The 54,336-nt window shown below is 53.8% G+C and overlaps 2 protein-coding genes across 5 annotated transcripts; both read right to left on the bottom strand.

Annotated features, from left to right (window-relative positions):
- Nucleotides 1-1,142: 1,142 nt before the first annotated feature.
- Nucleotides 1,143-34,733, bottom strand: SSU72 (SSU72 homolog, RNA polymerase II CTD phosphatase). 4 transcript variants are annotated; one of them, XM_017882522.1, is made up of 5 exons: nucleotides 34,340-34,733; nucleotides 25,688-25,831; nucleotides 4,156-4,295; nucleotides 3,199-3,317; nucleotides 1,143-1,634 (listed from the first exon to the last, which is right to left on the bottom strand). In XM_017882522.1, exons 1-5 carry the CDS (start codon nucleotides 34,417-34,419, stop codon nucleotides 1,533-1,535), a joined length of 585 nt encoding a protein of 194 aa, XP_017738011.1. In that variant the 5' UTR covers nucleotides 34,420-34,733; the 3' UTR covers nucleotides 1,143-1,532. The 4 variants fall into 4 exon arrangements, with proteins under 4 accessions (XP_017738011.1, XP_017738008.1, XP_017738010.1 ...); XM_017882521.1 differs by lacking the exons at nucleotides 1,143-1,634; nucleotides 3,199-3,317; nucleotides 4,156-4,295 and adding exons at nucleotides 4,317-4,791; nucleotides 11,372-11,508; nucleotides 11,612-11,743 and having other exon boundaries at nucleotides 25,519-25,831; XM_017882519.1 differs by lacking the exons at nucleotides 1,143-1,634; nucleotides 3,199-3,317; nucleotides 4,156-4,295 and adding exons at nucleotides 4,315-4,791; nucleotides 11,372-11,743 and having other exon boundaries at nucleotides 25,519-25,831.
- A 17,820-nt stretch (nucleotides 34,734-52,553) lies between these two features.
- On the bottom strand, nucleotides 52,554-54,335 carry FNDC10 (fibronectin type III domain containing 10; the record flags this gene model as incomplete). Its single annotated transcript, XM_017882427.1, has 1 exon — nucleotides 52,554-54,335. A coding segment is annotated over one exon (453 nt), but the record flags the coding sequence as incomplete, so codon positions are not given.
- Between the last annotated feature and the right edge of the window lies 1 nt (nucleotide 54,336).

Genomic DNA, 54,336 nt, shown 5'->3' with positions numbered 1-54,336 from the left:
GGGAGGAGGAGGCGCGGGGGGGGCACCGAGGAGGGACGCGGGGCCTCTCTGGGGTCGCTCGGCCCTGCCCGCCGCGCTCCGCTCCGCCCTCGGGTCCTCCCCGCGCTCCGCTCGGCTCGGCTCGGCTCCGGCCCCCTCCCTGCCTCCTCCTCCCTCCTCCCTCCTCGCCGCCTTCCTCCGCCTCCCGGGAGGGACCGCGCAGCCCGCAGGCCGCCCCGTGCCAGCACCGGTGCCGGGAGGGGACCGCCACCCCCAGGACGCCGGCCGGGACCCCCCTCCGGGAACCTCGGCTTCGTGCCCCGCCCCAGTCTGGTCAGACCCAGCCCCGGTGGCCTGTCCAGTGACCCTGGACGCCAGTCCCAACACGATCCGGTCCTGGAGGGGTGCCGAGGCCCTCCCCGCCCCACTGCTCCGCCCTCCCTCCTGGAATCCCAGGTCTCCGGCTGTGGGGCTGCACCAGCCCGCTTGGAAAGCACATGCCTCCAGGGTGGGGTCTGCAAGGTCGTGACAACCCCGCGGCCGTGGGGCCAGAGATGGGGGTCACAGGGCAGGGACGGGATGACCCCTGGAATCCTCAATGGAGAGAGGCGGCGCAGGAGCTGTGGGCAGGGAAGAGGGGGTCAGCCCAGCCCCATGGGTCGGGACGCCTGCCCTTCAGAGGCCCCAGTGGCCACCAGTCAGCTCTGTCTGTTCCTGGCTCAGGGTCCTGAGGCCAAACTCTCATCCACAACCAGTGAGACCATGTTTCAGACCCAGGAGGCCACCCTCTCCCTTCGAGCAGTAAGTCAGCAGGAAGCTATGCCTGGGACCCAGCCTGGGACCTGGCACCATCCAGGCTCACTGCAGCCTCCATCCTCCCGGCTCAGCCTCCCTGGCAGCTGGCCTTGGGGGACAGCTGATCCCGGCCCCGGCGGTTTCCACGTGGAGGGGACACTGCTCTGCCACAGGCAGCAGTGCTGGAAGGAGCAGCCGGCTTCTGCTTCAAGCAGCACGGGCAGGGGTTGGCCCAGGCCCCATCAGCAACACGGGGTTTAAGCTACACCTCCCAAGCAGTGGTCGGAGGTCACTGAAGGCGGCAGGGCTAGGCCTCTGCCACCTCCTCAGGCGTGAGGGTCGGGTCAGGAATTCAGGACCAGGCACAATGACAGCAGCATCTGTTTATTGACAATTCCAGGTCATTCCCAACACGCCGCAGCAGGGCTGTGTACAGTCCAGCCGGGTGGGGAGGAGGGAGGGAAGGCGGGCACATGGAGACACAGGTACATTGGGAAGTGCACACAAACCATCGTCTTTCCGTTCTGGTTAAAGAAGAAAAACTTTATAATCAATATCCCGCTCATAAGTAAAAGTGGGAAAGAAAAAACTTGATTGCTTTAATCTGGCCTTCTGGCATCTCCTCTCCCATTTCATATGCACAGTTTATTTGGGTAATGCTACCGTCACCAGCAGAACACCTGTAAGTAAAAACAAATGTCAGGAAGGAAAAAGTATGAACAGGAAGCTCCAGAGGCGGCTCCAGGCGGGCGCTGGGCTCAGTAGAAGCAGACAGTGTGCAGAAAGGTGCGGCCGCTCTTCTCCTCGAACTCCTGCAGCAGCTCGTCAATCTCGTTCTCCATGTCTTCCGTGTGCTGGATCTGCAAGGACAGCACTGTTGTGAGGGCCTTGCCCACTCCCCCTCAACACCTGGATCGCCAGGGAAACGCCAGGCCTGAGCCAGCAAAAACCAGGGTGGCGGGCAGGCCCTCACCCCACCACTGCTGCCTCCCAAGGATGGCTGGAGGCTGCAAGGGGAGAGCTTCCTGGACAGCCCCAGGCCCTCACCTGGTGTGGAGCAGGAGGTAGCCCCCACCTCCCCACCGACCCTCACAGAACCTGAAGCTGGGAGGAGTGTGGAGCTGGATTCTGAGAGGCGCCCAGCACTGAGACCTGGAGGCCAGGACTCAGGCCCACACGCACACAGCGGGGCTGACCAGCCCTCACCACCAGCGCGCCCTCACCGCCAGTGCTTCCACACTGCCAACGAGCAAACGGGGGCAGGGAAAGGTGCGGTGCCCAGAGACCCAGAGAGGACCCTGACCCATGCCCTGCGGTGGGGGCAGCCTGGTCACTGGAGCGTCCTGGCAGCATCCTGGCCTCCATCCACCAGAGTCCCTGGCTGAAGGCTGCTGCCCTGGAGTGAGCAGGCCCGGCTCCTGAGCACACCTGCCCTGGCACTGGCAGCTCGTTACTCGCCATCTCCACTGACCCTGGTCCCCAACCTGGGACAGCACCCAGTGCCTCTAAGCAAGGAGTGGCCTGTGACTCAGCTCTGGCCAACGTGACCCAAGCAGAAATCACGCAACAACTTCTGGGACGAGATTTTCCCTATGGCCTTTTCTCCTGCCAGGCGATCGTGAAGACCATCCCCAGCACTTCAGCATCCACGCTGGACCGGGAGGCATGCAGGGTGGGCAGGCAGCGCGCAGGACCCTGCAGCCACACGGCGGCTTCTCCCAGCGCCGGCCCGCCTGGCTCCTGGCTTTCCAAACACCGTTTTCTCTCGGTGAAGCTGTCCTGTTTTTCTTTCAGTTATCAAATCACAGATCACAGAGGCAGAGGCGGGACGGTGCGTGGGGCTCTCCTCAGGCAGGTCCTTTCATCTCAGCCCAGCACCTCCGTGCCACAGCAGGGTGGCGACAGAAGCCTTGGGGTGCCTCTGGCCCCGCTGTGCAAGGGGGACACGCAGGGCCCACGGGGGAAGGCAGGTGTGCAGAAGGCCAAGTCCAGGGGTGGATGGCGGACACAGCGCCCTTGGCAGCCTCCAGGCTCACGTGGGGCACACCTCTGACCGCACCACATCCAGGAGAGCTCCGTGCTCTGCTCGCTGAAGCAGGGCTGTGTCCACCAAGGGGAAGAGGCAAAGTACCAGGCGTTCCCTGGAGCCTGTGTCCTGGGAGGCGGACTAAGCCTGTGTTGGGCAGGTCACTGCGCAGCACCTCTCCGCTGAGCAGAGGGCAGGGGCGGGGGGGCTCCTGTGCCAAAGCTGGGGAGTGACTTTCTCTAAACTACCAGCGGGCACCCCTGACACAGGCGAGCTGAGCAGAGACCCCACCCCAAGCAGCAGGGCCAGCCTCAGGCCTCGGCCACGCCCCTCTGTCATGGCCTCGGCCATGTCCCTGTCACAGCCTCGGCTCTGCAGGGCGCCCGCCGGGTACTCACACACTGGCAGAGCTCACAGATGAGAAATGCCCCCAGGGTGGCCTCCTCGTGGTTGTCCTGGATGTCCACATTGACCACATGCACGGGCTGGCAGGTCTCCTGTTCTCTGGAATTCAGATCTGATTGGGACAAGGTGATACAGACGTCAGAGGCTCCAGGTAACAGGCAGTCAATGCGGCTGAGTCACTGGCTCTGCCGGCCCCTCTCCCAGCCCAGCCCAGCCCCGGTGGTTTCTGGGCTCTGCAGATTGGGGAGCACAAAGACTGAGCTTCAAACCGAAGGCAGCTGATGGTTCGAGGAAACCTCAGCAAATCTCCAACTCAGCAAAAGCTGGTCTGGGACTCCCCACCCACCAGCCAGTCCTGGAGTGAAGCGCAGCTGGCATTGCAGCCCTCCCTGCTCCACGCCAGCTCAAGGGTCGATCCACGTGAAAAATGGACCCCGTGCAGTGGCTCTCGCCTGTGATCCCAGCACTTTGGGATGTCAAGACGGGTGGATCACTTGAGGTCAGGAGTTCAAGACCATCCTGGCCAACCTGGTGAAACCCTGTCTCTACTAAAAATACAAACATTAGCTGGGCGTGTTGGCTCACACCTGTAGTCCCAGCTATTCGGGAGGCTGAGGCAGGAAAATCACCTGAACCCGGGAAGCGGAGCTTGCAGTGACCTGAGATTGCGCCACTGCACTCCAGCCTGGGTAACAGAGCAAGACTCTGTCTCAAAAAAAAAAAAACACCTAACAAAAAACAGGCCCCACAAGCCCACGAAAGGCCGCAGCCAGCACACGGGTGGTTCAGTGGCCAGCGCCCCTGCCTGCCTTCCAGGGTGTTTTGCACACAGGTCTGGCCCCTGCCCCCGCCACTCTAGATGGGCTGTGCTGGTCAGGGTGGGGCCCCGCAGGCATCTCCAGACCCTGTGAGAGCTGCTGGAGCCCAGCCCAGCACAGCCACCTCCTCACCTTCCACCACCTGGTCATACACTCTCTCTTCGCAAGTGAGGATCAGATCAAACAGGTCTTTGCAGTTCTGGAACCTTTCTGGTCGGGGCTTGATTCTCTTATTTCTGTCCAGCATATGTAAAATCCCATTCTGTGTATAGCTACACATGGGAGTTAAGGAACGTCAGAGAAAAGGCATCTGTGTATGAAGCCTAGAAGTGCCTGTGTCCTGGACGCCAAGCCCCCTTCCCTGCCCCACAGCAGGGGCAGCTGGGACGCAGGCCTGGACAGCTGTAGGGGGTGAGCCATGCCCTGGTGAGCCAGGGTCCCAGCAGGTCCCACAGAAAACAAAACAAAGCGGGCGATGGCAGGCACTTGCTCCTCGCTGAGCCCCAACTCTGCTAAAAGACCCAAGGCCTGCAGGACACCCCCACCCCTCCCCCTAGCATCTGAAGCCTTCTACCCAGACCTCTTCCCTTGCCGCTGGCGCGGCCCGAGCTGCCCTTGGCCTCAGTCACGGTGTGTCCGCAGTCGGATCCTCCTTCCGCCCTCTGCTCCCCAAGCAGTGCTGGCTCCGAAACCTCAGGCTTTCAGTAGACACAGAGCAAACCCAGAAACCAAGTCCCAGGTCTAGCTCAGCTACGACAGTCAAGAACACTGGAAAACCCAAAGAAAGGAAGCTTCAGTCTGGGTGCGGTGGCTCACACTTGTGATCCCAGCCCTTTGGGAGGCCGAGGTGGGCGGATCACCTGAGGTCGAGGAGTTCGAGACCAGCCTGGCCAACATGGAGACACCCCGCCTCTACTAAAAATACAAAGATTAGACAGACACACATGCCTGTCATCCCGGCTACTCAGGAGGCGGAGGTTGCAGTGAGCCAAGATTGTGACACTGCACTCCAGCCTGGGTAACAGAGCAAGACTCTGTCTCAAAAAGAAAAAGAAATGAAGCTTCAGCAGTAATCGGGCTGGAAAACACTGACACAAAGACCAACAGGGCAAGACAGTCGAGGCGGGAGATGCTACAGCCTCGCTGCCTGCGGGACGGTGGAGGCAGGATGAGGCCTGAAGGCACTCGGGATCCAGCCCAGCTGAAAGGGGGCCTTGGGCGAACGCTGACACACACAGGCCCCAGCAGTCCCAGGAAGGGGCCGCAGGAGCCTCTGGGGTCCTCAGGGTGGAGCACCCTCCCACCATTCACAGTGGCCATGCCTAGCCTCAGGGGTTCCCAAGGAAGGGGGCTCACTGCCCCAAAAAGAGAGACTGGGTCCCCAAAGATGAGCTCCGTGGTCTGTGGGAGCGCATTTGAGCCATTCCAGATGGTCGGGGACAAGCAACCACTTTCAGAGAAACAGCCTGGCTGACTCAGGAATTCTGAGTGAACTCAACTACCTTCCTGGGTAGCAAAAACAGTTTCTGTAATACACTGAAGTGGTTGATCTAAGGTTTAACTTGAAAAGGCATCTGACCCTGAGCTGCATCCTTGGTTTCTGTCACTGTCAGCAGTGTGGAAGTCACCCACCCCCCGACGTGCACATCGGGGTCCCACAGCGTGGGAGTCACCCACCCAGCCCTGATGTGCGTCTCTTCCTGCACATCGGGGTCCCACCTGTGTCCCTGAGGCCCCTGGAAGCAGTTACGACACCCAGGTCCATCTCTGGGGAACTTAGTCCTTTAGCCGCTGAGAATCAAAGTCTGCGGAAAGAAAAGCTCGAGGCCGGGCGCGGTGGCTCAAGCCTGTAATCCCAGCACGTTGAGAGGCCAAGGTAGATGGATCACCTGAGGTCAGGAGTTCGAGACCAACCTGGCCAATATGGTGAAACCCCATCTTTACTAAAAACACAAAAATTAGGCCGGTGGCGTTGCGCACACCTGTAATCTGAGCTACAGTTACTTGGGAGGCTGAGACATGAGAATTGCTTGAACCTGAGCAGTGGAGGTTGCAGTGGGCTGAGATCACGCCACTGCACTCCAGCCTGGGCGAGAGAGTGAGACTCCCCGTGGAAAACAACAACAACAACAAAAAAGGCCTAGCGCGGAGGCTCACGCCTGTGATCCCAGCACTTTGGGAGGCCAAGGCGGGTGAATCACCTGAGGTCAGGAGGTTGAGACCAGCCTGGCCAATATGGTAAAACCCCGTCTCTACTAAAAGTACAAAATTAGCCGGGCGTGGTGGCACGCACCTGTAATCCCAGCTATTCAAGAGGCTAAGGCAGGAGAAGCTTGAACCTGGGAGGCAGAACTTGCAGTGAGCTGAGATCGCGACACTATACTCCAGCCTCGGCAACAAGAGCAAGAACCATGAGCTCACAGGGACGCGAGGTCCCCCCTGAACTCCAGCAGCAAACCCACGGGGCCAGTGAGTGCCCATGAGGCAAAGTCTTGGAGCAAGGCGGGAGGCCAGGAGCCGCTGGCCGGCGAGGTGGGGCCTTCCAATAGACAGGCTCCTCCCAGGGCCATGGGGAGGCTGAGCAGGTTTAGGGCCTGCATGTGAGAGCCTGCTCTTCAAGTCATGGGGAAATCCTTTCTGAAGGAAGAGCCTAAGTACTGCCGGGCGGGAGGAAGGGGAGAGAGGCGCCATCAGAACGGGAACCTGTCCCATCTTCCTGACGACATCTGCACCACCCAGGCCCTGCAGCAGAAGTCCCACTGACGCAAAGCGTTCAACATTGAACCCACAAAGGAAGAAACGAAAGACTCAGCCCGGGCAGAAGGCAGCACCAGGCTGAGAGCCTGACCCACACTAGGGCCCCAAATAGCCATGAAATTTATCCAGAAAAGTGGGCCAAGAGAGGGTCCAGGGCAGGGCAGGCGAAGAGGACCTGCTGTGCCTAGAATCAGCCGCCCCCGCTGGACACTTGGCCTGAACACCTGGCCCTGCACAGTCCCTGCAGCTTCAGGGACCATGTTCAGTAGAGGATGGCCGACACCCAAAGGCCATGAAACAGGCACACAGGAGCCTCAGCTGAAGTTAACATACATCTAAGAAATAAACTCCCAGCTGGGCGCAGTGGCTCACGCCTGTAATCACAGCACTTTGGGAGGCCAAGGCAGGCGGATCACAAGGTCAGGAGTTCAAGACCAGCCTGGCCAATATGGTGAAACCCCGTCTCTACCAAAAATAAAAAATTAGCCGGGCCTGGTGGCAGGCGTCTTAGTCCCAGCTACTCTGGAGGCCAAGGCAGGAGAATCGCACCCCTGCACTCCGGCCTGGGCGACAGGAGCAAGATCTGTCTCAAAAAAAAAAAAAAGAAAGATAATCCCAGCACTTTGGGAGGCCGAGACGGGCGGATCACGAGGTCAGGAGATCGAGACCATCCTGGCTAACACGGTGAAACCCCGTCTCTACTAAAAATACAAAAAAAACTAGCCGGGCGCGGTGGCGGGCGCCTGTGGTCCCAGCTACTCGGGAGGCTGAGGCGGGAGAATGGCGTGAGCCCGGGAGGTGGAGCTTGCAGTGAGTGGAGATGGCGCCACCGCACTCCAGCCTGGGCGACAGAGCGAGACTCCATCTCAAAAAAAAAAAGAAAAGAAAAGAAAGAAACTCTCAGGAATGGGCCAAGAAAATTGTCCGGAAGCGAGATGTGGCAGCCACGGTGGGGGGGTTGCTGGGGGCGGGGGGTGCAGTGGGCAGGCCCCTCCTCTGCCCTGGCTTCCATGTGGACCGCAGTGAGAAAGGACAAGCGGCTACGCACAGGGGCGGCTCCGTCCACCCAGCCAGGGCTGCAGCCTCCCACTCACCCCGGAGGCCTTCTGGACGGTGGCGGAAACAGAAGCTGGCCCATCAGACCCTTGAGTGAGATTCCCGTGGGTAGAGTGTGCGTGGCCAATGCCAAGCGGCCGCCAGCCAGCATGAGCAACGTCCTGGCCCTCCCTGCCCCAGTGGCGTCACTCCCGCCCCACAGTGACGTCTGGAACCCTCCCCCGGCGTGTGGCTGCACCGTCTCCTGAGTCTGGGGATGGCAGAACAAGGCTTGTGCTAGAGACCTTGGGCTGTGACACACACCTGTGGTCCCAGCTACTCGGGAGGCCAAGGCAGGAGGATCCCTTGAATCCAGGAAGGACCCAGAGAGATCTGGAATATTGTCTCACACAACAGAAAGTGTCCTCAATACCGAATCGTGTTAAAATTCTGCGGGGGACTAACCATCAGAGAAACAAACTAAGCTTCCTGTCCACACAGAGCAACAGAGAAATCCTGCCTCTACAAAAAATAAAAAATTACCAGCCTGGCCACCATGGGGAAATCCCATTTCTACTAAAAATACAAAAATTAGCTGGGCATGATGGTGCGCACCTGTAATCCCAGCTATTCGAGGGGCTGAGGCAGGAGAATGACTTGAACCCGGGAGGCAGAGATTGCAGTGAGTAGAGATCGTGCCACTGCGCTCCAGCCTGGGTGACAGAGCAAGACTCTTGGAAAAATAAATAAATAAAAAATCAAAATAAAAATTTAGCCAGTGTGGGTCATAAGCCTGTAATGCCAGCTAATAGGGAGGCTGAGGTGGGAGGATCGCTTGAGCCTAAGAGGTTGAGGCTACAGTGAGCAGACATCATGCCACTGCACTCTAGCGTAAAAAAAACAACAGAGAACCTATCAAAAAAAAAAAAAAACAAGAAACAAGAAAAGGCTGCAGCCAGGCACGATGGCTCACACTTACAATCCCAGCACTTTGGGAGGCAGAGGCAGACGGCTTATCTGAGGTCAGGAGTTCGAGACCAGCCTGGCCAATATGGCAAAAACCCAACTCTACCAAAAGTACAAAAATTATGGCCGGGCGCGGTGGCTCACGCCTGTAATCCCAGCACTTTGGGAGGCCAAGGCGGGCGGATCACAAGGTCAGGAGATCGAGACCATCCTGGCGAACATGGTGAAATCCCGTCTGTACTAAAAATACAAAAAAAATTAGCCGAGTGTGGTGGCGGGCGCCTGTAGTCCCAGCTACTCAGGAGGCTGAGCAGAACAGCTTGGACCCGGGAGGTGGAGGTTTCGGTGAGTCGAGATCACACCATTATACTACAGCCTGGGTGACAAAAGCAAGACTCTGTCTCAAAAAAACAAAGATGGAGAAACCCTGTCTTCTCTACTAAAAATACAAAAGTTAGCTGGGCGTGGTGGTGGACACCTGTGATTCCAGCTACTTCGGAGGCTGAGGCACGAGAATCACTTGAACCTTGAACCCAGGAGGTGGCGACTGCCAGGAGCCAAGATCACATCACTACACTCCAGCCTCAGAGAGCAAGAGTGTCTCAAAAAAAAAAAAAAAAAAAAAAAAAAAAAAAAAAAAAAATATTATATTAGTATTAAATAATTATATAATGAATATATATATAAAAATCACGGCATCCAGACAGAGCCCACATGGCACCCAACCTGCAGACAACTCCCGCCATCCTCCACGCCAGCCCGGGGGGGCAGCTGGTGCCTCAGAAGGGCCACTCTTCAGGGTTCCTCGCAGTGTGTTATTCTGAATATCTGCTCTTTTCTTTTGAGTTGAGGCACGTTTGTTCAGTTTTAATTCAGGCAATTTTCAGCTGACATGAGTTGAACCCTAACCATGACTTTCTTGGTTAAGTCTAATGCTTTTGACCCTCCATCAATTCCCAGACACCAGTGGACACCACAGGCCCTTTGCCAGCACTCAGAGAATCAGTGCCTGGGCCCTTGCCTCTCCCCAGACCCCACAGGACTTTGAGCTCCGGGCCCCGGGCTGCTGGCACCCCTCAAGTGCCTGCCAAGGATGGTCCCGGGCCCAGGGAGTCGGGACAAGGCAGTGATCCCACCTAGCAGAGCCTCAGCAGTGTTCTGTTGTGGAAGATGGAGGGAGGGCGGAGGTTTAGCAAAGCACCACACCAGGGAGAACAAGCCTGCCGGAGCCAGGGATGGTGAGGGCAGGGCAGGATGCTGCACCACGGACTGGTGCTGGCCAGAAGGCCTGGTGGTTCATCAGCAGGAAGGTTGTGCCCACCAACCCTCCACTGAACCATCACCCACCACACACCCTCCCCTCCCTGCTGGGCCGGGTGCATAGACCCTTGGGGCATCTCATGGTCTAGGAACTCTTCTTACGCTGGGCTGTGTGTGGCCCACATTTCTGCTGTGGACACACCCATCACCAAGACAGCTCCCGTCCTGCCAGCGCCCCTAGGTTGCCTGAACCCTCACCAACCCCTACAGGGCAGAGCAGGCCTGGCTGCTTCCCCAGGCCAGCTGCACGGGGACCTTCCACGTGGGTTAAATGTCCACACCCCAGGCAAAGCCTGAAGCACACACTGGATCTGGACAGACACGTGCTCCCTGCGGGCAGAAACAAGACTGCAGTCCCTGCCATGGAGAAGCCACACACGTCTCCCGGGGCTGCAGGACGTATAAATAGCACCATTTGTAGGAATGAAAACACAGTAATGAAAACTAGAAAAATAAGCCCCACAGGAAAGACACTGAGTGTGTGGCCTACAGCTCTCCAGCCTGCCAGGCACAGGGGGGACCCCAGAGGCCACAAAGGGAACAGCAGCAGGGTGAGGCCCTGAGCAGATGCGCTGGGCAGTTTCTCCCCAAATCACAGCCCCCAAGCTGCTTTGGTTGTGCTAAAACCAGCAAAAAATGAATTGAGAACTACAAAGTCAATTTCACTTGCAATCAAATCTATCTACGTGTGTGCGCCAGCTGCACCAAATGCGACCTGCACACTCAGGTTTCCCGGAGCCCATTCCTGCTGGTCAGGGAGGGGAGCCTGACCGCTGCTGAGCCCATCCCCGCTGGTCAGGGAGGGGGAGCCTGGCAGCTGCTGAGCTGGGCACTGCTTCCTGAGCTCCCATCCTACCCGCCAGCCTTTCTTGACCAGGGTCGCAATTTGTGGACACCAACGGCCCAACCTATCTCTGCCCCAAACCCACGTGAGACACAGCACCCATGTCCAGGGACATCCTGAACATTTTGCCCATCATCACATCACCCTGAGGGCCTGAGGGAGGGTGGCAGGGCCCGAGGCCTGTGCTCACCCCACACAGGCAGGGCCACTCCAGGCCACCCACCACCTTTCCCAAGAACGGTCCGGTGTGGGCAGCCCAGTGACTCAGATCCTGTCCATAAAGCAACACAGCACAGGAAAGTCAGCCCCTAAACTCATCAGGAACATTCCAACTCAGGGGATCCCCAAGCAGGCACCCCCACATCTTCCACTAATGTATCAGCAACTCCCCTGGAAACCGAGTATGAAGCTGACCAGTGCTCCGACCTGGCACACTGCCACGAGTGGGCAGCAGCAGATGCTCTGGAGGGTGCCGGCTGCCCCAGGACAGGCCACCTCACGCTGGCCGCATGGACGCGGGGCCACGGATGGCTCTGCAAAGCCCTCTGCTCCCTCAACGGCACCTGCACAGGGAGCTGAGGTCACTTCAAGAGGCCCTGGGAAAACCAGAGAACTAGGCTGTCCCATTTTCTCAAAGGAAACCACTCCCCACAAACTGGTACTTACGGAAGTGAGACTCTGCAGTTTCTGTGACGGCCCCTGTGCGGCCTCCTCCTCAGGGACCGGGAGGTGCTGGCACTGAGGTGAAACGTCAGGGAGCAGGAACCTGCCTGGGACCCCCTTCGATTTTGGGGCCTCCTGAAAAATGATCTGGTGTGACTGACAGCACCTTCTACCAGGGTCTTGGTGCCTGAGCTGTTCCCCACGCCCAGAGGGTGCTTCCTCCTGAGCCCCCAGCTCAGAGCCCGAGCTCCAGGGCAGGGCCATCTGCCTGCAAGTGACCGCTCTCCATGGCCCTCAGGACAGTGTCTCCTGCCTCAACTCTTTCAGTCACCCTGAGGAGGAAGCCCCACAGACGGCATCACCACACACTGCCTCATCAGACTGAGGCTTAGCAGACTCGGAGGTAACAAAAATGGTGGACTGGTTGGGCGCGGAGGCTCACTCCTGGAATCCCAGCGCTTTGGGAGGCCGAGGCAGGTGGATCACTTGAGGTCAGGAGTTTGAGAACAGCCTGGTCAATATGGCGAAACTCCATCTCTACTAAAAATACAAAACTTAGCCAGAAATGGTAGTTAATGCCTGTAATCCTAGCTACTTGGGAGGCTGAAGCAGGAGAATTATTTGAACCCAGGAGGTGGAGGCTGCAGTGAGTCGAGATTGCGCCACTGCACTCCAGCCTGGGTGACAAGAGTGAAACTTGTCAGGAGATTGAGACCATCCTGGCTAACACGGTGAAACCCCGTCTCTACTAATACAAAAAATTAGCCGGGTGTGGTGGCGGGCGCCTGTAATCCCAGCTACTCGGGACGCCAAGGCAGGAGGATGGCGTGAACCTGGGAGGCGGAGTTTGCAGTGAGCCAAGATCGCACCACTGCACTCAAGCCTGGGCGACAGAGTGAGACTCCGTCTCAACAAAAAAAAAAAAAAAAATTACTTTTAAAGTTTTCAAGAAAAAGTTCTTAAATTGTGAATTATTCTCCAACACAAAACCAGACTAAACCCGAAACACTCTAGTTGGAGGAAAGCCGATCTTTGCACTATGGCCCCGTGGGGTCTGCAGCTTCACTCTGGACAGAAACCCTGGATCTGTAACTGCAGTCTCACCCTCAGCACTGCTGTCAGCCGAGAAGGGTCTCCGGCTCGGCCTCTCTGTGCCCCCTCAGCAGAAAGAACATAAGGGATTTCTTATCTCTACCCCAGGACGTTCCAGCTATTTAGTTATTATTAAAAAATAGTAATACAGTAGTTGTTTTACCAGGAAATTCAGCTTCGGAAGACAACCTTTTGAAAAAAAAAAAGTTGTCGGCTGGACACAGTGGCTCATGAGGTCAGGAGATCAAGACCATCCTGGCTAACATGTTGAAACCCGTTTTGTATTTTGTACTAAAATACAAAAAATTAGCCAGGTGTGGCTGGGCACGGTGGCTCATGCCTGTAATCCCAGCGCTGCGGGAGGCCGAGGCCAGTGGATCGTGAGATCAGGAGATTGAGACCATCCTGGCTAACATGGTGAAACCCTGTCTCTACTAAACATACCAAAAAAAAAATTAGCCAGCGTGGTGGCAGGCGCCTGTAGTCCCAGCTGCTCAGGAGGCTGACGTGGAAGAATGGTGTGAACCTGGGAGGCGGCGCTGGCAGTGAGCCGAGACCATGCCACTGCACTCCAGCCTGGGGACACAGCGAGACTCCGTCTCTGTCGGATGCACTGGGGCAGGCCCCGTCTGAAGGACGCTGGCAGCGCGACATTCTCCTAACAATGCAGCTGAACTGTCTACTGAAAAACGGAGGATAAAGACCCCATCCAGAGACCAGTGGTCACTATGGACTGTCGCCGGGAGGGTAAAGACCCCATCCAGAGACCAGTGGTCACTACGGACTGTCCCCAGCAGCGATCCTCCTGGGGACCACCAGGCTATGTCAGTGGTGAGAACTCAGCAGGTCTGGGGGACGTGAGGTGGCCACGGAGACCACGGATCAGCGCCCAGGGCCTCTGAAGAGAAATGAGGAGGAGGTGCAGCCCCAGGGAGAGGAGCGGGTCTGAGATTCACCATCAGCAAAAAACGAAGCTGAGCACGAGGCAGATCGGGACCACTCAGGGGTCCCCATGAGCCCTCGCCGCCCACCCACACCCATATGACGTGGCTGCTCTTGGGATAAACCACCCAGGTCCCAAGGTGCCAGGACACACCAGGAAACGCCCCAAACAGAGCTCGGTACCGCTTTTCTTTACCAACATTTTCTCCTTTCACTCCTTAGGGGCCTTAGTGGGACCAGAGCATCCTGGGGAGTTAGAATGAGCGCAGCCGTCCCCAGCTACCCATCCCACAGGAGAGCCCAGAGAGGCCGGGGCCACACTGCCCTGCTATGAGGCCCAGGCCCCTCTCGGAGTCATGGGGGACGTGAAAGGGCACCCACAGGCACTGCCATGCCGGTGTGGCTGGCACCAGGGACCACACACTGTCCCACCACGGCCTGAAGAAAAGCCACGTCGGGTGCAGCATGCTGGCCACAGGCACTGGGCCATCAGAACAAGAGCCATGGCTAGCCCAGCACCATCTTGGGTCAGCTGCTGCCGGCGCCAGCCCCACGCACCCCCAACCACCGCCCTTGGCCTCTCCTTGGCAAACCGTGGATGGGAGCAGAGGCTTCCTTGACATCAAGTCTCTTGAAGGTGTTCCTGGCTCCGTGGAAGCCGTGGTCCTTCCCCGGAAAGGCCACACCATCTTCCCTGCACGTATGACTCCTCCCAGAGCACGCCAAGTGCTGCTGCCCCGACAGACACACCCACGGGGGGATGGGACACACAGGAACATGCAGAACCCGACAGCCGTGCCCCTGCCACAGACACAGAAGATTCCCCACCTCAGAGGGGAGGGCAGAGGTATCAAAGGTCAGGGTAGAGCTGGGTCAATCCGTTTCCACGGCAGAACACAAAGCACCAACACAGGAGGCTCCGGTCTCTGCGGTCCTGGTGCGTGGCAGGGATGAGACAGCCTTGGCGGTGCTGGTGGAGCTCCCGGGAGCCTCGCTCCAGGGAGGACAGAGCTGCAGCTCAGCACAGTGACTGCCGAGGGCGCTGACCCAGATGCCAACAGCCTCGGCAGCGGCACCTCGGCCAAGAAAGGAAGAACCAGTGCTGCAGGGGCCAGGCAGCGGCTGTGGCATGCCCGTCTGGAGGGAGTATCGTGCATGTGGGTGACAAGAACACCCAAGCGTGCCACAGGTGTGGACAGCAGCTCCGAATGCAAGATGGGGTGAGAAAGGCAGGTGAACCGACCACGGCTGTGCAAAGCGCTATGCTCTGGGACCCCTGAATGCACTGGGATCCACTCACCACCCTACGTCACAAGCTTGCCCGCTACTGCTTCCACATCAGCCTATCAAGAAATACATTTGGGCTGGGCACAGTGGCTCATACGTGTAACCCCAGCATTCTGGGAGGCCAAGGCAGGCAGACTGCTCGAGCTCAGGAGTCCAAGACCAGCCTGGGCAACATGGTGAAACCTTTCTACTAAACATGAAAAAATCAGGGCCGGACGCGGTGGCTCACGCCTGTAATCCCAGCACTTTGGGAGGCCAAGACGGGTGGATCACGAGGTCAGGAGATCGAGACCATCCTGGCTAACAGGGTGAAACCCCATCTCTACTAAAAATATAAAAAAAATTAGCCGGGCGCAGTGGCGGGCGCCTGTAATCCCAGCTACTGGGGAGGCTGAGGCAAGAGAATGGCGGGAACCCGGGAGGCGGAGCTTGCAGTGAGCCAAGATCGCGCCACTGCACTTTAGCCTGGGCAATAGAGCTAGACTCCATCTCAAAAAAAAAAAAAAAAATCAGGCCAGGCCTGGTGGCTCATGCCTGCAGTCCCAGCTACTCAGGAGGCTGAGGTGGGAGGACTGTTTGAGCTCAGGGACATGAGGCTACAGGGAGCCATGATGGTGCCACTGAACTCCAGCATCAAAGACAGAGCAAGACCCTGTCTCAAAAAAATAAATTCACTTGAGGCCAGGCGTGGTGGCTCACTCCTGTAATCCCAGCACTATGGGAGACCAAGGCAGGTGGATCACTTGAGGCCAGGAATTTGAGACCAGCCTGGCCAACATGGCAAAACCCCATCTCTAAGAAAAATATAAAAAGTTTGGCCGGGCACTGTGGCTCATGCCTGTAATCTCAGCACTTTGGGAGGCCAAAGCGGACAGATCACAAAGTCAGGAGATGGAGACCATTCTGGTTCACACAGCTAAACTCTGTCTTTACTAAGAATACATAAGAACTAGCCAGGTGTGGTGGCATGTGTCTGTAGTCCCAGCTACTCAGGAGGTTGAGGCAGGAGAATCACTTGAACATGGTGAAACCCATCTGCTAAAACTACAAAAAATTAGCCAGACATGGTGGCAGGTGCCTGTAATCCCAGCTACCGGGGGTGGCTGAGGCAGGAGAATCACTTAAACCCGGGAAGCAGAGCTTGCAGTGAGCTGAGACCACACCACTGCACTCTAGCCTGGGCAAAAACTGTCTCAAGAAAAAAAAAAAAATTCATTTTGATAGAGAATGCTTTTTGGCAAACCACAGAGGCTGCACAAACAGAACTCAGGAACCCCTGGAAAAGGTCTCATGGCCATCTCTGGAGCTGCTGGGCACCCAACTGTAACCACAGCCTCAACGCAGAGCCATGCAAGGCTAAGGCCAGCTCTGGGGGGTCCACCACGGCCTTGCGTCTGCAGCCACCACAAAACCACTTTGCAAACAGCATCTCACCTGCTGCAGACTAGGTGAAAACTCACAGGCTTGTCGGTCCGGACCCTGGGCTAGCTCTTGAAGATGACGGCACAGCACAGCTCTATTCTGTCCAGACCCTCAACTGACCACCAGCGACTACCTCAGCCAATCAGTTCCGTTCTACCTCTGCCGTCTCTGATGAGCAGAGCAGGCCAGTATCTCTGGCCTTATCTGAAATATCTTAAGGCTATAATTTACATTTTAGCATGAATGCTTTTTTTTTTTTTGACACAGAGTCTCCCTCTGTCGCCCAGGCTGGAGTGCAGGGGCGCGATCTCGGCTCACTGTAAGCTCTGCCTCCCAGGTTCACGCCATTCTCCTGCCTCAGCCTCCCGAGTAGCTGGGACTACAGGCACCCGCCACCACGCCCAGCTAATTTTTTATATTTTTTTCTTTAGTAGAGACGGGGTTTCACCATGTTAGCCAGGATGCTCTTGATCTCCTGACCTTGTAATTCACCCGCCTCAGCCTCCCAAAGTGCTGGGATTACAGGCGTGAGCCACTGCGCCCGGCCGGCATGAATGCTTTTTTAAAACCCAAGATCAGAGTTTCTCTGGGAATCGGTGTCTAGCTTAGGAACACATTCATTTGTTTGACAAATACCTTCTCAAAATTATTTTAAAACACAGCTGCTGCCTATAATCCTAGCTACTCGGGAGGCTGAGGCAGGAGAATCATTTGAACCTGGGAGGTGAAGGTTGCAGTGAGCCGAGATCACGCCACTGCACTCCAACCCGAGCAACAGTGCAAGACTCAAAACATAAAATAAAGGCCGGGTGCAGTGGCTCACGCCTGTAATCCCAGCACTTTGGTAGGCCGAGGCGAATGGATCACAAGGTCAGGAGATCAAGACCGTCCTGGCTAACACAGTGAAACCCCATCTCTACTAAAAACACAAACAAAATTAGCTGGGCATGCTGGCAGGTGCCTGTAGTTCCAGCTACTCGGAGGCTGAGGCAGGAGAATGTCATGAATACGGGAGGTGGAGCTTGCAGTGAGCCGAGATTGTGCCACTGCACTCCAGCCTAGGTGACAGAGTAAGACTCTGTCTCAAAAAAAAAAAAAAAAAGATCATTTCTGGGCTGGGCATGGTAGCTCACATCTGTAATCCCAGCACTTTGGGAGGCCAAGACAGGCAGATCACATGAGGTCAGGAGTTGGAGGCCAGTCTAGGCAACATAGCAAGACTCCACCTCTACAAAAAGTACAAAGAAGAGCCAGGAATCTCAGCTACTCAGGAAACTGAGGCAGGAGGATCACTTTAGCCCAAGAGGCTTCAGTGAGTCTTGATCACACCATTGCACTCCAACTCCAGCCTGGGCAAGACAGCAAGACCGTCTCTTTTTAAAAGTTTCGGCAGGGCATGGTGGCTCAAGCCTGTAATTCCAGCACTTTGGGAGGCCAAGGCAGGTGGATCACAAGGTTAGATCGAGACCATCCTGGCTAACACGGTGAAACCCTGTCTCCACTAAAAATACAAAAAATCAGCCAGGCGTGGTGGCGGGCATCTGTAGTCCCAGCTACTCAGGAGGCTGAGGCAGGAGAACGGCGTGAAACCAGGAGGCAGAGCTTGCAGTGAGCGGAGATCGCACCACTGCACTCCAGCCTGGGAGACAGAGTGAGACTCCGTCTCAAAACAGTAAGTAAATAAATAACTAAAGTTTCACATCAGCATTTCCTTTTTGGGAATTAAACTATTTATCTGGATTAGCATACACACATGGGGCCGGACACAGTGGCTCACACCTGTCATCTCAAAACTTTGGAAGGCCAAAAAAGGTGGATCACCTGAGGTCAGGAGTTTTGAGACAAGTCTGGCCAACATGGTGAAATCCCATCTCTACTAAAAATACCAAAATTAGCCAGGCGTGGTGGTACGCCGCACCTGTAATCCCAGCTACTCAGGAGGCTGAGGAAGGAGAATCGCTTGAACCCGGGAGGCAAAGATTGCAGTGAGCCGAGATGATGCCACTGCACTCCAGCAGGGGCGACAGAGTGAGACTGTCTCAAAAAAAAAATCTACCAAATTTTACTCTGAGACAAGGAAATGTCCACCGGGAAGTGGGCAGATACAGAAGTTAACCTAAAAGACAATGAATTCAGAGGACAGACATGAACAAATGAGTAATTTAAAACACAGGCCAGGTACAGTGGCAACCCCTATAATCCCGGAGCTTTGGGAGGCCAAGGAGAGCTCATCACTTGAGGTCAGGACTAGCCTGGCCAACATGGCGAAACCCTGTCTCTACTAAAAGTACAAAAATTAGCCAGGCGTGGTTGCCCATGCCTGTAACCCCAGCTACTCGGGAGGCTGAGGCAGGAAAATCGCTCGAACCTAGGGGGCGGAGCTTGCAGTGAGTCAAGATCGGGCCACTGCACTGCAGCCTGGGCGAAAGAGAGAGACTCCATCTCAATTAAAAAAAAAAAGAGGCCGGGCGTGGTGGCTCACGCCTGTAATCCCAGCACTTTGGGAGGCCAAGGCGAGCAGATCATGAGGTCAGGAGATCAAGACCATCCTGGCTAACACGGTGAAACCCCGTCTCTACTAAAAATACAAAAAAATTAGCCGGGCGTGGTGGTGGGCGCCTGTAGTCCCAGCTACTCAGGAGGCTGAGGCAGGAAAATCGCTCGAACCTAGGGGGCGGAGCTTGCAGTGAGTCAAGATCGGGCCACTGCACTGCAGCCTGGGCGAAAGAGAGAGACTCCATCTCAATTAAAAAAAAAAATAGCCGCTGGGCAAGGCATGGGCCTGTGGTCCCAGCTGCTGGGGACGGTGACGTGGGAGGATCACCTACCTGAGTCTGGGACGCCCAGGCTGTAGTGAGCTGTGATAGCACCACTGCGTTCCAGCCTGGGCAACAGAGAGACATCCTGCCTCAAAACCAAATAATAATAGTTACAATCCAAACCCCAAACGTAATTACAAAAAACTCCACAAGGACAAACGGTATGCCAGACACAGGGTTGGTCTCTAGCTGCGCAGCCAGACAAGACCCAGGAAATTGTTCGATGCATTTGCATTTCACAGGAAAAGAGTCAGGTTAACATTTAGAGCTACACATTTACTTGCTTTTGAAGACAAGCAGTTTTGCAGTTTGTAACACAAAAAGCTGGTAAACCTTCACTAACTGAAATACAAGATGAACTTTCTGTAGGATCCTGTGAGACTCGCACACACTTTCTCGTGTGGCTGAACGGGCTGCCCTGAAGCGAGGGGGAAGTGTCCAGGCTGGTGTCAGCCACCCCAGCCCTCCTTTCAGAACGGCCTCTCCCTCCTCCTCTACCTTCTGGGCCAGCGGCTGTTGCCTGGACCCCCTCACTGGGCTGAGTGACACTTCCTTAGGTCAAACTGGCCATTCATTAACTTAGAAACAGAAGTCACTTCTCTTCCCCCCAAAGGCACTCCAAGCAAGCTTGGGATGGCTTAACCAGACTCCTTTCAATCAAAAATCAAAGAATCCCGCAAGAAAGTTCATCTACGGAAAGTGGCGTCAGAGTAAAACGAAAAAAAAAATAGAGAAGCCTCTGCACGTGACCCTGGGAGCAAAGCTCGAGCCCCTCAGGACACCAGGCTTCGGCGAAGCTGCTCTACTCCACGTGCCACTGAGGCCGAGCGAGGAAGAGTCACGGCAAACAAATCTGGGACTGAGAAATAGTTCCACGTACACTCCGTGAAAGAACAAAAGGCTGTACATAAACTGGACGGTGTGGAATGGGCGGATCTGTAACACAGGAGGCAGCTATAGGCACTGGGTGGGGAATGGGCAGCAGCAGCTGAAGGCCCTGGGAGACCAAACCGCCTCAAAACCAATTGTGGTGATGGCTGCAACTCCATGAAGGTTCTGAAACCCACAGACCTGGACACGCAACTCGGGGAAGTGCATGATTTGTACATTTTATCTCAAAATGATTCTGGATAAAATGGTCAGTCCGTCCAACAAGAGAACCTGCACAGGAGAGTTCCCATTTGTCTATGAAGGTCAGGGGAGCTTAGACCCCCCTCCCTGGTCCATGTATATATACTACTACTACTACTATTATTACTTGAGACAGAGTCTCACTCTGTCGCCCTGGCTGGAGTCCTGGGGCAATCTCAGCTCACTGCAGCCTCTGCCTCCTGGGTTCCAGTGACCCTCCTGCCTCAGCCACCCGAGTAGCTGGGATTACAAGTGTATGCCACCACACCCAGCTACTTTTTGTACTTTTTTTGGAGATAGAGTTTCATTCTTGTTGCCCAGGCTGGAGTGCAATGGCGCAACTTCAGCTCACCACAACCTCCATCTCCCGGGTGCAAACAATCCTCCTATCTCAGCCTCATGAGTAGCTAGGACCACAGGCATGCACCACCATGCCTGGCTAATTTTTTATTTTTAGTAGAGACGGGGGTTTCTCCGTGTTTGTCAGGCGGCTCTCAAACTCTCGGCCTTGGGTGATCCGCCCGCCTTGGCCTCCCCAAGTGCTGGGATTACAGGCGTGAGCCACCACACCTGGCTTTTCGTACTTTTAGTATTAAGAGAGTGGGTTTACCCTGTTGGCCAGGCTGGTCTCAAACTCCTGAACTCAGGTGATCCACCTGCCTTGGTCTCCCAGCATTGGGATTACAGGTGTAAGCCACTGCATCCAGTCCCATGTACATATACTATTAATTCTCAAAAGGAAATGTCGATACAGGCCAGGTGTGGTGGCTCACGCCTGTAATCCCAGCACTTTGGGAGGCCAAGGCAGATGGTTCACGAGTTCAGGAGATTGACACCATCCTGGCTAACACAGTGAAACCCTGTCTCTACTAAAAATACAAAAAATTAGCTGGGCATGGTGGCGGCGCCTGTAGTCCCAGCTACTCGGGAGGCTGAGGCAGGAGAATGGCGTGAACCCAGGAGGTGGAGCTTGCACTGAGCGGAGATGGCGCCACCGCACTCCAGCCTGGGCGACAAAGTAAGACCCCGTCTCAAAAAAAAAAAAAAAAAAAGAAAAAAAGAAAAAAAGAAAACATCGATACGAAACTTTTTAAAAAAGAGACAGTCTTATTCTCTTCCTCAGGCTGGATGGAGTGCAACGGCACAATCACAGCTCAATGAAGCGTCCTGGGCTCAAGCGGTCTGCTGCCTCGGCTTTCTGAGTGGCTGTGAGACCAGAGGAGTGTCCACCACATCCACTTCAATTTTGTGTTTTTTTGTAGAGATGGAGGCTTGCTATGTTGCCCAGGCTGGCCTCTGGCTCCTGGGCTCAAGTGAGCCTCCTGCCTGGGTCTCCCTAGGCTGGGATTGCAGGCGTGGCCCCTGCGCAGGGCCTCGTTTAACTTCACAGAGGGTTCGCATCCCAGTGCTGCAAACCTAGACTCGCGCCCTCGACAGTCCCCAAGGGAGGTTTCAGAGGCAAGTCCCTCAACCCCTCAGGCTCACTTCTGGCTTGTGGGGAAAAAAACAATCAGCTGTCTATAGCCAAATATAGATAGTCTCTAACTTACTACGGTTCATTGTAGGGTTTTTTGACTTTAGCATGGGTTGACCAGCAGGTAACCTCACAGAAAGTCAAGAAGATTTTCATTAAGAAATGAAAGCTGAGAACAGTGGCTCATGCCTATAATCCAAGTACTCTGGAAGGCTAAGGTGTGAGGATCACTTGAGGCCAGGAGTTCAAGACAAACCTGGGTAACACAGCAAGACCCATATCCAAAAAAATAGATAAAATAAATTAAGTACTACAATACTAATAGGACAACTGGCCAAAATTTATTGAGGGCTTTAAAACACTCTGTCTCAGGCTGTGTGTGCATCTCCTAATTTAATTATCAGAAATTCTGTGAGGTTGGTACGCATCGAGAAACCCAGGCCCTGGCCATGAGGCAAGCAGGCAGATGGCAGAGGTGGTAGGGCCCCCCTCGACCCCACCTCTGAACAAGCAGCATTTTCCTCCCAAGTCACATCATCCTTTTTTTTTTTTTTTTTTTTTTTTTTTTTTTTTTTTTTTAAGACAGAGTGTCACCTGTTGCCCAGGCTGGAGCGCAGTGGCGCAATCACAGCTCACTGCAACCTCCGCCTCCCAGGTTCAAGCAATTCTGCCCCAGTCTCCGGAGTAGCTGGGATTACAGGCGTGTGCCACCATGCCTGGCTAATTTCTGCATTTTTAGTAGAAACGGGGTTTCATTATGCTGGCCAGGCTGGTCTCAAACTTCTGACCTCAAGATCTGCTTCCACTGCAGTCTGAAACCTCCTCTTGCTTCCACTGCAGTCTACAGCCATGACTTCTGCCAACACGCTGGCTGCTGGGGGGCAGATTTGCTTTGGGGCTCTCACTTGCAACAGTTACTTCCCGCAGGCCCTCTGCCCCCATCACTAACTAGGAAACGCTATCAGGGTCCTCCCGACTGCGCATCTCAACACCCGAGGCCCCACCCGGCATCGTGCTGATGTCCACAGGGAACAGCCTGGGGACTTCACTCCTTTCCAGGCCGAGGGCAGCATGTGGAAGAGCTTTAGCTAAGTGGCAGGCTCACCATTCTGCACCTTTTGCCCCCTGAGCGAAGTAAGCAAGGCGACGAAGGCACGCTCCTCCCAGCACCTCCTGAGGGGCCACCACAGGCGACAGTTTCCCACAAGAGGTCCCCAAGGCAGAGCCTGTGGCTGACAATGTCCCAGCGCACCCCCATGGCCACAGCACCCCTGCTGCCACGCCTTCCCCCCACCACACACCTAGAGCGCACGCACGCATGCAGGGCTCTTCTGGGCGGATGCTTCCTGGGAGACCGCCGACCCCTACAGTCCCTCTGTAAAGGGGGAGCTTCCAAATTCTGGGACACTGGGCTCAGCTCCTTCTTCTAGAATGACCAGAGACAGGTTCATTTTCTCCCTATAGCAAGTCCTTCCGGATGAGTCTGCTGAAGCTGGACTCAGTCCTTGCAGAACATGGCAAGTACTTCCCAGGTCCAGAACCCAGGAGGTCACAGTGGGCTGACATGAAGGGCTGAGCTTACACCAATCGAGGGAGTGTGAGGACGTGCATCACTATCTGCTTTTCTTTCTCTTACTGAATACAAGAATTTAAAAATGAACAGTGCTAACTGAAGAATAATTTTCAAAAACAGGATCTCAGGGTAAGCTTCATGGCACATCAGAGTTTAATGTGAATCATGATATGAGACAAAAGCCTCCACCAGGGTGACGGGAAGACCCAGTCCTAAACCAGACTCTTGGAAAGGGCTCTGTGGTCACCCATCGCCGTAAGGCTCAGGAGTGGAGACAGCACAGACGGGGAGCTCGCACAAAGGCATGTCAGGAGAGCCTCCTTTCCGAGGCACAGCCCGACCTGCTCCACGACAGGAGCAGAGCCATGTTGGAGCTGTGCTCCACATGGGGTGGACGAGGACATGGCCTACTGACAGTTCCTCAGAAATCCTTAGGGAGATTTTTCCAAACGCAGGTTACCAGGGCTTCTGTAGAGAGAGGGGCAGCAGGACGTGCTGCTGACGGTCCCCCGGGACTTACATCGACTCACAGTGAGCCCACGTCTCCCCCAGGATGGCTCCCAGCATCACGGCATGACAAGCACCACACTCTCCACTGCGGCACGCCCAGAAGGCTCAGCAGGCAGGCCGGGCTTGGGAGCTGACAGCAGATGCCCTGGACTCTGCCCAGCGTCCCCACCCACAACCTTCTAACTGTAACTGACAGAGGAGACAGCAGGGAGGGCAGAAGGTGCAGTGACAGCTAGGATCCAGTTCTAAGTTTTGCTAGAAAGACGTTCAGGGGCCCTTCCTGGCTACCTAATTAATCTACCTGTGTATAAGAATTTTTTTTAGCTTATTAAAAATTGCAAGAGGCCAGGCACAGTGGCTCACGCCTGTAATCCCAACACTTTGAGGCCGAGGCAGGTGGATCACGAGGTCAAGAGTTCAAGACCAGTCTGGTCAAGATGGTGAAACCCTATCTCTACTAAAAATACAAAAATTAGCCAGGCACGGTAGCGGGTGCCTGTAATCCCAACTACAACGGGAGGCTGAAGCAGAGAATCGCTTGAACTTGGGAGGGGGACGCTGCAGTGATCCGAGATTAAGCCGCTGCACTTCAGCTTGGGCAACAGGGTAAGACTCCATTAAAAAAAAAAAAAAAAAAAAAACAAGGTAACAAGAGTAGGGCCAAGCACGGTGGCTCACACCTGCAATCTCAGCACTTTGGGAGGCTGAGAAGGGTGGATCACCTGAAGTTAGGAGTTCAAGACCAGCCTGGCCAACATGGTGAAACCCCGTCTCTACTAAAAATACAAAAACTAGCCGGGTGTGGTGGCGCACACCTGTAATCCCAGCTACCTGAGAGGCTGAGGCAGGAAAATTGCTGGAACCTGGGAGGCGAATGCTGCAATGAGTCTGCAGTAAGCCAAGATCTCGCCACTGTACTCCAGCTGGGGTGAGAGTGAGACCCTGTTGGGAACAGGTGGGGATGGCAAGAGTGCCAATATGAAGACAATGTTGGGTAAGGGCAGGAATGGCAACAGTGCCAACATGAAGACAAAAGGTTTTGCATTTGACGCCTCATTCTCTTTCCATTTGGAATACGTATGGCCTCTGTTGTGAGAACTACAAATCACTCACTATAACAAAAGGAGATCCAGAAACTTTTCATTAGCATGGGGGTGACCATGAAATGCCTGGTCAAACACCTGGGCACTGATTGTCATAACCATTATGCAACTGGTGTTGCGTCCATCAGAATCTATTTGAATACTCTTCTCTCTACAGGAGTCTTAGTGGCAGACCAGTCTGCTCTGTGTCCTCCCGAAATGAAGGAACGTTCTCTCCCATTATTTCTTCTAACAGCTTGGGTAGCAAGCTCGGCCCTCTTCTTTATCTGACCTTCTAAGGACCTCACCAGATGTGTGAAGCAGCCCAGCTCCGTGTGTATCAGACATGCACGCATGTGTACACACACACATATGCACGCACACCTACCTGGCAAAGGAAATAACGGGGCAGCCCTGAAGTGTGAAAAGCAATGGGATTTTGTGGGTTCCACCTCCTCACCTAAGCATCCCCGGTTCATGCTATGTCACAACCCTCTGCTGGACCACGTCAATGTGAACCCCACACCATGTCTGTGCGCCTCACCACGCCTAATGCCATGGGTGGCACTGGAACTAACCCGTGGACGATCCGATGTACACCAGGAATAGAAACCAAGTTCTCGCAAAGACAGGAGGAGCCAGTGTGTGCACTGCACAGGGTGACACGCCTCCTGTGCCCGAGCCACACGTAACACCTTCCAGGAAGGACCACACGGGGGGTTTTTAAAGGGCAACCCGCTGGGATACAGTTCTTTGTCTTTCCTAAGAAGATCATTGTACATCTGGTCATATGTGGTTTTGAAATCATAAACATTGGGCTTGTCGGGAGCTGGTCCTGGAAGCTTCACGTGAGTCCCTGTTCCAAAGGATCGGACGCTGAATCCCCGTTTGCTGAAAGACAAAAGGAGAGAAAGAGTCACAGTCACACTAAGAAACAAAACTCCAAAAGCAAGGGATAGGAAATGGGAAAGAAAGAAAATGAGTAATTTCATTGGCTCATAGTAGAGAATATATCTTAAAATTTTTAATCTAGGCCGGGCGTGGTGGCTCGTGCCTGTAATCCCAGCACTTTAGGAGGCTGAGGCGGGCGGATCACGAGGTCAGGAGATAAAGACCAGCCAGGCCAACACGGTGAAACGCTGTCTCTACTAAAAATACAAAAATTGGCTAGGTGTGGTGGTGACTGCCTATAATCTCAACTACTTGGGAGGCTGAGGCAGGAAAATCAATTGAACCCAGGAGGCGGAGGCTGCAGTGAGCCGAGATCACGCCATTGTACTCCAGCCTGGGTGACGGAGCAAGTCTCCATTTCAAAACAAAACAAAACAAAACAAAAAACTGAATCAAATTAAATATTTAAAATATTTTGGGCCAGGCATGTGGCTCACACCTGTAATCCTAGTACTTTGGGAGGCCGAGGTGGGACAATCGCTTCAGCCCGGGAGTTTGAGACCAGCCTGGGCAACATAGCAAGACCTTGATCACAAATAATTTAAAAATCACCCAGGCATGGTAGCATGTGCCTGTGGTACCAACTACTCGGGAGGCTGAGGTGGGAGGACTGCCTGAGCCCGAGCAGGCTGTAGTAAACCGAGATCATGTCACTGCACTCCAGTCTGGACGACAGAGCAAGACCTTGTCTCAAATAAGTAAATAAAAATTCTGTAGCAAGTTGCACAAAAACAACCAAACCAGAACTGACCATTACAAAGCCACATCTGAACATCAGAGCTTGTTTAAGGCTTTACTTTCAACTGAAAGAACTAACTGATGTGGACTTGGGGAAGATTTCATCAGAACATGTTAGCCATCGACCGACGTCCTGGCTTTGGAGGATCCAAGTTCACAGGATTCCTAAGGGACTTGTAAAGGTTCAACTGCCCGCTCCACCACAGGAAACTGTCTCTCCCAGTTTCCCGACACCCCCACGATGCTGCCACCATAGGAACCGACACCCAACACCCAAAGGAGTCCCACAGGCTCAGGGGTGCTGCAGGCAGAGAACAGACGCTGCAATGGGTCCGACGGCGCTCGCACCTCGGGCTTCCTAGTCACAGGTGAGGAAACTGACCAAACACTTTTCCTAATCAACTGGAGAAAAGAACTGAACAGGAAACCTGTCAACTGCCACCAATGAGCTCCAGTTCACACCAGGAGAAAGATCGTCTCCAAACGCTGATGGAGTGCGGGTAAGATCAGAAAATTCTTCCGTCATCGCTGACAACCATACTTAAGTTTGTCACAACAAGTTACATGAAAAAAGTTAGTTTGGCGCCGGGCGCGGTGGTTCACACCTGTAATCCAGGCACTGTGGGCGGCTGAGACAAATGGATCACCTGAGGCCAGGAGTCTCAGACTAGCCTGGCCAAGAGGCAAAATCCCAACTCCGTTTCTACTAAAAAAAAAAAAAAAAAATGTAGCTGGGCGTGGTGGTGCACGCCTGTAACCCCAGCTACTCGGAAGGCTGAAGCAGGAGAATTGCTTGAACCCAGCAGGGCAGAGGTTGCAGAAACTGAAGATCATGCCACTGCACTCCAGCCTGGGCAACAGAGCAAGACTCTGTCTCAAAAAAACAACAAAAAAAGTTAGTTTGGTACAGAACACGTGTTCTTTTAAAGTCACAACTGATACTTATAATTATCTAAAAAATACAGACTTCTCATCCTACCTTTATTTATAAATCAAAAAAGGTCTGCATCTGAAGGAATCTGCCTGGCGCAGGGCGCACACACACTTCCATTAACACTAAACTCCTCTCACAGGCCTGTCATCCTTGTTCAGAAAGGTGCTGCTGTTTCGCTCCTGAGCAAGAATGACACACAAACGCATGAGAAGTTCCACATTATTTTTAAAAAAAGAAAAGTAAGGCCGGGCATGGTGACTCACGCCTATAATACCAGCACTTTGGGAGGCCAAGAAGGGGGGATCATGAGGTCAGGAGATCAAGACCATCCTGGCTAACATGGTGAAACTCTGTCTCTACTAAAAATACAAAAAATTAGTTGGGCATGGTGGCAGGCGCCTGTATAGTCCCAGCTACTTGGGAGGCTGAGGGAGGAAAATCACTTGAAACCGGGAGGCGGAGGTTGCAGTGAGCTGAGATCGCGCCACTGCACTCCAGCCTGGGCGACAAGAGCGAGACCCTGTCTCAAAAAAAAAAAAAAAATTTACTGAATGTTGAATGAGTAACAGTGTCACAAGGGAGGAAAAACTCAGGCAGAGGGGGCTGCTGGAATGTAACCAGCCTCTACGTGGATAATGGGGCAACACCCAGCAAGTGAAAACCACCTGTGCCTTTCTCACAGACACTGGCCTCTAGAAACCCACCCTATGAACACACATATGCCTCGGCAACGTGGCTGCCTCCAGGATGTCCGCTGCTGGCCTTCCACAGCCACAGACGAACAGATAAGCTGAACATCCATCCATGGGGCACGACAGGCCGTGTGGCTCCACACACACCTCCAAGGATGAGCAGAGGAAGCGACAGAGCCCGAGAGCACCCTGCTGTACAACCACACACGTCACCCACGCACACATCGAGAAGCCGTGCTTGTCTAGTGTATGTGAAACACCTGAGTCCCCCAACACTGAGGACAGTTGCGTCAGTCCTTACATCCCTAGATGTCCCGAGCTACACAACCCGGCTCCCCAAACATCTACCACACACGGCCAGAAACATGGAACAACGGCAGCAGCGATCCGTGGTACAAACCCGTGTCCACGGCACCCGGACTGTGAAATAAACGTGAAAATGCTAAAATTAAAATTCCCGACATTCAGTCATAACCACAGATCCTGATGGAAATGTGAGGCTAAAGCAATAAAGTCAACTGTTGGCTGTGACTGAGAGGGTGACGGAGGCCCAGACACAGGGCACACCACAGGCAGCACACGTGAGAAGGAACAAGCCTAAAATGACTTCCTTACCAATTCAGATGACATACAATGAAATACTTTCCACCAAAGCACAAACAAGGGCCGGACGTGGTGGTTCACTTGAGGTCAGGAGTTCGACACCAGCCTGGCCAACACGGTGAAACCCCGTCTCTGCTAAAAATACAAAAGATTAGCCAGGCGTGGTGGCGGGCTCCTGTAGTCCCAGCTACTCGGGAGGCTGAGGCAGGAGAATGGCATGAACCCGGAAGGCGGTGCTTGCAGTGAGCCAAGATTGTTCCGCCGCACTCCAGCCTCGATGACACAGCGAGACTCTGTCTCAAGAAAAAAAAAAAGCACGAACAAGCCCATGATGAGCGTGACCACAGCAGCCAAAGGAGACAGCCTGTCTCACAACACTGACAGGAGCCCACCACCTGCTGGGCGTTCCTTTCAGCAAAGCCTATTTCAAAACAAAATGCAGTTTGTTTCTCCCCCAACAAAATGTTCACAAACGGCAAAAGGCTATTTAGCAACACAAGCACTGTTCTCCTAAACGAATGCAACTGGCAGGGCAGCCAGCTTGCGCCCCAACAGTGTTTCTTACATCAAAGCAAGGACAGTTTGGAAAACACTCCTGACACCAACAAGCTTTGCCTGAAGGGCCAATGCCTTTGTACACTAATCTTCCAGACAAGGACTTATCTGGTATGCCAAATAACTATCTTTACAAGTACCAAAAACCTATCACAGGGCCTGTAATCCCAGTACTTTGTTGAGACCAAGCAGGTGGATCACTTCAGGTCAGGAGTTTGAGATCAGCCTGGCCAACATGACAAAACCCCCTCTCTACTTTAAANCCTGCTGGGCGTTCCTTTCAGCAAAGCCTATTTCAAAACAAAATGCAGTTTGTTTCTCCCCCAACAAAATGTTCACAAACGGCAAAAAGGCTATTTAGCAACACAAGCACTGTTCTCCTAAACGAATGCAACTGGCAGGGCAGCCAGCTTGCGCCCCAACAGTGTTTCTTACATCAAAGCAAGGACAGTTTGGAAAACACTCCTGACACCAACAAGCTTTGCCTGAAGGGCCAATGCCTTTGTACACTAATCTTCCAGACAAGGACTTATCTGGTATGCCAAATAACTATCTTTACAAGTACCAAAACCTATCACAGGGCCTGTAATCCCAGTACTTTGTTGAGACCAAGCAGGTGGATCACTTCAGGTCAGGAGTTTGAGATCAGCCTGGCCAACATGACAAAACCCCTCCCTTTTTTAAAAAAAAAAAAAAAAAAAAAAAGGCCCGGCGTGGTGGTGCACGCCTATAATCCCAGTTACTCCGGAGGCTGAGGCTGGTGAATCGCTTGAACCCGGGAGGCAGAGGTCACAGTGGGCCCCGTGATGGTTCCACTGCACTCCAGCCTGGGTGACAAAGTGAGACTCTGTCTCAAAAAAACCCCAAAAAACTATCATAAAGAAGCTGTCGGGTGGGCCGCGGTGGCTCACGCCTGTAATCCCAACACTTTGGGAGGCCGGGGAGGACGGATCACCTGAGGTCAGGCGTTTGAGACCAGCCTGACCAACAGGGAGAAACCCTGTCTACTAAAAATACAAAATTAGCTGTGCGTGGTGGTGCATGCCTGTAATCCCTGCTACTTGGGAGGCCAGGAGTTCAATATCAGCCTGGGCAACACAGTAAGATCCTGTCTGTAAAAATAAATAAATAAGACCAGGCATGGTGGCTCATGCCTATAATCCCAGCACTTTGGGAAGCCAAGGTGGGCGGATCACCTGAGGTCAGGAGGTCGAGACCAGCCTGGCCAACATGGTGAAATCCCGTCTCTACTAAAAATACAAAAAAATTAGCTGGGTGTGGTAGCACGTCTGTAGTCCCAGCTATGCAGGAGGTTGAGGCTGGAGAATTGCTTGAACTCAGGAGGCAGAGGCTAAAGTGAGCTGAGATCACGCCACTGCACTGGGCGACAGAGTGAGACTCCATCTCAAAAAACAAACAAACAAAAAAAACAGAAAAACAAGAACAAAAAACCCACAAAAACAAACAAACAAAAAAACTAATTGGTTCCAAGGGGACACTTTAATCCTTGGAGTACAAAGCGCAGGAGGCTCTGTGGAAACGTAAGGCAGAGTCTTCCCGCACTGCCTGAAAACATAAGGACTCCCAGGACTGGTATTTGAAACAATTTAGTCTCAAACATCAAAGATGATCACCCCAGAGAACACTGATGTCAACACTTCTTATCACTTGGATTTATCAGGAAAATAGAGTCCACGCTCATTTTCAATAGGATGAAATTGTTTCTGTTTCTGTTTTTAGAGACAGGGACTTGGTCTGTCGTCCAGGCAGGAGTTCAGTGGCACAGTCATAGCTCACTGCAGCCTCAATCTCTTGGGCTCAAAAGACCTTGGTCTCCCAAGTGGCCGGAACTATAGGCATGTACAACCACATGTGGCTAATTTTTTAAAAGTTTTGTAATGATGGGGGGGTCTCACGGTGTTGCCCAGGGCTCAAACTCCTGGGCTCAAGCAAACCTCCTCCCTCAGCCTCCCAAAGTGCTGGGACTATAGGCAGAAGAGCCACCTTGCCAGGCCCAAAATTTTCAAAGGCAGCGAGGTTCACTGATCAACTAGCTGCTGTGCATGTTCAGTTAACTACAATTCCTTGTGACAATTTTATTTCAGCTTACCTGTGCAGTTTTATGTAGTCCTACCCAACCGCATATACAATTTTCCTGCTTTTTTCACTTATCATAAGCATTTTCGAAGCTTTCCACAAACATCATTTTTAATACCTAAAAGACTCTCTAAATCTGACTTTCACAAGCTTTCCTAGCTTGTAACAGAAAAACACTATCACACAGATTTCCTAAATACGTATTAAAACCTTCTAAATAAATCCAAACGAATAGGCATAGGCAAAGGACATAAATAGGTAATCTCCAAAAGCAAAAATGCTCTGAGTGCGGTGCCTCACACCTGTAATCCAAATACTTTCGGGGGCTGAGGCAGGAGGATCATTTTAGCCCAGATATTTAAGGTTGAAGTGGTGAGCTATGATCATGACACTGCACTCCAGCCTTACCCTGGCTCGAAAACGACCCAAAAAAAGTGAAAATGACAACAGACATAAATTCCAACTTCAATAAGGCCAAGCTAGAAAACGGAGACACAGCACAACACACCCTACCCACCAGAGGCCACTGAGCAGGAGAAGTGGAGTGAAATTTCCTAAAAGTCTGGAGGATTTCCTGCCCCCTTCACCCCCGAGACCCCAGTCGTGATGTGCAAGGAAGAGCCACCTGCAAGATGGACACAAGCCACAAGCTGTGCTGTGAACCTGGGCACTCAGCGCCAACGCCACCAGCCTGTGGGTCTCTGTGGGGAACGCCCCCCCCCAAAATCGGACTGCCAAATTCTCCCATTTGACCGGGGAATTATGGAAAATTATTTGTATCAATAAAGAAAATAAAGCACCTCGTGACAAAAAAAGGAAACTAATGATGTTAATATTAACTATGGAGCAGACAACAGAATCAGCGCTTATCTCCCTGATGCGTGAACACACGAAGAGACAAATGGCGCTTCAGAGGAACCACTTTCATTTTCTACAGTAAGAATTTCTGCAACAAGCAGGCCGGGCGCGGCGGCTCACGCCTGGAATCCCAGCACCTTGGGAGGCTGAGGCGGGCGGATCACCTGAGGTCTGGAGTTAGAGATCAGCCTGGCCAGCATGGTGAAACTCCGTCTCTACCAAAAAGAAAAAGAAAATGCCGGACGCGGTGGCTCACGCCTGTAATCCCAGCACTTTGGGAGGCCGAGACGGGCGGAGCACGAGGTCAGGAGATCGAGACCATCCTGGCTAACCTGGTGAAACCCCGTCCCTACTAAAAATAAAAAAAAAAAGGCCGGGCGCGGTGGATCACGCCTGTAATCCCAGTACTTTGGGAGGACGAGGCGGGCGGATCACGAGGTCAGGAGATCGAGACCATCCTGGCTAAGACGATGAAACCCCGTCTCTACTAAAAATGCAAAAAATTAGCCAGGCGTGGCGGCGGGCGCCTGTAGTCCCAGCTACTTGGTAGGATGAGGCAGGAGAATGGCGTGAACCTGAGAGGTGGAGCTTGCAGCGAGCCGAGATCGCGCCACTGCACTCCAGCCTAACTGAGCGAGACTCCATCTAAAAAAAAAAAAAATTAGCCAGACATGGTGGCGACGCCTGTAGTCTCAGCTACTCGGGAGGCAGAGGTAGGAGAATGGCGTGAACCCGGGAGGCGGAGCTTGCAGTGAGGCGAGATGGCGCCACTGCACTCCGGCCTAGGCCACAGAGCGAGACTCCGTCTCAAAAAAAACAAAAACAAAAAAATTAGCCGGGCGTGGTAGCACGCACCTGTAATCCCAGCCACTCCGGAGGCTGAGGCGGGAGAATCGCTTGAACTCGGGAGGCAGAGGTTGCAGTGAGCCGAGATCGCGCTACTGCACTCCAGCCTGGGCGACAGAGCAAGACTCCATCTCAGAAAAAAAAAGAAAAAAAGAGAATCAGCAGATCACGAACACTTGACACTGTTTTTTTTTGGGGGGGGGGGCGGTTTGGTCGCGAACTCTCGGCCTCCCAAAGTGCTGGGATTACACGCGTAAGCCACTGTGCTTGGCCCGCGTGACACTGCTAAAAAGAGAAAAAAAAAGAGGGACTGCTAATATTCCCAAGTTGCTCAGGAAAGTTATAGCTGGGTTGCAATAAAAGGAGTGAGACACTGTTTTCGTTTAAACTTCACGTAGGTAACTTTGGGGGGGAAAAGACGTTTCAATTGTGTCTTACTATCAAAGTTGACACATATACCAAATTTTCACTGTAAGTAAAGTGGTCAGTTTCAGTTTGCTATGTGACTGAACAAACTACTTGTATCAAGCAGAAATAAACTTTCATTAGACAGATGCTACGCAAAAGTCACAGAAGACCAGTTAGCAGCGAATTTAAACCAGCAGAGCCAAACCAAATCCTGGTTGTATTCCAGAAACTACCGGTTGGAGGCGTTCCAGGGAGGAAGAGAGGATTTTTTGCTAAAGAAAACAAGAAGTACCAAACACACAAATCCATGGTATTAAAAAAATAGACCGCTTTCTTATTTACAACATCGTTCTTTGCCGAGGTTATGTTGTGCGCGTGTCCAGCAAAGGTAGCCAACGACGCACACGAAATAACCACGATCGGCCGCCGCCGCCCAGCCCCTCACCTTGCCCGCTACCCTCGCACCCCTCGCCCGGCCTCGGGGAGCTCGAAGGACCACCGGACAGCGGGCGTCTCGTCCCGGAACCTGCGTTCCCCGCGATGCCCACCCGCGTATGGGCGCCGCGCGCTACTGTCCAGCTGCCATCCCAACCAGCAGACCCTCGAGCGCAGCCCGGCCTCCTCTCAGGGCGCCCGGCGCGGGCCAGGGGGAACCGGGGAGGCGGGCGGGCCGGTCGCCGGAGCGGAGCGCGCGGGGCCAGGGCGGAGCCCAACTACCTGAGGATGTTGTGCGCCTCCATGCTCCGGTTCTGGTTGCTTGAGCACACCACCGCCACCCGCAGCGGGGACGACGGCATGGCTGCGGCCCCACAGCCCGCGGCTCTCCCGCTTGGGTTCCCACCCCACCGCAGCGCTTCCGCGCGAGCAAAATGGCGGCCGCCGCGGCCGGAAGCGGGCGACGCGAAAGCGGCGGCGCAGCGTGCGGCGTCTGCGCGGCGACCTCACAGCCCACCCCGGGCGCCGGGCCGCGGACGGAGCGCAAGCACTGGCCTTCGGGAGCGCTGCACTCAGCGAGGCCGGGGGCGGCCAACGCCGCGCCGGCCCCCGGCGTCCGCAGCAGAGACCCGCACTCCACAAGCACCGTCTGAGCGTCACGGCGCTCAGCGCCGGCGTCCTGACGTCAGCACCCCGCGCCGGCGCCTAGTGTGACGCGCGCCGCGCCGAATGCCCAGACGTCACAAGGTGTCGCCGCTGCGTTTGAGAATGATGTGAGATGCCGCGCTTACCCGAGAGAGCATTGAGGACCGTTCCACGGCCCGGCGTCTTGTGTCCTGAGACGATTTTTTGCGTTCCCTCGGTCCCCGTGGGGCCCATAGTTCTCACTTCTGCCACCCTAGAGTCGCCGCGCTTCACTAGATCTACTCCCTCCGCTGTCCCGAAGAGCCACAGACATTCCTGAATTCTGAGGCTCGCTCCCGTCCCGTGTCGCTGTTACCGTCCTCCGGCCCCGGCTCATACAAGCAGGAGCACATCGCTCTTTTATGAAAGCCCTTCAACATTTAACCTTTAAAAGCGAGGGCCGACCTGTGACAGACCTGGCTGCGAGTGCACGTCGACTAGGGTCTTCCTCGCCTCGGGCTTCCTTGGAGAGGCCGCCTGCTGGTCTGAGATGTGGTCAAGTTACGGTGTATTCAGTCAGCGCGAGTGTGCTGTCCCCCAGCGGTGCCTGTCTGCCTGGATGCAGCATCACGGTGGGCAGTGGGTGGATGTTTTGCTGTGGGAGCGCCACGGACGGGAGAGGGAATTATAATGATTGTCAACCTCATAACAGGCTCTCGGCCGGGCGCGGTGGCTCACGCCTGTAATCCCAGCACTTTGGGAAGCCGAGGCTAGTGGATCACGAGGTCAGGAGATCGAGACCATCCTGGCCAAGATGGTGAAACCCTGTCTCTACTAAAAATACAAAAATTAGCTGGGCGTGGTGGTGCACGCCGGTCATCCCAGGTAATCGGGAGGCTGAGGCAAGAGAATCGCTTGAACCTGGGAGTCAGAGGTTGCAGTGAGCCGAGATCTCGCCACTGCACCCCAGCCTGGCGACAGAGCGAGACTCCGTCTCAAAAAAAAAAAAGAAAAAAAAAACTTCTCTAACTGAAAATATTTATTTGGGAATAGGACGTTGGCGACTATGCCTGCCATAGTAAACGATTTGCGCATTCAGGAAAGTAACGGTTTTTAAAGAAAAAATGAAGAGGAAGATAATGGTTTGGAAATAATTAACCTTGGCTACAAAGAACAGTAACAAGCGTACTCCCAGTGCAGGGCTGGACAGGCAGTTGCTGGGCAGCTGTCCTTACTGAAGTATTTTTTTGTGTGAGGTTGCCTTAGTGCAAGGTTGCCTTAGTGCAAGAATCTTGTGATAGTTTTTCTTATTACTTATTCATGAGAACTCGCCCTTCATGGCCTTTCCCAGCTGTATTTGTCAAGGTATTTTTTAAACATAAGTGAGTTGACTTTTATTTGACAACTTGGATATTTTCCCCCTTTTGGTTGAGATCTTTCTCCAAATGCATCACTGATGAGTCATCCTGTAATTAAGTTTTGATACTCCCCGTGCTGGGATGAACTTGTTCCAGGTAGCTGGTCTGCTCCCACACTGGAGAGACTGACTGCTGGGAGTCATTGTCAAAACCCTTTTTACCGTATTTGAGCATCAGAGGTTTGAAGGGTGTGCTCTCAGGCTAAGTATACCTAGAGTCCATTATTAACTTCAATTTTTGTCGCTTCTGTCGTCTTTTTCTATCCTCTCAAAGTGCTGTGTCAGCATTATTCTGTTAGAAATTGTACTTTCAGGTCAGGCACGGTGGCTTACACCTGTAATCCCAGGAGAGGCCGAGGCGTGTGGATCACGAGGTCAAGAGATCAAGACTATCCTGGCCAACATGGTGAAACCCTGTCTCTACTAAAAATATAAAAATTAGCTGGGCGTGGTGGCACGCACGTGTAGTCCCAGCTACTCAGGAGGCTGAGGAAGGAGAATTGCTTAAACCCGGGACGTGGAGATTGCAGTGAGCTGAGATTGTGCCACTGCACTCCAGCCTGGCAACAGAGCGAGACTCTGTCTCAAAAAAAAGACGTTGTACTTTTGCAAAATATGGCAATTAATAAGTTTAAAAGGGGAAAATACAAGGTAAAATTCATAGTAATATTACTATCCCAGTTTGCATATTGGTTTTGACCCACGAACCCAGGCTTAAAGGAAAGCAATTAAAAACAAATAAAATTAGAAAACAAAACCAGAAAAATAGAAATTAAAGGAAACCAGTTGAATAAATAAAATGACCATAGGAAATTAGGTGAGACTTGTAACCATGTGCCTGTTTTTTTTGGTTTGTTTTTTGTTTTTTGTTTTTTTTTGAGACAGAGTCTCGCTCTGTCACCCAGGCTAGAGTGCAGTGGCGCAAATCTCCACTCACTGCAAACTCTGCCTCCCGGGTTCACACAATTCTCCTGCTTCAGCCTCCCGAGTAGCTGGGGCCACAGGTGCCCGCCACCACGCCCAGCTAATTTTTTTTTTTTTTGTATTTTTAGTAGAGATAGGGTTTCACCGTGTTATCCAGGATGGTCTCAATCTCCTGACCTCATGATCCGCCCACCCTGGCCTCCCAAAGTGCTGGGATTACAGGTGTGAGCCACCACCCCTGGCCGCCATGTGCCTGTTTTCTTGTTCTGTGTGGATGGGTCTCAGTGTTCCCAGAGGAATTTCCGCATGTACAGCATATAGTATTGACATACTTATTTGATACCTTATGTAACCAATAGGTACTAAAGATCTCTTAGATCAGGTTTTTGTGACGTTACCAGCAGAAGCTATTGACTGTGAAATGTCAATTATACCATTGATGGCAGTGGCAGCCTCTCTTGAGTAGCTGCTGGGAAGATGCTGGCTGCAGCAGGGGAGGCTCAGCTGGGACTGTGTGCTCCACTGAGCATGTGGGAGCCCTGCCCCCTTCCAAGTTGGCCGGACAGGAGCCCCACTCTCTGGGAGTAGCTGCATCTGCCCAGCCACAGCCGTGGACCCAGGTATCCCTGCAATCCCAGGGCTGAGACGCCACCCCCGCCTACCCCAGAAAGCTCAGAAGTGCCTGCACCTCTACCTGGCCTCTCCTGACTCCTGACAAAGCTGAAGCCAAGCCTAGGTGCTGTTGCAACCTAGCCAGGTGTGCACACACTGAGGGCAGTGCTGGCATGCCAGCCCCTTGCTGCCTAGGCCCCCTCTGGACTTTGAGTGCTCACAAGCATGAGAGTAAGGCCAAGGAGGGGCTGAGGGCGGCTCAGCCCAGTCCTGTAGGCAACACTCAACCTGAACAGCCTGAGCCCTGTGGACGACATGATTGATGGCGGCAGGAGGCACACAGGCTCCTGGGTGGAAAGGGGTGGGTGTCCAGTGAAGACCCACCTTCAAGCTAGGGACAGCCTGAGACATGGGGGCTGGGCTGCCAGTTCTGGGTGGAGTCTGCTGCCCAGAGTGAGATTTATGGTGCTTTTTCTGGGCCCGTCCATGGCTGCCTGTGGATCAATCAGCACCCACTTTCTCCCTTCTGAAGCCCATAAAAACCCCAGACTCAGCCATACTCACAGAGATGTCAGGAATACCAGCTGTGGGAAGGATCTACCCCCTTGGGATCTCCTCGATTTGTGGGGACGACAAATCCTCCTGCGGGAAGGAGCTACTCACTTCGGGTCCCCTGAGCACTGTTCTGTTGCTCAATGAAGCTCCTCTCTTGCTCACCCTCCTGTTATCCACGTACCTCATTCTTCCTGGACGCAGGATGAGAACATGGGACCTGCTGAATAGTGGGACTGAAAGAGCTGTAACACAAACAGGGCTGAAACACACCCCCTGCTTGCCACATTATGGGCAACAAGGAGGAGAGAAGAGAGCTGTTGCCCTTCAGGGAGCCCAGACTTGGGGGCTCCCTGAGCCAGGTCTGTGACACTCTCTTTGGGGCTCTGCAGCTCCTTGCATCTCTAAGATTCTGGGAGCCACCATGTTCCCCAGTGCCTGCAATGGAAGCCACTTCTGGTACGCCTGGTCCAGCTGCAGACTTGCACAGAGCTGGCACCTGTGCTGGTGCCTGGAGCTGCCTGCCCCTCTGCAGCTGGCATACCTGGCTGTGCACAGTGAACGGCCCCGTGCTTGCTCACACACCCCCTGCCGCTCCACACTTGGCAGGTGTGGGATCTGGGCCAGTAGCATCAGCTGAGTGCAGCCTATCGGGCTGAGTGGGTGGATTGCAAGCAAAACTCAGGCAAAGGCGCCCCAGCCACAGAGGTTTCTGGCTGGAAAAGTTACACCCTAAGGATCCTGTGACACCATTATCCTGCCCAGTGAAAGAGGTAGAATCAAAGGGGAGTAAGAGTCTCATTATAATATGCAGTCTTGTTCCGAAGTCTTGGGAAAAGCTGTCTGTAGCATGAAAACGTCAGCTTCTCCAGGTTTGAAGTTTGGGTGTTTCTGCTTAGGGCATCAGGCAGTTTGGTGAACATTGTGTGTGACCCATACATCAGGCATGAGACTCGTCCCTTAAGATGTATCTAGTTTGGCCTGGCACAGTGGCTCATGTTTGTAATCCCAACACTGGGAGGCCAATGTGAAAATCTCTTGAGACCAGGAATTTGAGACCAAACTGGTCAATATAGCTAGATCCCTCTCTATTTAAAAAAATTATATATATATATACACACACATATATAACATACATATGTATAATATATATACACACACACGTGTGTGTGTGTAAATGATTTTTTTTTTTTTTTTGAGACGGAGTCTCGCTCTGTCGCCCAGGCTGGAGTGCAGGGGCCGGATCTCAGCTCACTGCAAGCTCCGCCTCCCGGGTTTACGCCATTCTCCTGCCTCAGCCTCCCGAGTAGCTGGGACTACAGGCGCCCGCCACCTCGCCCGGCTAGTTTTTTTGTATTTTTTTTAGTAGAGATGGGATTTCACCATGTTAGCCAGGATGGTCTCGATCTCCTGACCTCGTGATCTGCCTGTCTCGGCCTCCCAAAGTGCTGGGATTACAGGCTTGAGCCACCGTGCCCGGCCAAGAGATGGAGTCTTGTTCGGTCGCCCAGGCTGGAGTGCAATGGCATGATCTCCGCTCACTGCAACCTTTGCTTCCCAGGTTCAAGCAGTTCTCCTGCCTCAGCCTCTCGAGTAGCTGGGATTACAGGCGCCCGTCACCACACCTGGCTAATTTTTGTATTTTTAGTAGAGACGGGGTTTCACCATGTTGGCCAGGCTAGTCTCGAACTCCTGACCTCAGGTGATCTGCCCGTCTCGGTCTCCCAAAGTGCTGGGATTACAGGTATGAGCCACTGCGCCCGGCCTATTAAATTTTTTTTGAGACAAGGTCTTGCTGTGTTGCCCCAGCTTGAGTACAGTTGTGGGATCATGGCTCGCTGCAGCCTGAAAACTCCCAAGCTCAAGTGATCCACCCACCTCAGCCTCTCAAGTAGCTGGGAATACAGCCATGCATCATTATGCCTGGCTAATTTTTTATTTTCATTAGAGACAAGGTCTTGCTATGTTTCCAGGGCTCATCTTGAACTGGGCTCAAGTGATCCTCCCACCTCAGCCTCCCAAGGTGTTGGGATTACAGGTATGAGCCACCATACCCAGCCTAAATCAGAATTTTAAATGCATCTGTATGTTGTCAATAACTCAGAAGATACAGCTTTTTCATTAAGCCAACAATATCAAATTAGTTTTATTCATCAAATAATTACATACAAAAAAAGATCATTCAAAGACTGCACGTGGTGGCTTACACCTGTAATCCCAGCACTTTGGGAGGCCGAGGCAGGCAGATCACCTAAAGTCGGGAGTTCAAGACCAGCCTGGCCAACATAGTGAAACCCTGTCTCTACTAAAAATACAGAAATTAGCCAGGCATGGTGGCAGCCACCTGTAATCCCAGCTACTTGGGAGGCTGAAGTGGGAGAATCACTTGAACCCAGGAAACGGAGGAGCTGAGATCATGCCACTGCACTCCAGCCTGGGCGACAGAGTGAGACTCCATCTCAAAAAAAAAAAAAAAAAAAAAGGCCAGGCACAGTGGCTCACGCCTGTAATCCCAGCACTTTGGGAGGCTGAGGTGGGTGAATCATGAGGTCAGGAGTTCGAGATCAGTCTGGCCAACATGGTGGAACCCTGTCTCTACTAAAAATTAACAAAAAAAATTAGCCTGGTGTGGTGGTGTGCGTGTATAATCCTAGCTATTCAGGAGGCTGAGGCAAGAGAATCGCATGAACCCAGGAGGTAGAGGTTGCAGTGAGCTGAGATCATGCCATAGCACTCCAGTCCGGTGACGGTGCGAGACTCCATCTCAAAAAAAAAAAAAAAAAAATCCTATTTTAGGCTGACTTTATAGTTTTATGACCTCAAAACATCTACTGGAGACAAATACAATCCTGCCTGATGAGTATACCCAGGCAAAAATGTATGCTGCCAATTTTTATGCCATTTCTATTTTATTTTACAGCAAATTTAAAACCAGCTTATTTATTAAAGACTTACAGCCTGGGGGCTGGGTGCAGTGGTTCATGCCTATAATCCCAGCACTCTGGGAGGCCAGGACAGGTGGATCACGATCAGGAGACCATCCTGGCTAACACAGTGAAACCCTATCTCTACTAAAAATACAAAAAGTAGCCAGGTGTGGTGGTGGCACGTGCCTGTGATCCCAGCTACTCAGGAGGCTGAAAATCGCTTGAACCTGGGAGACGGAAGTTGCAGTGAGCCAAGATCGCGCCAGTGCACTCCAGCCTCGGTGACAGAGTGGGACTCTGTCTCAAAACAACAGCAACAACAACAACAACAACAACAACAACAACAAAAAACAGATAATTGGATCCCAATTATATTTCTGACAAAATGGGACACATTCACATGGCTAAACTTTATTCGCCCAAATAGGTGATCTAATGAAGGATAGAGACCAAAATTTGGGGGATAGCAGTTTCTATGGGAGGTTTATTATTTTAAAAAACCTTATTTTACCATTTTTCCCATTTCAAATGATTTAGGGTTATGTATTCAAACGTTTCTCCACCTCTCCCTTTCCCCCAGGACTCTTGGCTTTCAGAAGCCCCTCTGGAACATCCCACCCAGTAAAACCCCATCCCACCAGTGCAGAAAACAAGGTGCCCCTACTGTAGTGGATCCAGCCTTGGAGAGGCCTCACCCTGCCTCAACACCTCTTCCCCCAGACCCTGAGGGCCAGGACAGTGTCTTTACCTTCAGAATAGGCAGAGCGAGGTCCCCTAAGAAAAACAGAAATACTGTTATTTCCCCACCCGAAGTTATTTGCATTAGGTGAAAAATGGCCACATATTCTTTGTGGCTCCTCAAGACATGTGGTCTCTTTCTCATCCCTTGAATCGGGGCAAAGCCTTCTGATTTGTTCTGATCAAAAGAACTTAGCAGAATCGACATCCCAGCCCCAGTTCCAGGCCCAGAACCCAAGAAATCTTGCAGCTTCTACTCTCACTCTCCTGGAGCCCTAAGGCTGAAGCAGCCTGCTAGACAGGCCACATGGAAGAGAACCAGGTCACCCCAACCAACAACCTGTTGCCTGCCAGACAGGTGAGTCAGGCTGTCCTAGACCATCCAGGTGCAGCTGATGTGACAGCTGACTACAGCGCTCCATGAGGGTCCCCAGGTGAGCCCAGTGCAGATTGCCAACCCACAGAATTGTGGACAAATACATGACCTGGTTTTAGCTGCCACATTTTGGGATGGTTTGTTACACAGCAAAGGCTAACTGATACACAGTTCCTCATTTCGCCTTTGGTAATGAGATCCCACTGTGATTTCAGGGGGCAGTGTGCCAGTCTCAGTAGATGGAACACAATTGGTCTATTCAACCACAATAATTCTGTTCCCTACTGTTGGGGAAGTGCCTAGAGTCAGACCCTCCCCACCAAGTGCAAAGAGAATGCACCTTGGCTGGGTGCGGTGGCCACGCCTGTCATCCCAGCACTTTGGGAGGCCAAGGAGGGTGGGTCATGAGGTCAGGAGATTGAGACCAGCCTGGCCAACATGGTGAAACCTCATCTCTACTAAAAAAAAATACAAAAATGGCTGGCGTGGTGGCTCATGCCTGTAATCCCAGCACTTTGGGAGGCCGAGGCGGGCAGATCATGAGGTCAGGAGATCGAGACCAGCCTGGCAAACATGGTGAAACCCCATCTCTACTAAAAATACAAAAAAAATTTAGTTGGGCTTGGTGATGGGTGCCTGTAGTCCCAGCTACTAGGGAGGCTGAGGCAGAGGATGGTGTGAACCCGGGGTGCGGAGCTTGCAGTGAGTGGAGATCATGCCGCTGCCCTCCAGCCTGGACAACAGAGCAAGACTCAGTCTCAAAAAAAAAACCAAACAAACAAAAAAAGAGAATGCACCTCAGCTATCCCTTCTGCCAGCCCAGCCTGCTGGAGGCCAGATGTATTTCTTGAGCTCTTAGAAGTGTCGGTCAGTGCCATGGAGACTGCTCCTACAAGTCTGGTGTGGAGGCCCCCAGGTACACCCTGAGGTCCGAGAGGGTGGACTGCACAAGCTTGTCCGGGATGGCCCTTGCTGCAGTTACTGGTAGGCTGCGTGCTGCCAGTAGCAGCCCCCAAAGGATTTGAAGTAATCACCACCCTGGGCCCCTTTGATCCAGAGGACATGGATGGGACAGACTGGCTCTTCCCGGGTCATGTCCACGAGGCTCTGCGTCTCGGCCGGCCCAGCACAGGTGGCGGCAGCCAGATGAACAGCTCGGTGGCACACTGTGCACTGGGTAATGCAGCCCAAGTGGACACTCCCGCCCTGCTCACCACTGCAGGGCCTGGGACCCGGGGCTGCCCCAGCCACATCCACCCTGCCCGGTGCTGCTCCTGCACACAGCTGCGTTGCCACTGCCACTGCCCCAAAGCAAAAAAAAAACAAAAAATTTTTGAGATGGAGTTTCGCTCTTGTTGCCCAGGCTGGAGTGCAATGGCGCAATCTCAGCTCACTGCAACCTCTGCTTCCCGGGTTCAAGCAGTTCTCCTGCTTCAGCCTCCCCAGTAGCTGAGATTACAGGCATGTGCCACCATGCCCGATTAATTTTGTATTTTTAGTACAGATGGGGTTTCTCTGTGTTGGTCAGACTGGTCTTGAACTCCCGACCTCAGATCTGCCCGCCTCAGCCTCCTAAAGTGCTGGGATTACAGGCGTGAACCACCGTACCTGGCCACAAAATTTTTTTTTTTTTTTTTTTGGAGACTGAGTCTCGCTCTGTCGCCCAGGCTGGAGTGCAGTGGCCGGATCTCAGCTCCCTGCAAGCTCCGCCTCCGGGGTTTACGCCATTCTCCTGCCTCAGCCTCCCGAGTAGCTGGGACTACAGGCGCCCGCCACCTCGCCCGGCTAGCTTTTTTTTTTTGTATTTTTTAGTAGAGAGGGGGTTTCACCGTGTTAGCCAGGATGGTCTCAATCTCCTGACCTTGTGATCTGCCCGTCTCGGCCTCCCAAAGTGCTGGGATTACAGGCTTGAGACACCACGCCCGGCCTCTGGCCACAAAATTTTTATGTTAGAGATACCTATGTAACATAAAACTACTTTGAGCTCAAGATTTTGACCAGCTTAATCTGACAGCCTACCTTCTCTTTTTTTTTTTTTTTTTTTTTTTTCTGAGGACCAAGGGTCCCACCCACTAAATCAACCCAGGACTGGGAGTGCACAGTGACACAATCACAGTTCACTGTACCTCCATCTCCTGAGTTCAAGCCATCCTCCCACCTCAGCTGCCAGCTCAGCCTCCCGAGTAGCTGGAACTACAGGCGTGCACCACCACACCTGGCCAATTATTGTACTTTTTGTAGAGACAGTCTTACCATGTTGCCCAGGCTGGTCTCAAACTCCCAGGCTTGAGGGATCAGCCTGCCTTGGCCTCTAAAAGTGTTGGGATTATAGGCGTGAGCCAGTGCACCCGGCCAAGCCTTTTTTTTTTTTTTTTTTTTGAGATAGGATCTGGCTTTGTTGCCCAGGCAGAACTTCAGTGCCGTGATCATGACTCACTGCAGTCTCAGATTCCTGAGTTTAAGCAATCCCTACCACATCAGCCTCCTCAGGAACTGGGACCATAGGCGTCAGCCACCACTTCCGGCCTGAGAGCCTAACTAACTTTATTTATTTATTTTGAGACAGAGTCTCACTATGTTCCCTGGGCTGGAATGCAGTTGCGTGATCTTGGCTCACTGCAACCTCTGCCTGCCGGGTTCAAGCAATTCTCCTGCCATAGTCACCCAAATAGCTGGGATTACAGGTGCCTGCCACCACGCCCAGCTACCTTTTGTATTTTTAGTAGAGACGGTGTTTCACCATGTTGGACAGGCTGGTCTTGAACTCCTGACCTCAAGTGATCCGCCGGCCTTGGCCTCCCAAAAGTGCTGGGATTACAGGAGTGAGCCACCACCCCCGGCAGAGCCTAACTTTAATAAACATTTCTCTAGGTCCTTTTCCTCAAGTATTTCAATCCTTCAGATAACTGTCACCGTAAACCATTGATACCTGGTCAAACTTAAATTTACATTTCCTAGGGTTACATTTCCGGCTCACTGTGTCTAGGATTTTGGTTGCCACAGAGCTGTTGTAATTTGTAAATCCAGTAATTTTAAAGCCCTTTGAATCTTTTTTTTTTTCCTTAATCTTGGCTAGAACACCAAAGCAGTGAGCTTCATCTCAACACAAGCAGAAAAATCAGTACATTTCACGGTAGGCAGAAAGGAACAGGCAAGAACTGAAAAAGCTCGACCTGCAAAATCTTGAGCTACAACTTTTCTTGGAGAATAATGCCACATGAGCTCCGAGTTCTTCACAGGATTTGCCTGTCAGTTGTTTTGTTTTGTTGTGTTGTGTTTTTTGAGCAGAGTCTCACTCCGTTGCCCAGGCTGGAGTGCAGTGGTGCAATTTCAGTTCACCGCAGCCTCCATGTCCTGGGTTCAAGTGATTTTCATGCCTCAGCCTCCCCAGTAGTTGGGACTACAGGTGTGCGCCACCACGCCCAGCTAATTGTTGTATTTTTAGAAGAGACGGGGTTTCACCATGTTGCCCAGGCTGGTCTCAATCTCCTGACCTCACGTGATTTGCCCACCGCGGCCTCCCAAAGGGCTAGGATTACAGGCGTGAGCCACTGCGCCGGCCATGCCCACCAGTTTTGGGTTTTTTGTTTGTTTGTTTTGGTTTATTTATTTTTATTTATTTATTTATTTATTTATTTAGAGACGGAGTCTCGCTCTGCCGCCCAGGCTGGAGTGCAGTGGCCGGATCTCAGCTCACTGCAAGCTCCGCCTCCCGGGTTCACACCATTCTCCTGCCTCAGCCTCCCGAGTAGCTGGGACTACAGGCGCACCACCACGCCCAGCTAATTTTTTGTATTTTTAGTAGAGACGGGGTTTCACCATGTTCGCCAGGATGGTCTCGATCTCCTGACCTCGTGATCCGCCTGCCTTGGCCTCCCAAAGTGCTGGGATTACAGGCGTGAGTCACCATGCCTAGCCGAAGATAAAGGTTTTTAAAGGAAAGATGAGAAGGATTGCTTGTTTTGAAATAATTATCCTTGACTACAAAGATCAATAACAAGAATGACAACTATCTGAGGGTGGACAGGCAGTCCTGGGCAGATGTCTTCACAGAAGTGCTTTTTTGTGTGTACAGGTTGCCATGGACTTTGTGCAAGTATGTGGCTTTTGGAATCCTTTGTGATAGTTTTCAGGCATGTGGGCCTGAGACCCCCCTTTCAATAGCCTTCCTTAGCTCTGTTTGTCAGGGTAGCCTCCTGTTTTGCTTTGCTTCTCTTCTTCCCTTCCCTTCCCCTCTTTTTCAACCACAGTGACTCTTTGATTCTGAATCAGAACTAGGTGAGCTGAGAACGAAGACATGAAGGATAGCGGCTGTGAAAAAGTACTCTGTGCACCGAGTTGGAGATCCCAGTGCAGGGCAAGAATTATCCCTGGAGCAGGCCGGGCGCGGCGGCTCACGCCTGTGATCCCAACACTTTGGGAGGCCGAGGCGGGCGGATCACTTGAGGTCAGGAGTTCGAGACCAGCCTGACCATCATGGTGAAATCTGGTCTTTACTAAAAATACCAAAATTAGCCAGGCATGGTGGCAGCTGCCTGTAACCCGAACTACTTGGGAGGCTGAGGCAGAAGAATCGCTTGAACCCAGGAGGCGGAGGTTGCAGCCAGCGGAGATCGTGACGTTGCACTCCAGCCTGGGCGACAGAGGGAGACTCTATCCTCCCCCCGAAAAAAAGAGTTTTGAGAACTGTGCCATCTGACAAAGTGTGCACCAAACATAAGAGGTTATTTGTTTAAACTTAAGTTTAACGGCCGGGCACGGTGGCTCATCCCAGCACTTTGGGAGGCTGAGGCAGGCGGATCACGAGGTCAGGAGGTTGAGACCATCCTGGCTAACACGGTGAAACCCCGTCTCTACTAAAAATACAAAAAATTAGCCGGGTGTGGTGGCGGGCACCTGTAGTCCCAGCTACTTGGGAGGCTGAGGGAGAAGAATCGCTTGAAACCGGGAGGCGGAGCTTGCAGTGAGCCGAGATCGCGCCACTGCACTCCAGCCTGGGCGACAGAGTGAGACTCTGTCTCAAAAAAAAAAAAAAAAGTTTAAAATATAGAACGGAGGTCCTCAGTCACAGTAGCTGCATTTAAAGTGTCCCGTGTGGGGGCCCTAATTAGGGAAAAGGAGTCGGGCTGGAGGGAGTAGGGGAAAGCAGAGACAGAAAGGACATGGGCTGTAGGTCTGCCTTTCCGTATGGCTCTTCTAAACAAGTAATGCATGTCACTCACAAACTTCCTGCTCACCATCAAAAGCCTCAAACTACCAAACACCCTGGCTGACAGGAGAACGCAGGTAAAGCTCCCTTCTGCCTTGGCGTTGGCCATCAGCCCAGGAGCCACCCTACAAAATGCCCAGCAAGCCTTTGTCTCCATGCAGTTGGCCTCTCTTGCTGGCCACCCATGGCCTCCTTGCACCGTATTTTCCTACTTTCACTAACATACCTGCCTTTCTCTACCTACAGCTGTCTTGGTAAATTCTTTTTTTTTTTTTTGAGACAGAGTCTCGCTCTGCCCCAGGCTGGAGTGCAGTGGCCGGATCTCAGCTCACTGCAAGCTCCGCCTCCCGGGTTCACGCCATTCTCCTCCTCAGCCTCCCGAGTAGCTGGGACTGCAGGCGCCGCCACCACGCCCGGCTAGTTTTTTTTTTGTACTTTTAGTAGAGACGGGGTTTCACCGTGTTAGCCAGGATGGTTTCAATCTCCTGACCTCGTGATTCGCCCATCTCGGCCTCCCAAAGTGCTGGGATTACAGGCTTGAGCCACTGCGCCCGGCCGGTAAATTCTTTTTTTTTTGGGGGGGGGATGGAGTCTCACTTGGTCACCCAGGCTGGAGTGCAGTGGTGTGATCTCAGCTCACTGCAACCTCCACCTCCCAGGTTCAAGCGATTCTCCTGCCTCAGCCTCCCGAGTAGCTGGGATTACAGGCGCCCACCACCACACCCAGCTAATTTGTTTATTTTTAGTAGAGACGGGGTTTCACCATGTTGGCCAGGCTCATCTCGATCTCTTGACCTCGTGATCTGCCTGCCTTGGCCTCCCAAAGTGCAGGGATTACAGGCATGAACCACTGCGCCTGGTTGATGGTAAATTCTTTTACCCCGTGCCATTGGCCCAAGCAGTTGTTGCTGTCCTGAGACACAGTGTCCACAGCGACTCGTAGCCGTCCCGAGACACACTGTCCACAGCGACTTGTAGCCGTCCTGAGACACACTGTCCACAGCGACTCGTAGCTCCTATGTCCTTCCACAGGGTATGATGAGGTCCTGGCCCATTAACTGTGAATGTGACCTTATTTGGAAATAGGGATCTTTGCAGGCGTCATCGAATGAAATGAGGTCATGTTGAATTAGTGTGGGCCTCCTGCCGTCAATGGTGCTGTGCTATAGGGAAACATGCATTGCTCTTCCTCCCTGTTTCATGACACACAGCTCCTAAAATCCTTGGATTAGCCGGGCGAGGTAGCGGGCGCCTGTAGTCCCAGCTACTCAGGAGGCTGAGGCAGGAGAATGGCGTGAACCTGGGAGGCAGAGCTTGCAGTGAGCTGAGATGGTGCCACTGCACTCCAGCCTGGGCGACAGAGCAAGACTCCGTCTCAACAAAAAACAGAACTCCTTGGTGTGGGAAACCCCACGCTCCTGGGACGCAGAAATGTGGACTGTTGAGTGAGAGAAGAGGAAAGGAGCACTTTGTTTTTCCCAATATTACAGGTATCTTTATAAAAGAAAGGGAGAGATCTGGACACAGAGACAGCGAAGACAGGCAGAGAGATCACCCTGTGAGGATGGAGGCAGAGACTGGGCTGATGCATCTACAACCCAAGGATCACCAAGAGAAGCTGGCCGGGCGCGGTGGCTCAGGCCTGTAATCCCAGCACTTTGGGAGGCCGAGGCAGGTGGATCACAAGGTCAGGAGATCGAGACCAGCCTGGCCAACATGGTGAAACCCCGTCTATACTAAAATACAAAAAATTAGCTGGGCGTGGTGGCGCGGGCCTGTAGTCCCAACTACTCAGGAGGCTGAGGCAAGAGAATCACTGGAACCCGAGAGGTGGAGCTTGCAGTGAGCCGAGATGGCACCACTCACTCCAGCCTGGCAACAGAGCCAGACTCCATCTCAATTAAAAAAAAAAAGAAACAAACAAGCAAAAACCCGCAATGTGGCCAAGGATGGTGGCCAATGAGAAGAAGAGAATGGGCCAGAGAAGAACCGAAAATAAGCAAAACAAAGACACCAAAGGAAAGAGACCCGTCAACCCAAGGCCACATATTTAACGCTCAGGGACAATAGCAGGGGCCCCTAGAGGGACTTCAGGGACCCACACCCCTCCTGGAAGCACAGGAGCGAGCACCCATTTAGTTAAATGTGGCCGACAGAAAGGGAGAGTGATCGAATTCCACAGAGCATTTCTGTAAGAAAAAGAAAACAATAGGGGCCAGGTGAGGTGGCTCACGCCTGTAATCCCAGCACTTTGGGAGGACAAGGTGGGCGGATCACCTTCTTAGAGTCAAGGCGGGAGGCCCTGGTGCCGGGTACCCAGGACTTGCTAGACTGGCCAAATCTTGCACCTGCCAGGCCAGGTCTCCAGCAGCTCCTGGCCGTTCCCGAGCCCCTCGTCCAGTAGTAGAGACCCCCATCCAAAGCAAGCAGGGAACCACCAGCCTCACATCCCTCTGTTCCTCCCAGGAGGCCTGGAGCCCACCCCTCCTGGGGCACCTGGGGAGAAAGCAGGGCCTGGCTCCCTGCATCCAGACCACGCTGGGCCTCCAGCTCCCGTACTCAGCATGGCCGTAGCCCTGTGGTTTGCTAAGATGGGGCCATCGCTGTGGGCCAGGCTACGGAGGTGAGCAGGGAGGCATAGGGTTCTGTTTTGGACACAGAAGGGGTGAGAGGCCCGAGTGATCAAAGTGAAACTTCAAGAAGGGCATCTGGTCTCGGCAGGGTCGGCCCGGACGCGGCTCCAGGGGTCTCGGCCCAGGGCAGTTCAAGCTGTGGTAACAATGGCTCCAGTTCTCATCTCTACCTGGCTGTTTCCATTCCACAAAGGAGGCACTGAAGGACTCATGCCTCCTGAAGAGCAGGCAGGGGTGAGCCAGGATGAAGTCGGGGCAGCTTCCGAGTCAGGGCAGGTCCCTTCCGCTCACACGGGACAAGCGTATACCTCCAGGCACCAGCGAGGAAGGTCAGGTGGAGCCGTCTGCCCTCCAGCTCCACGGCACATGGCAGTTGCTACACTGAGAGCCACGTCCACCTGCCTCCCCTACCCCAGCCTGGGCCACCAAGTCTGAAGAAGAGCAGAGAGCCATGGTCCAGAGAGAGCAGGGTGGGGAGGGACAGAGAGAGAGACAGAGACAGAGACAGAGAGACAGAGAGATACAGAGAGAGATGGAGACAGAGAGATGGAGAGAGGCAGAGAGACAGAGACAGAGAGAGATGGAGACAGAGAGAGGCAGAGGTGGAGAGAGACAGAGAGGCAGAGAGNCACATGGCAGTTGCTACACTGAGAGCCACGTCCACCTGCCTCCCCTACCCCAGCCTGGGCCACCAAGTCTGAAGAAGAGCAGAGAGCCATGGTCCAGAGAGAGCAGGGTGGGGAGGGACAGAGAGAGAGACAGAGACAGAGACAGAGAGACAGAGAGATACAGAGAGAGATGGAGACAGAGAGATGGAGAGAGGCAGAGAGACAGAGACAGAGAGAGATGGAGACAGAGAGAGGCAGAGGTGGAGAGAGACAGAGAGGCAGAGAGAGGAATAGAGAGAGATGGAGAGAGACAGATACAGAGAGAGGCAGAGAGACAGAGACAGATGGAGACAGAGGCAGAGAGACACAGACAGATGGAGACGGAGGCAGAGAGACAGAGACAGAAAGAGAGGGAGAGAGAGATGGAGAGAGGCAGAGAGGGACAGAGAGAGATGGAGAGAGACAAGAGACACAGAGAGAGGCAGAGAGAAAGAGAGAGAGATGGAGAAGAAAGGCAGAGAGAGACAAAGACAGAGAGAGATGGAGGGAGATGGAGACAGAGACACAGAAATAGGGACAGAGAGAGATGGAGAGAGACAGAGAGCCAGAGACAGAGAAACAGAGAGAGAGCCAGAGATAGAGAGATACACAGGAAGGAGAGGGAGAGGAAGGAGAGAGAGAGAGAGAGAGAGAATGGAAAGAGAGAGAGAGGGAGGAGAGGCTCCTCCAGGTGGAGCAGAAGGAAAGAACCTTCTGGGTGGGACTGGAAGGTGCGCCACCGATCTTTCAGGTGCATCAGGTCAGAGGGAGGGGTTGGGGGGTCCCCATGCCTCTGGGAGGATAATGGGGCCAGCTGGAAAGGTGGCCAGCTAGGGAACGAGCAGTCAGTGCAAGTGACCACGAGCTCAGATGCAGATACCCCCCCACCTCAGCAGGAACACCTGCTCCCAGGCCAAGGCTTGTCCCCTGGGGCCCACAGGCTGCTCAAGCCCACCTCTGCAAACCCTCAGCTGGACTCCAGGCCTCTGAGAAACTCCCAGAACTGACAGGACAGGCCTGTGGCTGTAGCCGGTGTGAGCCTAAGCTCACAAACAAGCCGGAATCCTGCCGCAGGCCAGGGAGCCTCCGAAACTTCCCGATCGATCCCCAAGGAGCCACGCTGCCCCACCTCCCTGGACTCTGCCTTTGCTGGTAGAAGACATGGCAACACCCTTGCCAGTGGCCAGGGCAGAAGGTGGCTGGAACGGGAAGCCCCCACTCCCGCCAGACTGTCCAGACACATCGCTGCACACCCCCTCTGGGGATGAGTCACTCCTCAGAGCTGGGCTCCCCCCGTCCCCGCCTGTTTTTGCTCCCTCAGGGTCACCGCTGGCTGCAGGTGCCTCAAGGACAGCCTGGAAGAGGCTGTGGGGGAGGGAGGGTGGCATTCAGCACAGGATACACACAGGAGCCCCAGACTGTCCTGTCCACCGTTCCCACCCCAGCTCTAGCTCTGCACAGGGAGGTCCAGACAGGGTGGGGAGCCCCTCCGGAGCAGCCTAACTGTGGCCGTCACAGCTCAAGTGGGTAGCTGTGGGAATGGTTTATTTCTAAGCGCGGCAGGTACTGCCTCCCCCATCCCCCACCAACACAGCTGGCCCACGACAAGAAGGCGCAGAGACAAGCACTGGGCACCCTGCCTGTCCTGGCAGGAAATGTAAGGCAGTGTGCCGCACACGCTGCCAGTGCCAACACCACCCGGGGCCAATGCCACCCAGGCCAGGAGAGGGTTCGGGGCCAGCCACCGGCCAATACCCAAGGGTCCTAGGGCAGCTGGGGAGAAGGGGAATCCACCTTTTTCTTCCCTCCCACCTCCCAAATAACACACAGACAGCACTGTTGATCTGAGGATGGACATTTAGACATTGGCACCAGGTTTGCGCCTGACCAGCGCCACGCAGGGGTGGGTGGAGCAAAGACACAGAGGTGGGCTGCAGGTGTCATGGGGCACCAGCCAGGGCCTGGGGTGGCTGGGGTGAAGGTGGGTGTTTGGCCAGTGACCAGGAGTCAGGTCAATTCCAGGAGGTCAGTGCCAGGGGCTCCAGGAGGGGAGAGCAGTGCCATACCCCTCCTAGTGTCCAATGTCACCAGGCAGCCATCACAGAAAGCAACCTTAGCCCGGGGCCCAGGTCTGCAGCAGGTGGGCAGGGTCAGCTTTTCTTCCATGGCGGGTGGCACTGCCGGGCCAGATCCTGGCTCTGGACCCCTGGGCATGCAAACGCTAGGGGTGGTGCTGTCAGTCACACCGTCGCTGCTGAGGTCCCCTGGGTTGGCTGAGGCTTGGGATTCAGGCCACAGTGGAAAGTCGGACTGCTCAAGGCTGGTATCTAAGCTTCTGCCCTGGGAGCCAGCAGTGATGGCCACCATCTGCCCCCATTTCCACAGGAAGTCCTAGTCAGAGGCCGCACACACAAAAGGGGTACCTGGCCCTGGAGAACCACCAGCCGCCCCGGGTCTGAGAACACTCACCCTGGCCGCTGGGCCAGGCCTGCCATGTTATGGCTCCCAGCTGGTCCAACACCCTAAACGGTACAGAGCACTGCAGGCCCCCACCTCATGCTTCTGCAGCTCTTGAAGGTGGGGGTGTCTCCAAGGGGACGCTGGCCAGATACATGGAGGGGCCGGCCAATCTTAGGGCCACAGACCCCCCTGGACAGCAGGGGGTGTTGGCTCCTGCAGTGGGCCCGAGATACTAAGGCACGAAGCTAACCTAAGCCCAGTGGGGTGGGGCGGGGGAGGACAGGCTTGGAGAGCTGCGTCCCAGGCCTGCAAAGCACAGTGACCTAGCAAGGGCGACGGTCTATCTGGGACAATTTGGCACAGGATGGAGGTGCGGGGTGATCCGGAGTGCCCATGGCTCTTGCTGGAAGGGGCTCCATGCCCTGGCCGCCTCTATGAAGGCCTGTGGTGAGCGGGGAGAGCCCTAGATGCTGCCAGCACAGCAGCGCAGGCCCAGGGGTCAATCCGGAGCCAGAGTCTGGGAGTCTGACGCCCGGCTGGGAAGGGCGTGTGACGATGCCAAGGTACCGGAGCCGTCGCCGGCAGGTCCTCCTCTGCGGGGATCTTAAGGAAGCAGCAGGAATGAGGAGAGGAGAGCGGGCGGAGGACCTGGGAGCTCAGGCGCCCTCGGGCAGGCGGCGCCCAGGTGGGCGGGCGGCCTCGCGCTTCAGGGGTGTCTGCGCAGGCCGGGGCGCGCGAGGGCTGGGCGCATGAGGTTCTCGGTGATGTAGGCCACCAGCAGGCAGATGACCACCAGCATGACGCAGATGGAGCCGCCCACCGCCGTCATGGCCACCACGATGTCCTGCATGCCGGCCGGCTCGGCGGTGAACTCCACGCACTCGGCGGGCTCGGGGGGCTCTGGCGCGGCGGCGGCGGGCCCAGCGCGCAGCGGCAGCGGCTGCAGGCACAGGCGGTAGAGGACGCCGTCGTGCACGTCGGGCAGCAGGTAGTCGCGGCAGGAGGCCCCGAGGAGCACGCGCTCGCACGGGAAGCGCGTGTAGGCGCCGCGCCACGAGCAGTTGAGCGCGAAGGCGCGCACGCGGCGCGCGGCGGCCGGGGCCAGGCGCCACTGCAGGAGGACGCTGCGGTTGCGCAGGACGCTGGCGCGCAGGGAGCGG

This window comes from Rhinopithecus bieti, unplaced genomic scaffold, assembly GCF_001698545.2.
Source record: "Rhinopithecus bieti isolate Rb0 unplaced genomic scaffold, ASM169854v2 scaffold_13351, whole genome shotgun sequence".
Taxonomy (NCBI): domain Eukaryota; kingdom Metazoa; phylum Chordata; class Mammalia; order Primates; family Cercopithecidae; genus Rhinopithecus; species Rhinopithecus bieti.
This window is presented reverse-complemented; position numbering and strand designations above follow the sequence as displayed.

Coding starts and splice junctions, on each gene's coding strand:
- SSU72 (XM_017882519.1), bottom strand. CDS start 34,419: ATGCCGTCGTCCCCGCTGCGGGTGGCGGTGGTGTGCTCAAGCAACCAG. Junction 25,832..34,339: donor GAGGCGCACAACATCCTCAG/GTAGTTGGGCTC, acceptor TTTGTCTTTCAG/CAAACGGGGATTCAGCGTCC. Junction 11,744..25,518: donor GTACATCGGATCGTCCACGG/GTTAGTTCCAGT, acceptor ATCATTTTTCAG/GAGGCCCCAAAATCGAAGGG.